This window comes from Urocitellus parryii, chromosome 4, assembly GCF_045843805.1.
Source record: "Urocitellus parryii isolate mUroPar1 chromosome 4, mUroPar1.hap1, whole genome shotgun sequence".
NCBI classification, from domain to species: Eukaryota; Metazoa; Chordata; class Mammalia; order Rodentia; family Sciuridae; genus Urocitellus; species Urocitellus parryii.
This window is the reverse complement of record NC_135534.1, coordinates 104012008-104082976: the sequence shown is the minus strand read 5'-3', so window position 1 is coordinate 104082976 and position 70969 is coordinate 104012008. Positions and strand designations below refer to the sequence as shown.

Sequence of the window (70969 nt, the reverse complement as noted above, 5' to 3'; positions counted from 1 at the left end):
CACACCCAAGTCAACGCCCAGACCCAGCAGCTGCGCCAGCAGCTGACTCCCTATGTGCAGCGCATGGAGACCGTGCTGCGCGAGAATGTGGGCAACCTGCAGGCTTCCCTGACGCCCTATGCCGATGAGCTGAAGACCAAGATCAACAGCAATGTGGAGGAGCTCAAGGGGCGCCTCACACCCTACGCGGATGAGCTCAAGGTCAAGATCGACCAGAATGTGGAGGAGCTGCGCCGCAGCCTGGCCCCCTATGCACAGGATGTCCAGGAGAAGCTCAACCACCAGCTAGAGGGCCTGGCCTTTCAGATGAAGAAGAATGCCGAGGAGCTCAAGGCCAAGATTGCTGCCAATGCTGAAGACCTGCGGCAGAAGTTGACGCCTGTGGCGGAGGACGTGCAAAGCAAGCTGAAGGGCAACACTGAGGGGCTGCAGAAGTCCCTGGCGGAGCTGAGCGGCAGCCTGGACCGACAGGTGGAGGAGTTCCGGCGCAGCATGGAACCCTACGGAGAGGACTTCAACCGAGCTTTGGTGCAGCAGATGGAGCAGCTCAGGCAGAAGCTGGGTCCCTATGCGGGGGACGTGGAAGGCCACTTGAGCTTCTTGGAGAAGGACTTGAGGGACAAGGTCAATTCCTTCTTCAGCACCTTCAAGAAGGAGAGCCAGGACAAGCCCCTGGCCCTCCCCCTCCCGGAGCAGGAGCCAGAGCAGGAGCAGAATCAGCCCACCCCGGTGGAGGGCTGAGCTGCCTCTGGTGCCCCCAACCCACCTCCACAGACACCTGCCCTGCCCTACAACCTGTCTGTCATTCTGTCCCTAAGCATTTCTTGTATGAGCTTGAGGACACATGTCCTGTGGAAAGTGATGCCCCCTCTCACTATTCAATAAAATTGCTGAGAAGTTAGCCCCCTTTGGTTGCCATGTGACTCCTTGTGGATGGCCTGAGGTGGGAGGGAGACCACTGCTTGACAGAGCTTATTAGTGGCCTGACAGGAAGCTCTGGGGGACACCAAGTGCTGGGATGGTGAGACTTCAGGAGGGATGGCTGCTGTGGTGGAGAGGGGCGTGTGAGGAGTGCTGTAAGGAGAGGTGGGAAAACATGTCATACACTCTCCGAAGACAAAAGAAAGTCCTAAAGCCAACAGTTACTGAACATCCTCAGTGTACCAGTCATTGCTGTGGACAATGAACAGCTTTTTCGGTGCTGTGTTCCCAGCACTGGCTTTCACACTGAGAGGGACGCCTGGTAGTGCTCGCTGGCTTTGGAGAGCTTACTCTACAGTCCTGCCTTTTATGTTCTTGCCTTTAACTTATTTAAATAAAGTTTAGTTTAGCCTAGCCCACCCCACCCCATTATAAATGTGATTCGTGCTTGCTTGAGAATCTGTCAACCTGTGGCTAAACCCATGGTCTCCAGAGTTGAGAAGAGGATGCAGGAGAGTCCAAGGAGCAGGGGTGGAGCCGCACTGAGCCTTCAGCGTCCTGGGACACTTTATGCAGCAGCCTCTGGCCAAGTGACCTGCCTGTCTGGAGAAGAAGTTGTGGCCACTGGGGTGAAGGACAGAGAGCTCAGGGGGCCTGAGTGGTATCAGCACAGTCAGCTCTGGACAACTGCAGCCCCTGGGATAGGCCCCATCCTCACCCCCAAAGGCTCATACTTCCTCAAGGAGAGAGACTTAGGGATGAGCCAGTGGAAACTTGGCCCCTGAGGACTTGGCATCTTGGTTATTACCTTTGACCTAGTCTCAGTCTCACTTTCCCTCTTCTCCCCAGAGTGGGGACAGGGCCTTCAGGGCTGTCCTGGAAGAAGCCCTGAGCATGCTGCGCGGGGTACTCCTGGGGGTGTTCTGGGGCCTCCTCTTTCCCTCCCGAGGGTGGTGGCTGCAGAGGTTCTGGTCCTCGTACCAAATCAAGTGTCTGCCTCTTGGTAGGTACATATGCTTGGCACCAGGGTGTGAATTCTGGCTTTTTGGCTGCCTGCTGGGTGAACTGGGGCAGATAACTGAACTTCTCTTGGAAGGTAGGAATGATGATTTTCAGCTTGGAGAGTTGTTCTGAGGTGCTGATGAAGCAAGATCTGTTAAGCACCTAGCCCAATATTTGGTGCAGAGTAAACAGGCAATCATTGGTATCTATCTTGCTGCTGGAGCACAATAGAGGCCAGATCTATGTGATCTCCCCTTCCTGTGTACCTCCTTACCCCAGCTACAGGCCATGCTCTCTAACATGAGGCCACCAGGGCTGGCCAAGAGCAGACCCCCTGATTCTCTCTGACCTCAGCTGTTCTCACTCCCATACTCCAAGCCAGTAAGGTGGTACAATGTCCACCTCCACCCCTGACCACTAGCAAGGCAGAAACCTACCAGCAAGCACATCTGGACAAGCCCACCAGCACCTGGAAGTTTCCTGGATGTTTTTAGAGAAGGCAACACAATATTAGGGCACTAAAAAGAAGTGGGACAGAGGCTAGTTGGGTTTTTTGATAGGTCTGGAAGCTTCAGAGGTGCTCCCAGACCTCCTGTGAGGGCTACCTAACTGAACGCTGTCTCCAGGATACCTGGGGCTCCAGTGTGTCCCTAGCTTGGTTCTTGGTGTTCCTGGGTGGTACTCCTTCCTGTATCTTCCCCACTGCCCCAAGGTCTGTCCTGCATGCCTCTAAGGGTCCTGCCACAGTTCTGATCCACCTGGGTGGAACATGCTTATTCTCTCTTGCACCTGGATTTCTCGCCTGAGTGTAAGTCTCCCTGGTCACTGGCTTGGCCGCTGTCTCCTTGTAACAATATTGCTTTTGTCTGTTGTAATGGACTGAAGGTTGATACCTGTCCCACAAACTCACAAGTTGAAATCTCAGCTGCCAACATGATAATAAGAGGAGGAGGAGATTTCAGGAAGTGATTAGGTCATGAGAGCAGAGTCCTTATGAATGGGATTAGTCCCTTAAAATAGAGACCCCAGAGAGATCCCTATCCCTTCCACATTGAGGACATAGCTAAATGGCACTAGTGATGAACACAGAGGATGCCCTCATCAGACACCAAATTTGCTGAGGTCTTTATCTTAGACTTTCTAGCTTCTAGGACTGTGAGAAGGAAATGCCTGCTATTTATGAGCCACCCAGTTTATGGCATTTTGTTATAGCAGCCCACATGGACTCAGGCCACCGCCCAGCCTCTGAAGCACTCTTGCTTTGCATGGGGAATTTCCTTCTGATGAGTTGGGGTGAGGGGTTATTTTTGTTTTTGGTACCAGGGATTGAGCCCAGGGGCACTTAAACAGCCATATCCTGAGGGTCTTGTTAAGTTGCTTAGGGCCTTGCTAAGTTGCTGAGGCTGGCTTTGAACTTATGATTCTCTTGCCTTAGCCTCCCTGGCCAGCTGCTGGAATTACAGGTGAGCACTACCACACAGGGCTCTCTGCCACACAGGGCTCTCTGATGAGTATTGAGGGGACTCAGAGGATGCCTCCCATTATAGGCTCTAAAAGTGCCACTCTCTTGCATTCCAGCCTCTAGTGCCTTGAGTCAGTGACCCAGGGCCTCTAATCAGCAAATCAGATCTGATTGCCCCAAGCTGGTGTGAAAGCAGAGGTAGTGGAGAGGCTTTTCTGTTTGCAATCAGTTTGCAAACTTTCTTTTTTAAAATATTTATTATTTAGTTGTATTTGAATACAATATCTCTATTTATTTATTTATGTGGTTCTGAGGATTGAACCCAGGGCCTCTCATGTGCAAGGCGAGCGCCCTACCACTGAGCCACAACCCCAGCCTCACCCGTTTGCAAACTTTTTGTTTGCAGTTTGCAGCCAGGCTAGAGCCTCAGTCCACGGTTTGGTTTTAGAAGTGGCCACCAGGCGAGCTGAGCTGTCCTGTCCCTGTTGTGCCTGCAGAGCTGTTCTCAGTGGTTTAATTCTGGGAAGTGACTGTGGCCATGTTCCTCCCTTAGTTTCCCTTATTGTCTATTTTCCAAAACAAATGCTCCAGCTTTCCTGGAATTTTCTTGAAATTCCTAAAAATAGCTTGATAAATTCTGCTTCTATTTATACCTTCCAGAACAGGTATCTGTGGCTAGCACTTAAGAACATTCATTGACAGACTCCTTAGTCTTCAGGGAGATTTCCCTTTTCTTGGCCCTTAAAACCCATACCCTCATCCCTGCCCTGCTCCAGGTACTCCTGCTGGCTTGTCTGAGGTGGAGATGGGTCTGTCTCTCAAGGAAGGCAGCCTTCCTCTTTTGTTTCAAGCCAGTGGGCAGCTTTAGTCCCCTGTGGCCCAGTCGACCCCAGCAGCTGAGATGATGGCACAACTGAGAAGATTAGGGCATGACCATCTGTTCTCAGCTTGGACAACCAGCCCCATCTGCCTTTTTCAAAGCCTCTCTGACATCTGCTCTCAGATCTCCTGTGAGTTCCACGGACTAGAACTTCTGAAATCACGAGTCACAATAAACCTTCCTCTTTTTAAGTTGATTTATCTTAGATATTTGTTACAGTATTGGACAGATGATGAACCCACCTTTAAGGAACACACATGCCTATCTGCATATGATCATAAAAGAAGATGAAAGACTCCAGGGACAGCTAGACCTGGGTCATCTCACTGGGAGAGAATGCTGCTTGACAGTGCATGCCAGCTGCCAACAGGAGTCCCCAAGAAACCAGAAGGAAGGAGACCATGAAACAGATAGATGGCTTCAACTGTTTCATGAGTTCTCTATGCAAGCATTTGAAGAATGCAAAAGGAAAGGGGGTTGAGAAAGGAAAATAGGGGATAAAAGAGAAGAATAATCCTCCCCACCATGATGACCAGTGAGAAATGTTCAGTGGCAAGGACTATAGAACTTTTTTATGGCAATAGAGCTGATGTCATTGCTCACTAGTATGAGGTAGTTTTTTAAAGCACACCATCTGAACCATCTTGACTTGTGCAACCTTCATGACAGACCGCGACATCAAAGGTGCAATAGGTGAGGTACAGGCAGTTCACAATGGTGAGGCATGTTACCTAGCAAGTGTAGAGATGGAATTTGACCCAGGACCATCCAGAAACATAACTTTTGTCTGCCAGCCTGTGATGCTAAGTATTCTCGTGGAGCAGAGGAGGCCCCTGCATGAAGGACAAGCTCGGGTTCTACCCCATCATATTGGAATCCCAGTGTCTGACTTCCATGATACAGAAATTTGGAAGCATTGGCAACCACAGGGCTCCTCTTGGGTTCCAGGGGTTTTACCTTCTACTTTGTATTGGTATTTCAGATAAACTCTAAGCATTACTTTTTTTTTTTTAAGAGAGAGAGAGAGAGAGAGAGAGAGAGAGAGAGAGAATTTTTTAATATTTATTTTTTAGTTTTCGGCAGACACAATATCTTTGTTTGTATGTGGTGCTGAGGATCGAATCTGGGTTGCACGCATGCCAGGCGAGTGCGCCACTGCTTGAGCCACATCCCCAGCCCCAGCATTACTTTTGAATTGTGATAAAGTATCTGTAACACAAAACTTACCATTTTAAACCATTTTAGGTGCACATTCGGTGGCATTAATTATATCCACAGTGTTGTGCTATCACCATCGCTCTGTTTCCTAAAATCTTTCATCACCCCAAACAAAAAACTCATCCACTAAGGTCTGGTGAATGATGCTGCTGTGAACGTGGGCATATGTATTATCTGCTCTAGTCCCTGCTTTCAGTCCTTTGGGGTGTATATCTAGAAGTGGGATTGCTGGGTCACGTGGTCATTCTGTTTAATTTGTTAAGGAATTGCAATAGTGTGTGTTTGTGTGTATACCTGGGGATTGAACTCCTGGCTGAGCTACCTCCCCAGCCCTTTTTTAGTTTTTATTTTGAGAAAGAGTCTTCCTAAGTTGCTGAGGCTGTCCTCTAACTTGTGATCCTCCTGCCTCAGCTTCCAGAGTCTCTGCGATTACAGGTGTGTGCCCCTGGGCCTGGCTGCCATAGTGTTTTCTATAGCAGTTATACCATTTTACATGTCATCAGCAATACACACGGGTTCCTATTTTTTTACATCTTCTCTAACCCTTCTTATTTTCTTTCTTTCTGCTTCTTCTTCTTTTCAATAATAGCCAATGTACCAAGAGTATTATTTTAAAGCTAGAACAAAGTAAGTAAATATTCACCAGAGCTTCTCCAGGATATAGTCTTGCCACCAGGCAAGGCTGAAGCCCCTGCTATGCATGGAAGAGGGAGCACAGGGAGCCCTGGGCACATGGTGCAGTGCCAGGCTGAGACGCTGGCCACTCCCCTATGCCCATCCCCCAAGGTCAGAGGTCAGCAGTCCTCTGAGAACAACAGAGGGGTCACTACCCTTGAGGTCTCTGGTGTCCTGAGTGGCCCTGATCAGGGCAAAGGGAGGGGTCTGAGGGCCTATTCTCCTGAGGGGCTACTCTCCTGTACCTACAGGACTTGCAGCTCTTGAGGGATTGTCCTGCCACAGGGACGGGGTGTCCTCCTGCTGTTATCACAGGACACCCTGTGCTCCCAGGAGGAGGGGCACAGCCCTTGCTGTGCTCTGCAGAGAGAAACAACAAATGGGTTATCTGGGGAGTGCACAGGGTGGGGCTATGGCTATCCTGCCATGTCGCCATGAGCAGCTGATAATGGAGGGGGAATTTGAGATCCAGAATTGCTAGGTCAGGGGAGCCAGGGCTTGAGCGGCTGGTTCTGAGCTGGTGGTTTAGTGATAATGGGGACTAAAGGCCTGGGACCCATCATGGGATATAGACTGGAGGGAACCGCCTCATCTATCCAACTCCTTTGACAATTACTTCTAACAGGTGAGCACAACTGTGACTGACAGCCTTTTGAGCTCACTCCCCACCCCATTTGTTCGTCATTGTATTTATAAAATGGCCTCCAACACAGCCCCAGTGATCCTCATCTCTAGTATTCACACCCTGTGTGGCCCCTCACATACTAAGGAGAGTGGATCTGTGTGATCAACAGGTATTGTGGAAGTCAGGCTATATGCTCCCAAGGCTACATCATAAAGGGTATTATGGCTGCTACATTGCTTTCCTCTCAGATCATTCATTTTCATTATTTTTTTCAGTATCTAAGTCTTTATTAATGTGAGTTTTTTAAAACAAATATCCGTACCAGTGTGAGAGGTGAGCATGGGACAAGAGGATAAGTCTGGGGGAAGGAATTCTGCTCTATTGGTAATAAAGCTCCAGGTTCATCCCATCATGGATTTCATAGTCCCCCAGAGACACGTGGTCCTTAAAAATCATGTACCGCTTCTTAAGAACAATCTTGTTCCAACCAGTGCCAGTTTGAGCCGCGATCAGTTTCTTAAGGTCCCCGATAGTGTCATCGGTGCACTTTACGCAGACTTTCTTCCCCAGACAACCTCAATCATCCTGACCGGAGCTCGAGTTGCCTCAAACCTGAAGACGCCACTATCTCTCCGCTCAAGCGCTGAAGCCCAGCTGAAGTCGACCCATTCTCATTATTTTTGAGACAGGATCTTGCTATGTGGCTGTCTCAAATATGTGGGCTCAAGCTATCCTTCCACCTTAGCCTCCAACAGCAACCATGTCTGGGGACACTCAAACAGCCCTGTGGAGAGATCCAAGGAAGGAGGAATTGAAGCTCAACTGTCGGGAGCCATGATGAAAATATACGCCCTTAAATCCTGAGCAAGAGATACTGAACAATTATTGCCCTCCCACCCCACCTCCCTCAATAAATTGGGCTTTACCTCCACTCAGAGGCGTGGCTCTGGGAATAGGCATCACCCAGAGGGGTTGACTTACACTCACCTGTTCCTTTGTAATCCTACTCCTTTGCTCTTTTTGGGGTAGAATGTTCCATGGAACTTCCCCTTGTGTGTCCCCTATATAAGACTAAAGAATTCCAGTCTCTCTCTCTCTCTCTCTCTCTCTCTCTCTCTCTCTCTCTTTCCACGGACCCCCAAGGTCAGAGAGCTGTCTGGGATTATTGAAAAGGTACTTCTGTGTGTTTGCATGCTTTCTTTACTGTTTTCTTAAGTTATTGGAATAGTCAGATTTTGTGAATCCAGTATTAGTTCGCCAGCTAGGATAAATGGTGATATCCAACAGCTAGAACCAACTTGCCCACCACGTTGTAAACTGGTGACAGTTTACAAATGTTTTATGTTGCCTTAATACACTAAGTTTTGAGGTGATTTGTTATGCAATAAGATTTAACTCATACATAGAGTCTACCACAGAGCAAGGCTCATGGTCACCATTCAATTGTTAACTAAATAAATCCTGCTTCATCTACAGATAGGCAATTTATCATCTCCCAAAACAATTCATTCTGTCTTTGACTTTGTTAAATAATATAAAATCAAACTGGCTGTTTCTCAGCTAGATGTAGTGGTGCACACCTGTAATCCCAGCAACTCGGAAGATTGAGGCAGGAGGATCACAAGTGACTTAACAAGACCTTGTCTTGCTAAATAAAGGGCTGGAGATGTAGCTCAGAGGTTAGAAGGCTTGCTTAGCATGTGCATGTTTAATCCCCAGTATTGCAAAAGAGTCTAACCAAACCAACTGAACAAACAAACAAACAAAATCCAAAAATTAAAACAAGGAAAACAATGAACTCTTTCCCAATATAGCTTGTATGTTTTAGTCTTATTTTGACTTTTCAGTTCAACCAGTATTAAAATTAAATTTAGTCTTTCTCAATGCATTTTCTCTACTTGAGTCTTATTTTTACTCTTTCAAACCACAGGATAATTAGTCCTTTACTGATTCATTCTGCATGCAGGAAATCTGCCCAAAGACTCTTCCATGAACCCCAAAGCTTACAGGGACAATTGAGCCAGAGATACACTGTACTTCACAGACGCTTGGAGACAAAGAATCTTGATTGGTTTCTGAGAGGGCAGAGGTCTTGTTTATCTTGTTTATTCTTATATAGTCAGTGCTTAGCACAATGTTTAGAACTTAGGTAGGTTCTCAGTAAATATTTGTTGAATTAAATGAATGGCTTTAAATCTTTTCTTGCTTAGATATATGGTTCATCTTTACCAGATAATGCTGAAATTGTTTTCCTGGGGAATTGGAGTGCTTTTTCTTTATCTCTTCCAACAATAGGACATTCCTGGACAGGCCTTTTAATGCTCTTATCTTTTCTCTGACATCTTCAATCTCCATAAGCTTTCTTTTCTGGGATATTTCTTCACCCTCTATTCAGTTTTTTATTTCTGCTGTCATTTAAAAAAATAAAAACACTTACAAGTGTTTTTATTAATATCAGTATTGATTTTCAAATGTTCTTTTATAGCATCCTGTTCTTTTTTCATCAATGTAATGTGTTCTTTTAATTCTCTGACAATATAATGCCCCTGAAAATGTTCTTTTTGCACAGGCTCCATTTTTTCCATGTTCCTTTTCCAGTGTTTCTTTGTCTGATTGGGGCTCTATCTATCATGTTAGGATCATTCCTGAAATAACTGGTAATCTTCGGTTGTTTGCTTACATTTAAGAGGGGGGGGGATTTTTTTTTTCTTTTTGAGATGGGTCCTGCTAGGTTGCCCAGGCTGGCCTTGATCTCATGGTCCTCCCTCTTCAACCTACAAGTAGCTGGGATTTCCAGGTGCAAGTCACTGTGCCTGGCAATGGTAGAGAATTTAAAGGTGATTGGAAGTTCCAAGTAGTAGCTTATTGACTATGAACTTCACTGTGGGGTGAGCCCCTGGAATGTTTAGCTGGAAGAATCCTCCCCCATGTAAAAACCTTTAGGTCTTTCTTCTGAGCTGGTCATTGCCCTAAGAAGTTCCTTCTATTCTACATAGAGGGTAAAGGCCTGGATACCAGTGTTCTTAGGGTCCAGTTGAAGCAGCGGGATGGGGACTCAACATATAGAGAACGTATATTTTGGTTTATCTTATTGTGATGATGATTATTATTATTTTGTGGGTGGTGCTGGGGATTGAATCCAGGGCTTTGTGCATGTGAGGCAAGCACTCTTACCAACTGAGCTATATCCCCAGACCTATTGTTATTATTTTTGAGACAGGATCTTGCTATGTGGCTCATGCTGTCTCAAATTTGTGGGCTCAAGCAATCCTCCCACCTTAGCCTCCCATTAGCTGGAACTACAAGCACGTGCCACCAGGCCTGGCTCCTGATTTAGTTCTTCTGTTTGTAGTACAGGACTCCTGGCCTCAATTCTGCCTGATTTCCTCTTTCCAAAGATCAGTCTTTTCCTTTTCAGAGAATAAACCTTTTCAATCTTCCACAGGGTGAAAGCTCAAGTTCTAAGCTCTTCTTAAATAGTTGCAGTCCATTTTTCATATTTTCATCTCCACTTTTATGGGCAACTGATACCTCCAGTTCAGGGCTGTGCACTGCCCAATTCTGAGGACATGTTTCTCATGTGGCACATATTATGTATTTGTAAATTTATTATAGCAAATTGCTGGCAGATGGCGGTAGAGTGTCTGGAGAAGGAGGCTGCTTCAAACACAGGGGCAGCACAAGCCAGTAGCAGTTCTGCTACAATCCCCAAGCCTTTTGAGAATCTAGTGTGGGTGCTCATCAGATGCCATCCCATTGTCACCCACTGCCAGTTTAAGACCAGCGTTCTCAGGCCAGCTAAATCTGTTGCAACTGGTCCATCTGCTTCCTGTGTTTCCAAAAATTTGCTGTGGTCTTTTTGTCTATTCTTCCTGTCCATTATGGGGCTTACATGTTCCCTAAAAAGCAAACAAATGAACAAAACACACAATAATAACAAAATCCATTCTCCATAGTAGTTTTAGGAGGGTTTCAGGGAAAAGTGAAATTAGATACATGCACTCAATCTGCCATGTTTTTCTGGAAATCCACAGATGACCAAAGGCTTTGTGATGCCTCATTCCTCTAAGTCTCACTGATTATGACCACTTGGGAGGTCTTCAACATTAGGGTAGAGGGGTTATGGACAGCAATGTGCTTGTCCAGAAAAACTTTCTTCCATTTAAACATTTATCATGGAATGCATGTATTTAGCTATAAGGATGATCATTGCAATGCTATGAAATAAAATATATTATAATTTAAAAACATAGAAACACTACAAAGTACAAGAGGAGATTATTAAATAAATGACTGTATGTCCATGCTATCATATATTTAAAGTCATCTTGTGAGTGAACATTTATTGATATGGTTGTATATGTGTATGATATATCCTTTAAATGATAAATTAGGTTTCTAAAACATTTTGATCCCAGAAAAATAAATTTGTAAAAAAAAAAAAAAACACAGGTAAGCCAGGTGCAGTGACACACATCTGTAATCTCAGTGACTTGGGAGTTCAGGCAGGAGGATCATAAGTTCAAAGACAGTCTTAGCAACTTAGGGAGACCCTGTCTCAAAAACAAAAAATAAATAAATAAAAAGCCTGGCATGTAGTTCAGTGGTAGATCAATCCCCAGTACTACAAAAAACAAAAACAAAAACAAAAAATCATATAAACATGTACCCATAAAAGTAATATGGAAGAACATACTAGTATTGGTGGTGGAATTATGTTTTTTTTTCTATTTTATTATCTGAGATTTATACCTTTTCTATATTTCATTTTTTTAATATGGACAAAATATAAAGTTACATATTAATTTTGGGTAATATTTTAATATCTCAATAATTTAGACCTCATACTCAAGAAGTTCATGCTTAATTCAAACCATGGATCATGTTGGGACACCTCAACAAGATCTTCTGCAAAATCACCCTTTCTCAGTGACTTTTGTGTGTTGGCACTGGAGATTGGACCCAGGGCTTTGCACATACTGAGAACATGTTTCACCACGGAGCTCTACCCCCAGCCAGTGACTTTTTAATATAACTCAAAGGACCTTTTATATAAAGTCCCTCAGAAAGTCAGGCTTATTGGCACATTCTTGCAGTTCCACCTACTCAGAATGCAGAGACCAGCCTGGGCAAGGTAGCAAGACCCCAGCTCTTAAAAATAAATTAAAAGATAAATAAAAAGTTCCACCGAGATACTTATTTGGCAAATCAATGTTTGGAGAAGCTTTCATTTCCCTGTGAATCTGGTGTGTCTCCTTCTTTCTGATTGTGACAATGATGTAACAGAAGTTCCCTCTTTCAAGTTTTCCAGGAAACTCAAAGCCAATGTGGAGGTCAACTCCTATACATTTGTCATCTCTTATTGCTTCTGTGATTGTATTCTGTATCGAATCATAAGTTTCTGCTACTATTTTTGTTTTCCCTGGTCTTAAGTTTCTTTTTATTTCCCCCATCCTCTTCTTGTCATCATTTTGATTTTCATTTCCAGGAGCCTCAAGTCTTTGGTGATAAAGATTGGTCTGTAGAAACAAAACCTGAACAAATAAATAATTAAAATTTTTATCTTTTTTTTTTTTTTTTTTTGGCATGCTACTCTGTTGACTCAGTGTGCTCAGGACATCTCGTGGTGGCACAGTCCACGTCACTGCTCCCACCCAGCATTGCGCCACCAGCGGGTGTCCTGACCCAAACTCTGAGCTGTGGGCCCCTCCCAGACACCATGGGTCATGGTCTGGGAGGACAAATAGGTTGCAGCAGCAAGCCTGAGGACCTGGCATCCTGGCTTTAGCTAGAGCTGGTTCTGCTTATTCAGGGGACAGGAGGGAGGGAAGGGGCACCAAGGAAGCATATTCAGGAGCAGATTGGGACAAAGTAGGAGAGATGACTTCCATCCCTGGTGGCTACTGAGCAGCCGCTCTTGGGCCGTCCCTTCCCTGGATGGCCCTGAGCTATATTTCGTTTGCCCATATCACCAACACATAGATCTGGCTTCCCTGAATTTCCATAGCCCTCTTCTCTCCCAAATCATAAATGCTTTGGGTGAGCGGATTGAGACCTAGCTTCCTCCTGAGCACAGAGGGTCCCTGACTTCTCCCAGTTGTGGTTTTTCTTATCTCTTGTTGTGGTTTTTCTTATCTCTTAGCTCTGGAACACGAGACAGTGCTTGCAGCATGGACTTTGGAGGCAGAAATACCTGGGATTGGCCCAGGGAAAGACTTTGGACAAAATACTGAACCTCTCTGATCCTTAGTTTCTCTGTAAATAAAAGGAGTCCAATGCCTACCTTGGACTGTTGACTTGAGCATTACCGATAATCAGGATAAATACCAGTGCATGGTAGGTGCTCTGTAGAAAAATTATTGTCACTCAGTCTTTTCAAACCTCCCTGGGTCAGATTCTGGAAGGCCAAGAGACTTGGGGAGTGCCTAGGTCCCTTCCCAGGCTGTGACCATGCCCTAGCCACATGGAGTCCGTGATCCTCTCCCCAGTGCTTCAAGTTAGGGTTTGCCTCTTATTTCTCTCCAGGTTGAGGGATGGATCTGGCACACAGCTTGTGGCTTCCCACCTCCAGGTCCCAACCATATGGGCCTCTGTGCCAGCAGCCACCTTTTTCAAGACTTTGGATATGTCTTATTCAAAAGGTAACCTCTCATCTAAGCCCACGGTGGCTCACATCTTGATCATCCTGGTGGCAGAACAGAAGGCTCCCTGGCAAAGCAGACTCCCTCCCTCTCCTTCCTGAATTGTTCTTTGCTTTTCCTCCCTGCCCTGTATCCCCAAGGTCTACTCCCCCAGTTTTCCCCCTGCTCTTTAGAACAAACTCCTTTACATCTTGGACCTTGCTTGGACCTCTCCCTCTACTTCCTGCCTTCAGTGGAGCCTGGTCTTCGGAGGATGAAAGACCTGGAATTGGCTCATGGAAAGACCTGCTCCCTGCTTGTCCCCACAGCACAACAGAGAAGTTTCCAAACCATGACGTCTTGGAGGCTGGTTCCCTCCAGCCACCCTCCCCTTCTCACCCTCATTGCTGACTTCCACATTCTCTGAAGACTCAGGCACCTGGCTCTTAGCTGACCATCTCTCTCTTCCCCCTAGGGCTTGTTGTCCTTGCAGTGAGCTCAAAATCTGTGGGGAAAATCTATCCAAACCTTCACTTCTCAACTCCTCAAAGTCAGTGGCCTTCTTCTCCGTCTCCCTTCTGCTGACCACACATGTGCGGGCTAGAGACCTGGACCAGTTCCACCTCTGACACCATCCTCTTCACCAAGCACAAGGCCTGTCCTCCCCATTACCCCATTTTTCCCTTACTCACCCCCACACTGGGCTTCATCCTTCCATCTTTCCCATCCCACGGTTACTCCAGGTGTCTTAAGTACCCTGGGCCCTTGTCCCTTCCCCTTCCTTTCCACTTGCCTGGCAGAACCTCATTCAGGATGAATCTAGGGGGTGATTTTTCAGTCTCACCCTCTGGAGCCCCATTGGAGAGAATTAGGCTCTGTGTACCAGGATGTCAAGGCCTCCAACCTCTAGTGGGCCAGGCTGCGGTGGGCCTTCCATGTGCTCCCAGGTAGCGGGAGCCAATGCTTCATCACCCCCTCTTGCCTTCATTCTGCCTCAGTCTTCTGCTCTCTGACCTCTACTCCCCACCCTCCACTGCATGTGCTTTCCCTGGTTCAATAGGAGCCTCTTTGGGCAAAAAATCCCTGCATGTTCCCCAGCCCCTTTCCCACTTGGTAAAGTGAGAGCCCCAGTGATTTGATATAATTCACCTTCCTTTTCAAATTTTTATAATGAGATATTTCAAGCGTATACCAAAGTACCTAATGGTATAACTGACATCTATGTATCCGTTACCAAAATTTAACAAATATTAGTGTTTTGACATTTGTGATTTTTTTTTTTTTTTTTTTTAGTTCTCGGCGGACACAACATCTTTGTTGGTATGTGGTGCTGAGGATCGAACCCGGGCCTCACGCATGCCAGGCGAGTGCGCTACCGCTTGAGCCACATCCCCAGCCCCTGGAATTGTTTTTTAAAGAAATAAAACACGACAGATGTAATTCAACTCCTGGTTGGTCTTTCCCCAATTCTGACTCCTTCCTTCTCTCCTCCTCTGCTCTCCTTTTCCCTGGGTCCAGCCTGAAGGTGCTGAGTCTCCTTTCCATTCTGGATTTTGTATGAATTTGCATATATTTATGTAGTCAAACTGATAGGTAGTACTGTTCTACATGTTATAAAAATGTATGTAAATAATATAATCTTGCTTGTGTCTTTCAGCAGTTTGGTTATTTTCCCTTTACACTATATTTTTGAGTCACATCCACATTGAAGCATGTATACTAGGCGTGTTCATTCTTGCTAGCTACGCACCATTTCATTTTGTGAAGTGATTTATCTGACCATCTATTGATGGATGGCGTTTAAAAAGGTGTTTTGTTTTGTCTTGTACTATTATAAAAGATGTTTCAATTTTACTTGAAGCCTAGTATGTGCTTAATTGAGGTAAATATTTTCTGTTTCCTGGGTTATAATAAGCTTATAAACTATTGTTCAAATTTCTTATTTTTTTCTTGCAATTCTAAATTTTGAGAAAATGATATGAAAATCTCCCACTAGTTTTGTCAAATTCTCTTTGGGATGCCACAGCTTTTTAAAATTTATGTTTTGAAGCTATTTCTTAGGTTCAGAATTGTATCTTCCTAGTGAACTTTTTTTTAAATAATTAAGCAATGATCTGATTTATCCTTTTTACTTCAGAATTTATTTGTTCTGATACTATATTATGTACCTGCTTCTTTTGATTAATATTTGCTTGTCTTTTTAAAGTCTCTTCATACGTCCTGTTTGCTAACCTTTTGCTGACATTATATTTTAGGTATGCTTCTTATAAATAGCAAATAACTGGAAGTTTTAGAAAATCAAATCTGAAAACAACAATAACAATAGTAAACCCTTATACAGCACTGGTTGCTGTTTTTAAAAGCTATATTAAGAGCCAGGCATGGTGGTGAATGCCTGTAATCCCAGCTACTCAGAAGTCTGAGGCAGAAAGATTAAAGTTCTAGGCCAGCCTGGGCAATTTAGCAAGACCCTGCCTCAGAATAAAACATAAAAAGGGCTGCACGTATAGCTCAGTGGTAATGTGCCTCTAAGTGTAATCCTTGGTACCAAAAATAAATAAATAGATAAAGCATTATTTTTCCTAGATTCTGAAGGTAGGTACTATCCTTATTCTCATTTTACAAATACGGAAACTGAGACACAGAGAAGTTAAGTAACCTATCAAGATCCTGGAACTAATAAGTGGCAAAATTTATGGAAGTCCTTGATCTATTTAATTTTACTGTTTTTACTTGAGTTACCTCAATCACATTATTTTTTATTTTCTATTTACCAGGATATTTCTTGGCTTCTTTTATCATCCCGCCATCCTTTTATGGGGTTTGTTTTCCTTTTTAGAAACAATTTTATATATTTTTTAAAATTTGCATTTTTTTAAAAAATCAAAATGCACATAGTTGAAAGAGTCTAACAGGTCTACAAGTCAGTGCAAATAAAAACCAGAGGATTTTGGACCTTGTAGGCTTCCTTCATTCAACTCCACCTTCATTCAACCCCACCTTTATTTCATTTTTTCACTCTGAAGGAAAAAAAAAAAACATAAACAAAAACAAACCAAAACTACAATAAAAAAAAAAAACCAAAAACAAGCTGGACGTGGTGGTGCACACCACTAATCCCAGTGGCTTGGGAGGCTGAGGCAGGAGGATTGTGAGTTCAAAGCCAGCCTAAGCAACTCAGTGAGATCCTGTCTCTAAATAAAAAACAGGAAAAAGGGCTGGGGATGTAGCTCAGTGTTTAAGTGCCCTTGAGTTCCATCCCCTGTACTAAAAAAAAAAAAAAAAAAAAAAAAAATCAATATAAAAATAAATATGTTTTACATGGCAAAAAAAACATATTAAGTAAAGTCAAAAGAGATGATAAACTAAAAGAAACTATTTGTAATTTGTATTATCAGTAAGGTATTAATCTTCCTTATATCAAAGCAACTCTTACAAGTGAAAAAAAAAAAAGACCAAATCCCAATAGAAAGTGAGCCCAATACACAGGCAAAACAGAAAAGGTCAAATAACTAGTAAAGATAAGAAAATATCCCAGATTTAGTTAAAATAGGAGAAATAAGTAAGATTACAATATGTATTTCATCATAGGAGAAACAATGAAGATACCTCTTCTTACATGTCAGATTATCATACATACTTTCAAAATTGTGTACACAGCCTTTGGAGAGGAAATGGGAGGAGAGAATTTTCACCTGTGGTTTACACATATACAAAACAGCACAATGCCATCAGTGAGGAGTCTGGCAAAAGCCAACAATAAATACATATTTATGCTTGATCCAATAATCCCACTTCTAGGCATCTTTCCAGAAAGTACATCTCCACAAATATGAATGAAACAATATACACATAAAATCATTTATTGTGGCATTATTTTTTATACTGCTATTGTTTGGATCTGAAACACCCCAAGCCCATGTGTTGAAGGCTGGGTCTCTGGCCCATGGGGCTACTGGGAGCTGGTGGAATCTTTAGGACGTGAGGCCTAGAGGAATGAAATTAGGTCATAAGGGGTGTGCCCTTGAAGGGATATTGGACCTGTGTTAGACAGGTTTTTTTTTTTTTTTTAATCACTGTGACCAAAAGACCTGACAAAAACAATATAGAGGAGGGAAAGTTTATTTGGGGCTCTTGGTTTCAGAAGTCTCAGTCCCTAGATGGCCACATCCCATTGCTCCGAGGCCAAGGTGAGGCAGAACATCCTGGAGGAATGGTGTGCAGGAAAAAAGCAGCTCAGAATGGCAACCAAGAAGCAGAGAGAATTCCACTTACCAGGGACAAAATATAAACCCCCAAGGAAAGACCCACCTCCTCCAGTTACCTTCCACCTACCTACGGTTACCACCCAATTAACCCATATTAGTGGATGGATGCACTGATTAAGTTAAAGCTCTCATAATCCAATCATTTTGCCTCCAAACTTTCTTTGATTGTCTTATACATAAGCTTTTGAAGGATGCCTCACATTTACACCATAACACAACCTTAGCCCATTCCTGGTTCACTTCCTGCACCATGAAGTGGACAGGCTTTCTCTACTGTGCATTTCCGCCATGATGTACTGTGCCACTATAGACCCAAAACAAAAGGGCCATGTGAGTGACAAGGAACTGAAACATCTAAACCATCAGCCAAATAAGCCTTTCCTTCTTTAAGTTGATTCTCTCAGTATTTTGTCACAGTGACAGAAAAATGACTAACTCATATATATTACAAATGATTGAAAACAACCCAATGTCCACCAATAAAAATATGACTGTGAGGCTCAAACAGATCAGAAACTAAGAGAAACTATCACTTGCATGTTGCAAGAGAAAACAGAGTGAGAGAAATAGGAATGGAAGTGAGGCTTCGGAGAGAATAATATTTCATATCTTGAATTCATCAGGTTGCCAAGTATGTTGGGATACTAAGGGACATAATTCCAGTAATTACTAAAGATAAAAGGAAATAACATCTTTTCAACCAAGAGATCTGATTAGTGACTGCCTTACCAACGGTGAAATCTAAGATTACCGATAGTGGGAAAGCAGACATTGTGTGCTTTCTGGTGTGATGTAATGTGAAGTTCCTACGTCAACTTTAAAATATTCTTGCCATAGCGAGGGTGGTGGCACATGCCTGTAATCCCAGAAGCTTGGAAGGCCAGTAGGAGGATCGAAAGTTCAAAGCCAGCCTCAGCAAAAGCGAGGCACTAAGCCATCAGTGAGACCCTGTCTCTAAATAAAATACAAAATAGGGCTGTGGATGTGGCTCAGTGGTTGAGTGCCCCTGAGTTCAATCCTTGGTACTCCCCCCAAAATAAAATAAAGTAAAATAAAATAAAATATTCTTGCCGTGGCACACACCTGTAATCTCCACAGTTCCTGGGCTGAGGCAGGAGGATCATAAGTTCAAAACCAGTTTCAGCAACTTAGGGAAGCTATATGCAACTTAGGGAAACCCTGTCTTAAAAGAAAAAATAAAAGTGTCTGGTAATGTGGCTCAGTGGTAAAGCACTCCTGGGTTCAGTCCCCAGTACCAAAAAAAAAAAAAAAATCTTGTCCAATGGGACTGAGATTGTAACTCAGTAGCAGAGCACTTGCCCAGCATGTGTGAGGCCCTGGGTTTGATTTCCGCAATGCTTCAAAAAAAATTCTTGTCCCCAGTACTTTAAACATTTGAGCATAGTGGATCCTTTAGACCTATATTCCAGTTTATGGACAACAGAAGATAGAGAAATGAGGCAAATGGTAATATAATGAAGAATCAGATGAATTAAGAATAGAGAAAATTCTACAAGATAACTGGTTTAGTCTTTTCCCCAAAATTAATGCCATTAAGAAACAAAGTAGGAATACTTTGTGGTGGTTTTTAACAACCAAATGCAGTACCCAAACTTTGATTAGATCTTGATTTAAAAAATAGAAATCTTTTTAAAAGAATGAATGGAGAAAGTTTAACTCAGGCTGCATGTTAGATGATATTATGGAATTGTTAGTTTTTTTAGACATGAGTTTGGGGAGTTTGTATGTTTTTTTTAAAAAAGAATGTCTCATTTTGGGGGATATGAGGATTGAAGTTATGCAGAGGAAACATGAATGCTATCTGTAACTTCCAAATGGTTCCAAATGGTTAAGCATACATATACAATACTTATATGGGGAAAGAAAACAAATACGTCAAGATATTAAGAATCACTAAATCCCGGCAATAAGTATAAGGGTGATTATTGCACTGTTTTTTTTTCTTCAATTTTTCTATGGTATAGAAGATTTTCTTAGAAAATTAGAAGAAAACAGACTCTTGAAGAGACTGCTTGGACCATAAGCAATCCTCAGGAGTTTATTATTTTTAAGATCTATTTTCTGAGGCTAGTCAAATTTCTCAGGGAGAAAGTTCTTCCCATCTCCTTCCTATAAGGTAAAATCAACCTGGCCAGCATATTGGATGAGGGGAATAAAATGTGTGGAGAGAGGAGTCTCAAAAATAATATGTATTTTTTTTTTTTTAGCACAAAAACCCTGGCCTCCAGCAATATCTAGTTTTCGATGGGCCAGAGACCCACTCTTAAACCCTTTCCCAAGAATAAACCTCTGGTTTCCTGCAGCTTTGGGGGAGGGACAATGACCTCGCTGAGAATTCAAAGAAGACAGCTGCTTCCCCATCAGACTGTTAAACATTTGCTACAGTTTTAGCCCCATTGTTACCCATGCTTCCAGAAGAATCTGCTGCTGCTATCTCTGAACTTTTGGGGAGCTTGGATGTGCAGATCAGAGGACTTCTTGGCTTTCTCCTTTGCTGCTTCAATAGTCATTGGTAATGATGCGCCTGGTTACTAGGGTGTGGCCATCTGGAAGCTTCCCAGCTTCCAAAATGCTGTTGCTTTTGTCTCCTTTTCTATTCTTCTTGTGAGTTTATGTATTTTTTTAAAGTGCACTTTAATGCCAATTTTATTGGGATTTCAGGAAAGAGCAGAGGCTAATGGATGTGATCAATTCGTCATTCTTTACTAGAAGTCAATCTGATGCTCTTTCATCTCTTCTCCCTATATACTTGTTTGAAAATTATCTATTCTTTCTATTCTTTTAATGGGTTGTCTTTAAAATTTTAGTATTCTTGCCTGACCCAAGAAGTTCAAAGATAATCAATATTTCTATCTTCTCCTGGATAATGCAAAGACTATAGAATGCTTTAACTTTGATGTCTCCCATTTTTCATGGTCTAATATTTTCATTCTTCATTGCTTTTAAAGTAGTTCATATATATATATATATATATATATATATATATATATAATTTATTTATTTATTTTTCCTTAACGATGTGTTGAGTACTGATCTAGGCACTGAGTGAATCAGATGGATTAAACTACATAAAGATATATTTTGTTAGGTAAAACTACATGAAATTGCCAGTTGGGCCACATTTTACTTATAAAACTCATCTCTAAGACACACACACACACACACATACACACACACATACCTCATAACACATACATAGCTCCAAGCAACCCAAACATGTTATGCACTAAAATTACACTTCAAATAAGAAAGCCTGAGTGTGTCTTACATTTATTCATTGCATTAACCAAGGTTCAATCAGAAAAAAACAGAAGCCACTCCATGTACTTCAAGTATGAAAAACTTTAATGCAGAAAATCAAAGTTTTATAAAACTATTGGAAGGGCTGGGGAAGTGACCACCTCAGCTTGCAGTACTGAAGAAGTGATTCCCAAAAGTTCACCTGTGAGTGGCTATAAATGGGAAGCTCCTCTAATTATCTCAGTCTTTAATAACAATCAGTATGATCCCTCTGGAGGTCATCTAGAAGATGTTTAAATGCCAAGTCTGTCCACACTTCTATCAGAAACTGCCGGTGAAAAATAATAGCCTCTCCTCTTTTTCATTTCACATGGGTTGACTCTAACGTGGGCCCATGGAGAGAAGGGGATTCATGGGAAATGTAGTTCCCAGAGCCTCTTCTGCATCATAGGAAAGAACTTAGAAGGAGTGGTGTTATGGTTTTGATATGAGGTGTGCCCCCAAAACTCATGTGTGAGACAATGCAAGAATTTTCAGAGGTGAAAAAATTAGATTGTGAGATATTTAACTTAATCCATGGATACAGAATAACCGGGTGGTAACTGTAGGCAGGTAGGTTATAGCTGGAGAAGGTGGGTCACTGGGGCATGCCTTTGGGATTTATATTTTGTCGGGGGCAAGCAAAGCTCTCTCTGCTTTCTGATTGTCATGTCCAGAGCTGCATTCCTCTGCCACACCCTTCTACCATGATGTTCTGCCTCATCTCAAGTCCTGAGCTATGGATTTGGCTAATAGTAGATTGAACCTCTGAAATCATGAGCCAAAATAAATTTTTCTTCCTCTACTTTTTCTTGTCATATCTTTCAGTCACAACCACACAAAGTTGACTAAAACAGGTAGTTATGATGCTGATTTGCAAACGGACAATCCAGGGTAGCTATATTTTAAAGCCTAATCCCCTAATGTTTGGGTTCTCATAAAAAAACATTATGGTACCACATATTTTTGGCATGATAAAATAAACATAACATAAAGATTACAATTTTAACCTTTAATTATTATTTTCCTTAAGAGACAGGGTCTTGTTATGTTGTCCAGGTTGACCTCAAACTTCTGGACTCAAGTGACCCTTCTGCCTCAGTCTCCTGAGTAGTTTCACTGCAGGGGTGCATCCCTGCACCTGAATCTAACCATATTTTTTATGTATAGTTTAGCAGAAGTCAGTATATTCACTTTGTTGTGCAACATCACTACTCTGTCCTTCTCTAGAAATTTTTCATCTTTCCAAAATGTGACTCTGTACCCCTTAAGTAGTAACACCCCTTTCCCTAGACCCTGGAAAAACACAATTATACTTTCTGCCTCTACAAATGTGACCAGTCTATGTACCTAACATAGGGAAGTCACAATATTTGTCTTTTTGTGACTGGCTTATTTCACTTACATAATGACTTCAAGGTTCATCCAAGTTGTAGCATGTGTTAGAATTTCCTCGATTTTTAAGGCTGAGCAATATTCCATTGTACGTATACACCACATTTTGTTCCAATTCTCCACTTCTTTGTTTCTGCATTCATTTGTTGAGGAAAACAACTTTAGGTTGTTTTCACCTTTTGTCTATTGTGAAAAATATTCCACTGATCATTAGCGTGCAAATCTTTTTTGTATACTAGAAGTGGAATTGCTGAATCTTAAGATAGTTCTATTTTTAGTTTTTTGAGGAAACATCATGCCAGGTACTACAGTGGCTGTACCATTTTACTTTTCCATCAACAATCAACAAGGGTTCCAATTCGCCACTTCTTTATCAACACTTTCTATTTTCTGTATTTTTTTTAGCTTTTAAAAATAATAGCCACCCTAATGAAATGTGTTTGTCAACTTTCTGTTGTTGTGACAAAATACTTGAAAGAATCAACTTAAAGGAAGGAAAATTTTATTTTATTTATTTTGGCACATGGTTTCAGAGGTCTGCTCTTTCTAAGGCCCATAGTGAGACAGAATATCATGGTAGGGAAAGTGTGGTGGAGCAAAACTGATCACTCTCACCCACAACTGGGTTTAAAAGAGCTGGCTGCAACATTAAGAAAGTGTCGAAAAATCACACAACACAGAGAGTGGTTTTTCAAATCATGGGCAGAGCTGTGGCTGTGGCTCAGTGGTAGAGCACTCACCTAGCATGCATGAGGCACTGGGTTTGATCCCCAGAACTACATAAAAATAAATAATCAAATCAAGGGCAGAATGGCTCTTTGACCTTAAGGGTCAGTTTCCACTCTGGAAAGAGAGAGCATGCACCTGGAATCCCTTTATTTATAAGGAAATTAACAAAGGACTTTTGATAGAATGTTCTTCACCAAATAAGGCAGGGGTGGGCTGACCTAGCCCCAATGAGTAACGCCCAGGTCCAGAGCTCTGAGAAAGCAGACTTCTTTTCCCAGTGAAGGTTGAGGCCTAGATAGCGTGCAACCCCAGACCAACACCCCCTTGGCTCAAGGCTGAGAGAGGCTCCCTAATACTGCTCATGGGTGGCCCCCCACAGATACTTTATGGAAGCCAGGAAATATATAGAGAGAGTCATAGGGGATAAGCCCAGGGACAAGATATTTTTCAAGGATATGAACTTACTGTCTCTGAGTCCCACCTCCTTTTTCAACTGCCCACCCCGTCAAAAATCCATTAAATTACAAACGCATATGATCGAATCATTTTCCCAAGGCCCCACCTCTGAATATTACTGCCTTGAGGACCCAGCTTTTTGTGAGATATTACAAATCTGAACTATGACAGATATGAAGTAACCAGGAATGCTTCTTATAAGTCTAGAGATAGAGAAGCTGGGTGTGGTGGCACATGCCTGTCACTGCAGCTTCTTGGGAGGTTGAGGTAGGTGTGTTGCAAGTTGGAGTCCGGGCTTGGCAACCAGAGAGACCAAGACTCAAAATACAATTAAAAGTAGGCTAGTGATATAGCTCAGTGGTGGAGCGCTTGTCTAGCACGGGCAGGGCCCTGGGTTCCATACCAGGACTGTAAAAAAATAAAGAGTAGAGACAGAAAAGATCTGAAAACATGACTTCAACACAGCTCCATCTACCATGGTGGGAGTCATTGATTCCTCGCTCTTGACACCTTTCTTTCCTGGTGTGGCTGAGGCTACACGTCAGAGATGCTTCCTTGTATCTCTATTCTCATCTTCTTTCTCAGTTATAGAGTCTCTAATTTTCAGAACATCTTTATTGAAATATAATTCTCATACCATAAAATTCATGATAATGCAATGGTATTTTCTTTTGCTTGTTCACAGATTTGTACAACTATCACTATGACCTAAGTTAAGAACATTTTTATCATCACAAAAAATCTTTTTACCATCACCACACTCCCATTCCCTACTAAACATCTGCTCTCAGCCCTAGGTAACCGTGAATATACTTTCTGTCTTTTCGGATTTGTCTTTTCTGGACACTTCATATAAATGGAATAACACAGCATGTGGTCCTTTGTAACTAACTGACTTCTTTTGCTGAGCATGATTTCAAGGTCCATTCATGCTGTAGCAGGTTTCAGTATTTCATTCCCTTTTATTGCCAAATAATATTCCAATATATGGATATACTGCATTTTGTTTCCATTTTTTGGACTATTATGAATCATGTTGCCATGAACATTCATGTGTGAGTTTTTGTAGATGTATGTTTTTGTTGCTCTTAGATTAGACCTAAAAGTGGACTTGCTGGGTGATAGGATAACTTCATGATTGACCATTAAAAAGTCACCAAACTATTTTCCCAGACAGCTGCAACTTTTATGGTCCCACGAGCAATGTATGAGGGCAGAATCCTTGAGTTTTAATTGGGCACTGGGCTCAGAGCCATTCACAGTAAAGATGATATTTCCCAGCATCCCTTACAGCTAGTGTGACTGCTTCTGACCAGTGGGATGGGAGAACTTAAAATTTTGCCCTTAAAAAAAAAGAAAAGTACAATCCCTGCCCCCTTCCTAGTGGCTACATATGGACACAGTGGTAAGTTGCCTTTGGTCATATGGATGAAGACAACACACAGGGATGGTAGAGCCTCGAGACAGAGGGCATTGAGAGTCCTTATAGCTTTGTAGAGCAATGCTGCACTGCCATACTGGCATGGATTTTTTTTAACAGAAAAAAAAATAAACTTCTGATTTCTAATCCACTGTTAATTTGGGTATTGCTCAGAGCTGAATTTATAATTAATGAATACCTTTGCTTATGTCTCTCTTATTTCTCTTTTATTATTATACTTCTACTTCTCTTATTGCTCTCTTTTAGGCTCTGTGTTAATGGGGATAAGTTAATCTATAAAATAATAGCAAATAAATCTCCACATCTCAGTGGCATAACAAAATAGAAGTTTATTTTTCATTCCGAAAAGTCTGACACAGGTTGGTGGGAAGTGTTCTTCCAAGCACTAGCTCAGAATCTAGACGCTCTCTCTTGCAATGGTGCCATCTCGTAGTTCTTTGCTTCCACTCTTTGGAAAGGAAAAAGTATAGGTGTTACAGGAGAAAACCTTAAGCACACCCTCCAGCTTCACTTGTCTTATCTGACTTAAAAAGCATAATTTGGAGTTCATACATTATTAGTCTCCCACAAGTTTTGCTATGTTATGATGATAATGGCTGTCTAGGTTACTCTCCAGGGACCTGAGGGCCACTTTTGCTGAAAACACTGACTCTTCACTTGGGCCTGCAATTGTCTGATGGGTGATTGGAAGGCTCATCTTCTCCTGTCCTATGCTGCCAAACACCAGGGTGCCAGTTCTGGTTGCACCTCTCTCCGTGTGATGATGGGAAAGTCCCTTAACCCACCCAAACTTCAGTTCCTTAATCAATAAGATGAACAACTTTCTATGTATTGGGCACTATGCCAAACAGAGTAGGGGATATAGAGATGAATTAGACAAATTCCCTGCCCTCAAAGAACTCTCAGTCATCTCAACAAATCATTGCACTACAAAATAATAAGTGCTGTAGCACAGGAATATGTAAAATGCGATTAGTATGGAATCAGTTGTCTCCAGAGCAGGGAAGGGTCAAGACAGAAGAGATATTGGAACTGTGCAGCAGGGACTCCTATTGCCCCCGTATCCATCCTTCTCTTCTTCCTGGATAATAAAACTTTCTTTCAGCTGAGAATAGAGTCACCCAGAGGATACATTTCTCAGTCTCCTTTTCAGCTAAGTGTAGCCATGTGACTAAGTTCCAACCAATGAGATGCCAGTAGAAGTGGTAAGAACAATATCTGAGATGTGACTTTAATGGGAAGGAGCACGTCCTTCTTCTTTTCTTATTTCCTGCTGACTGGGCGGTGGATTTTATGGCTGGAGCTGGAACTTGGACATGGAACCTCTTGTTGAGGATGACAGTGCAACAAAATGGAAGCAGTCCTTGGCTTAATTTACATTATGGAGAAATAAAATTCCATTTTTGTTTGAGCTATTCTGTTTTTCCTTTTATCCTTGTTGGTCATTTGCACCTGAGCCTAATCCTAAATACAAAGTCAATCTGAAGAAAGTGAATTATTCCCTGGGAGATAGGCTATTTCAAGCGGAGAGAACAGCAAGCACAGAGGCTCACCTCTTTTGGGAAAGAGGTGGTATACTCAGCAAAGGCCAAGACTCTGTGTGACAGGAGATCAGACTGGAGGTGGGTCAAAATGAGCACGGGAGAGGATGGATTGAATACACAGGACTGTTGCAGAAAGATCCACTGGGTGTTATGAATGAGACCAAGGTGAGAGACAACTGGGGCTATGACAATGGTGGGAATGGATAAGAGAGGATCAATTCAGGATACATTTACAGCTGGGTGTGGTGGTGGTGTGCCTACAGTATCAGCTACTTGGGAGGCTGAGTTGGGAGGATGATGAGTGTGAAGTCAGGCCAATTAGTGAGACCCTGTCTCAAAAAAAAAAAAAAAGGGACAAAAGAAGGAATTTAGGAATGGGTGTGTATAAATATATGGAGGGAGTTTGTCATAGAGAAAGATCTGGATTTCTGGGATTCCCCTCCTCAAAGGCCCAAGGATGGAGTTCAGTTCAGCCTTCCTCATGGGGAAAGTCCTTCTCTTGTTCTAATCCCTTAGGCCCGGAGTCCCTGGCCCAGATATCACTGACTGCTAGATTAAGGATTATTTCAAAAATTGAGAGATGGGAGGGTCTTTAATCCCATAAATGCTGGCTCTTTCTAGCTGCCTGAGTAGCCTGTTGGGGAGCTGTTGAGATGCTCAGGCTCTGCCAGCAGCTGGACCCTGTCCCTGGCTGGCTGGCTGGCTGGCTGGGGCACAGAGTCTCTGTGTAGTTGAGTAAGAGTAGGGCTCTTGGCAGACAAATAGCCAATCTGTTGGTGGGCCAGCCAGCGGGTCAGTGGGCGGCTGCAGGTCATAGGTTTTGGGGGAAACTGGGTGAGTTCAGCCCCACTCTTAGCATTCTAGGAAGCACCTCTACTGGGGCATCCCAATTCCAGGGAAACCATTAACTCTCTGGGTGCCAGGGAAAAGACCTGAGGTAAGCTGGGAGGTAGCTGAGGTCATCCTTCTTTGAACCTCCACGTGGTGTTTACTTAAAGCGATTGTTGCCACAGGTCCAGGCCCCTAGACTATAAAGCAGAATGTCGGCTCCCTGTGCCCAGAACTGAGCAGGTGAGCAGCTGGAGCAGAGGGATGAGGATCAGAGTCCTGAGGGAGGGGATAGCAGGAGGCCTCAGGAGAGAGTAGGAAGTAGGAACTAGGACATCTTCCTCAGCCCTTTGGCAGAGTGGCTTCTTCCCCCTTGGGTATGCCTCAGTCTTCCCAGCCATGAAGACAGGAAGTGAGGGAGACAGCGAGTGAGGGAGCTGGGAGCTGCTTCTGAGGCTGGGATCTGGGGATGATGGTGTGGGGGGGAACTGTGCAGGGGTGTTGAGCTCCATACTCCCTACTATGTGACTGAAGTGAGAAATGTCTGAGTTATACACCCTTTCCCCCCAGCCTCCCTGATCCATCTAGGTTGGTCCTTTCCAACCACAGCTCTGCTCCCCACAGCTCAGGGAAGAGTTAACAGGATTTGGCACAGGGAGCCCCTTAGAACAAGTCCTTTCCTTTTCTTCTTTACCCTGACCAGGCTTCCATTCACCTCCTTGTCAAGAGTCCATATCTCAGCATGGCTGCAGTCCTCACCTGGGCTCTGGTCCTCCTCTCAGGTGGGTCTCCAACCAGACTTCAAAGTAGGGGTGTGGGTAAAGGCTGGACTGAGGGACCTCCCCATGAGGGAGGAGAACCTGGCCCCTAATCATCTCATCCCTTTTTGCAGTGTTTTCAGCTACTCAGGCACGGAAAGGCATCTGGGACTACTTCAGCCAGAGAAGCAGGGACAAAGGCACGATGGAGCAGATCCAACAGCAGAAGCTGGCACGGGAGCCCACGTGAGTGACCAGGGAAAGGGGTATGGGCTATGGAATGATGCACTGCCCCTGATTCCAGGGCTTGCTTTGCCTGCAAATTCCAGTGGTCCTGGGTTCCAGCATCCTTGGACCCCAGCTCAAATCCTGGCCTTGCCATCAGTATAGCCAGGCTAACTGTGGGAGGCAAGGGACCTGAGATCAATGGAGAGGAACCTTTCAGCAGTCCCAGAACATCAGGAGGATATGAGAGTCTTGGCATTTGTAACACTTCCTTGCAAAGGAAGTACAACATGTTTGTGCTTTGTGTGTGAGGAGTTGCAGTGGTTTGGGGTTTAAGAGACTAGAACCCCTGGGCCACAGCCCTTCCTCCTTGGTTTCTGCAGAGCATCATCAGTATGCCATGTCTGGTGAAAAGGGGATGACTGGGGCTAGTAGACTGATGGCATGGATGTCTGTGTCCTTTCCCAGGAGCTTGAAAGACAGCCTTGAGCAAGACTTCAGCAATATGAACAAATTACTGGAAAAGCTGGCCCCGCTGAGTGGGCAGGGGAAAGAGCCTTCTCTGCTGACACAGGACCCAGCAGGCATGAGGCAGCAGCTACAGGAGGAGCTGAAGGAGGTTAGGGCGCGCCTGGAGCCCTACATGGCGGAGGTACATGAGCTTGTGGGCTGGAACTTGGAGGGGTTGAGGCAGCAGCTGAAGCCCTACACCATGGAGCTGATGAAGCAGGTGGCCTTGCACGCGCAGGAACTGCAGGAGAAGTTGCGCGTGGTGGGAGAAGACACCAAAGCCCAGCTGCTGGGGGGTGTCGACGAAGTGCTGAGCCGGCTGCAGGAGATGCAGAGTAGTGTGCTGCACCACACTGGCCGAGTCAAAGAGCTCTTCCACCCATACGCCGAGCGCCTGGTAACGGGCATTGGGCGCCATGTGCAGGAGCTGCACCGCAGTGTGGCTCCGCACACGGCCGTGGTCAGCCCTGCGCGTCTTAGCCGTTGTGTGCAGGTTCTCTCTCATAAACTCACGCTCAAGGCCAGGGCCCTGCACGCGCGCATCCAGCAGAACTTGGACCATCTGCGCGAAGAGCTCAGTGCATCTGTCCGCGCCAGCGCTGATGGAGCTGAGCAGGGGGCCAGCCCGGATCCCCAGATGCTCTCAGAAGAGGTACGCCAGAAACTCCAGGCTTTCCGCCAGGACACATTCCTACAGATCGCTGCATTCACCCAGGCCATCGACCAGGAGACAGAGGAAGTTCAGCAGCAGTTGGCGCCACCCCCACCAGGTCACAGCGCCTTCGCCCCTGAGTTCCCACAAGGTGACAGTGGCAAGACCCTGAGCAAGCTGCAGAACCGACTTGATGACCTGTGGGAAGACATCACTTACAGTCTTCATGACCAGGGCCATAGCCGTTTGGGAGAACCCTGAGGGTCTACTTGCCCAGGTTCACCAGCTCTTTGTCCAAGGAGACCTGGATCCCAGCCTCTAGCATGGCCTGTTGGGCAGAGGGCAGAGGGTCCTGCACAGGTGAGGCCATTGAAGAGAGTACTGTCCCTGGCATACAGCCTCAACTCCCCCATCTGGATACATTATACTCACCAGGCTTTGCAAACCCAGCTTTCCGTGCTCATTTGGGAATCATCATGAGTTGCAACACTTGGGTGAAGGGAGACGGGAGGGAGAGAGGCCCTGTGTGTGTGGGAGATTGTCTGCAAGCCTTATGAGATGGTGCCACTATATCCCAGAGTTTGGCTCCTGTCACTTCTGATTGCCTGATGGTCACAGTTACAGCTGGTCCAGAGAGAGGAGCGCTTGTCTTCTAGAGAGCAAGGAGGAAAATATGATGGGGGAGAGCATGTGGCGGTGTGTGTATATCCTTGCTGGCTGTGATGCTGGTTGGTATGAATGGTGGGGGACAGCGATGGGATGGGCAGAGCCCATATTTCCTTAGCTCTGAACCTAAATAAGGGGCTGAACCCTTCAAGCTGTGGGGTCTTCTTAAACCCTTTCCGGAGCGTATTATATGTCCTCCTCATCTCCAGCCCCTCTCCTAACTGCCAGGCCAAAATCTAGACTTCTGGCTCAAAAGAAATAGATGCTTACGATGAAAGTTGGCCTGGTGTGACTCTCTTTTGGACCATGTCTGAGAGCAGCGACCTCATCACTGTTCCCAAGTTCCCAAAGCACATACATCACCCACTCCAATCCCTTGCTGCTTTTTCTCATGGAATCCCTCCAAATCATGGTCTGTCAAAAAAGGCCTGGTTCTGGCTGGGTTCTGCCTCAGCTCTCTTGGCTAGACAACGGATGTGTGTCACATTGGGGTGAGGGCTGGGTTAAAGGCCCTTCCTCTGCACCTGTATTGTTCAACAGTCTGCTTACTACAGGGTGGTATGCATGGAATACAGGCTGTCACTGCAGAAGCTGTGGCCTGGTGGACCTGAGACTCTGGAGGTGGCCTGTCCCTTTTGTTCCTACTGCTCCAGAATCTGAAAGGTCTTTTTGGGATTGACCTTCTTGAGAGAGAGAGTTAGTTTTTTTTTTTCTTTTCTTTTTTTTTTTTTCAGTTTTCGGTGGACACAACATCTTTATTTTATTTTATGTGGTGCTGAGGATCGAACCCAGTGCCCCGGGCATGCTAGGCGAGCGCGTTACCCCTTGAGCCACCTCCTCAGCCCCACACTCACTCACTCAGAGGCATCCTATATCAACTGGGATTTATGAACTTGGGGGTGAGAGAAAAGGGTAAACACACTCTCTCTCTTTTGGACTGCTGTCCAACACACCTTTTTCTCATGGCTCAGCCTGGCCTATGCAGGGTTCTCAGCAGAATCTAAATGAATCTGGATTCTTCATGCCAGCAGACTAGTCATCCCTGACACCAGGATTTAGCCACTTTCAGCTACAGAACTAGGGTGTGGTCCCAGCATAGGGAGAAGGAGAAATGCTTGGGGGGGTGGGGGGGGGAAGGAAAAAAAAGTGTTTTTGTGGGAAACACATAGACGTGAGTTGAATGAGGTGGGGATGAGAGACGGGGAGTAAAAATAATGGTTATGATTTTGAGACTAGAATTTGCGGAGGTGCTAAAAAGGGCAGAAATTAGGGCTAGAGAAGAGCACAAACGGAACGAGGGATTGGGAGACTGAGACAAGGGAAGAAACTGAGCAATCCGAGAGCGGGACATAGAGCCTAACAGAGGTCCTGGAGTCCAAGCAGCGTCTGGTCCAACAATAGATAGACACAAGTCCAGTTATGACCGCACCTCCTCCAGGATTCCCAGGGACAGGCCTGTCCCCTTCCCAACATGGCTCTCCTAGTCAGACTTATGGACCACTAGTTGGGCTTCTTGTGCCATGAATGCATTGCGAAAAAACTGTCCTACATCTGAGAGCAACTCCTGAGGAAAGTGACGGCTGAAGTGTATCCTGCTCACTATAGAAGTTCAGGAAGTCCCAGTAATTCCGGAAACCGGAAAACCTTGTCAGACACTGCTACCCCAGGGTCCAGAGTCTGCCGCCCCTTTAAGAAAGGGCGCGTGGGGGTGGGATGGGGGGCGGGGACGGCAGCTAGCGGAAGTGAGGCATCTAAAGCAGCGGAAGAGGTGGGGCCTCGAGAGCAACAGAAGCCGGAAGCCGAGGCGTGAACTGCGCGTGAGGTGATGTCGGCCAGCGGGGCTATAGAGCCGGGGCCCCCGGGGGCTGCCGCCGCCCTCTCGCCCGCCCCGGCCCGGCCGCCCTCCGCGGGGCACTTGTTCCGGCCCATTAGTGCGGAGGACGAGGAGCAGCAGCCCACCGAGATCGAGTCGCTGTGCATGAACTGTTACCTCAACGTGAGGCTGGGGTCGTGGTTTCGGGAGGCGGGAGTGTCGGGCTTAGGAGATGCGGGGAAGGGGGTCGGCCACTAGCCTGGTGGGTCCAGTCCGGAACTCAGAGGCGCACCCTGGAGAAGTGCCGGGAACGCGAATTCATTCATATTTCCTTCCCTGCTTTTTTCTTCCCCAGGGCATGACGCGACTTTTGCTCACGAAGATCCCCTTCTTCAGAGAAATAATCGTGAGCTCCTTTTCCTGCGAACACTGTGGCTGGAGCAACACGGAGATACAGTCGGCGGGCAGGATCCAAGACCAAGGAGTGCGCTATGCTTTGAGTGTCAGGGGCCTGGAGGTGAGAGGAGCCTAAAGCAGGTCCTCACTATCCCAAACAGAGCATGGGGACTGGAGTCAGATCTCTGTCCCAGGTCATTGCACCCAGAATAAATCCCCAATAGCTAAGCCTTAGTTCCCTCCTTTGTAAAAAGGGGTGTTACTGTCATCTTACATGAGATAAGATTTGTTAAAGTGGGAGTTTGTCAGATTATGAAATGAGCAGGAGTTACTATGGGTAGTATTCTCACCATTTAGGCAGTCTGGCTCATACCATTGTATGTATACTGTTCTGAAGGAGTTGACTGGTCCCTCCCAGGTGGAGAGAGGGAGAAACAACTAGGTTGAGGTCTGATGGAGGGGGATAGTCTGGTTATTTCTTTAGGTGAAGCTGTCCTGATGACTTGTTTGGACCAAGTTTCTTTTATGCCCAGGACATGAACAGAGAAGTGGTGAAGACCGACTCTGCCACCACCAGGATACCTGAGCTGGATTTTGAAATTCCAGCTTTCAGCCAGAAGGGAGGTAAGTTTAAGATTAGGACTGTTAAAGATTTGGACATATATATTGGATATATTGGAATCACATATATTGGAATCCTACACATTTTCTTTCAGAACACCTGATATTAGGCCTAGTGGCTTGTGTATGAGTTTGACCATGAAATCATTGTGATTTTTCATTGGTTTAACATGAACAGAAGGCTTAGGTAAAACAGTTTAGGGTAGTAAAAGGTAATGGTAAGACCATATTGTTCTTATTTTAGAATTTTAGCATCACTGTTATCAGAAATGAATGGAACCTAGTAGCTGGCCTCCTTTTACAGATGTGGAAATCAAGGTCCCGAGAGTTCAGGTGAATTGCTTAGAGTCATATAGGCACTTGGTAACAGAGCTAAGTCTTGTCTTTTGTTGTTATTTATAAGCTCTGACTACCATTGAAGGATTGATCGACCGTGCTATCTCTGGCTTGGAGCAGGACCAACCCACAAGAAGGGTGAGCTGATTGTGGGGGAACTTTTTGGCCAAGCATACAGTTGGGGGTGTAACTGCCAGGATGTTGTATATATTGTACTTTTTGTGCTTTTCATGTTTGTCTCCTAGTGTATATTTAGGTCTCATCTCAGACAATGTAATGTTATCTCAGAAGTACCCTTTCTGATCCCCTTGAATTATCTATGCTTCTGGGCATTCTAATATATCTTATATTTATTATTACAGAAATAATGTAAAATACTAAGTCATCTGTCTCCCTGACTGGCTAGAGAGCTCTATCAGAGGACTGTGATTTAATTGTTGTTTTATCCCTAACCTGGTATGAGTACCTGCACTAAGTGGTGGAATGAGTGAGAAAATAAAACTCCTGGCAGCACCCATAAACTTCAGTCTTATGAAGTATACCACCAGGGCTGAGGCTGCTTTTACTTTATTCATAACAGGCAAAAGAAGAAGCCGTAGCTGAAAGAATTGATGAATTCATCATCAAACTGAAGGAGCTAAAGAAAGTGGCCTCCCCTTTCACTCTGGTAAGTATTGAGGGACTGTAGTTGCTTTTCATTTAAGGGAGGAGAGAAAATTAAAACTGGGATTTTTCCATTGTGATCTTATGGTAGGTGGAGGGTTGTATGATTTCATGTTGGAATTATTCTCTCTTCACTCATCTATTAGATCATTGATGATCCCTCAGGGAACAGCTTTGTAGAAAATCCACATGCTCCCCAGAAAGATGATGCCCTGGTGATCACACACTACAACCGGACCTTACAGCAGGATGAGATGCTGGGGCTCCAGGTAAGTGAACTGAAGAAGCCAGAAAAATGCTCTGGAATTATCTTGGTTCCAGGATTGCTTGGAGTCAGTGGAAACTTATTTTGTTGCTGTTACTGCCCTCTGTTAGCTTGCTTGTGCCTTTCATGTAGTTCATGTCAAGACTTAGGGTAAACTTCACAGAAAGGATACAAGCACCTGTGATCCTGTCTTGAGGCCTTTTCTTCCCTTGATTGAAGATTTACTTTCTGGCTTTTCTTTCTGATTCATGAGTAGGCATCTGATATAATTGAGTGAGGGCATTTTTCTCCTACTGAGGCAAGGTGCAGGGAAATATTCATTGGCTGAGAGGTCTACTTGTCAGCTTGTGATTTGCATCTCTGCTGTTTTAGGCAGAAGCACCAGAAGAGAAGCCAGAAGAGGAAGATCTCAGAAATGAAGTGAGTCATGTTGGTTCCTATGAGAAAGGAGCAGCATTGTGGGCTGAGACTGATGCTGTTAATTTTTTCTTTTCATTGCCATGAACATGGGTGACCACCAGCCTGCCAACTGAATGTCTGTAGACTGAGCATCCTGCCTGGGAGGCTCACTCTGAGTTGTTGAATTTTGTTTCAGGTGCTCCAGTTCAACACAAACTGCCCAGAATGCAATGCCCCTGCTCAGACCAACATGAAGCTAGTACGTATCTTTTGTCAAGCAAGTTGGGTTGTTCTTCATCTGACTAAGGCATGAAGGTTACATTCAGGCTGAGAACAGTCTTTCAAGAAAAGTCCATGCTTTATTCCAAGATATGAGGAGGATGTTGTCTTTGTTTAGGTTGTGTACCTTACCGTTGGGTTCAAAGAGAAAATTAGGCCATGGCCTTGAGGCTCCTTTATCTGGCCTGAGCCATGTCTTCAACCAGCCCTCTTCTGGAGACTATTAGAGTTATGTTGCCCCGTGTGAGAAGTTACAGTCCTATGTCCAATGTCTATGTGCAGTTTGGCGTTGTTTTTCCCCAGAGGGTGGTCTTGCTCTCTTGGAAGCAAATTTCCTTAACTCCATCTTCCAGAAATCCCCCACTTTAAGGAAGTTATCATCATGGCCACCAACTGTGAGAACTGTGGACATCGGACTAATGAGGTGAGTGGCCTCTATAGATTGGGAAGAAGACTGGCTTAAGGGTAACCCCTTTATAACTTTGATTCTTCCTAAATCTGCTTCAGGACTGGGGAGATGGAAGAAATGGGGGATGCTTAGTGAAGGGTAAGAAGCTCTTGAAGGAACTGAGAGTTAGCCTAGAGGAGAAAAATTAGAGATAACATAACTCATTTAAGACACGAAATGTTGATTATATGGAAGAGAGAAAGATTTTGATCTGTTTCTCAGAGGGGTGAAGGTTCAAGGAGTCAGGTTTTGATTCCATAATGAAGAATTGTCTGAATATTGGTTGGGCTGCCTTGGTGGGTTATAAATCCCCTTTCCCCAAGTATATTCAAGCATAAGCTGATTAAATTCTTAAACAGAACATTATAAAGGAGATCTACACATTGGATGCAGTGGGTGAAAGGACTAGAATTAATGCTTAAAAGTCCCTTTCAACTCCCAAGTGTCAGATTTCTTTAAAAAGTAAATTCAGAGCTTCTTGGCAATTTGGGCTAAGTTTTGGTATACTCCTGAGCCTGGGCACTCTGCTCCTGACACCTCTTGGTGTTTGTGATTTGGACAGCTGTTGCCCCTGTTGGTTTAGAAGGTTCTGTCATTGGTAGCCATTAGCCAGCCAGTTTGGAGGTCTGTATGTAAGTCTGAGGGAGACCTGGCACTGGATGAGGCTCTCTCTGCTCTTGCTCTTGATTAATGTCTTTATAGGTGAAATCTGGAGGAGCCGTAGAACCCTTGGGCACCAAAATCACACTCTGCATCACAGATCCCTCAGACATGACCAGAGACCTTCTCAAGGTAACAACCTGCTCAGGAAAATGTCTTTATGTAGGAGACATTATCTTTTAAAACCATGTTCGGGGACATTAGGGGTCCCCTTACTTCCCTGGGTTTGAGGATCCCTAAGCAGGGTAATCTCATGGTTGGAATTGCAGATTCATTAGGTGACTGTAGACAGGGTACCTGACAACATAGAGCTATGACTCAGCTTCTTTTTATTAAACTGATTTCATTTTGGTGGTTAAGATGATTTGGTGGTTAAACTCATTTCATTTTGGAGGTCAAGCTTTAGCTGAATCGGAGAAAACTGGGACAGCTGAAATTGCCCCCAAATTATCACTTGTGTTAATCTGGGAGGCCTCTGATTGGCTTTCTGTACTCCCAATTTAAAGTTTCTTTCTTTTTTTTTTTTTTTACCTTTTATGATGTTGGGGATTGAACCCAGGACCTTGCTAATGCTAGACAAGTGCTCTGCCATTGAGCTGTCTCCCTAACCCCTGATACAGATCTTCATTTGACCTCTTATTTTACAGTCTGAGACATGTAGTGTGGAAATCCCAGAGCTGGAATTTGAAATGGGAATGGGTGTCCTGGGGGGCAAGTTCACCACCCTTGAGGGGCTCCTGAAAGACATCCGGGAACTGGTGAGTACCCTGAGTATAGTACATAGCAGCAATGTGGATATGGGAAAAGGACCTGGAAGACCTCAAACATCTTAGTTTTTGGTTTAAGACTTGAAAACATGTCAGTTGGTGCTGACAACTGGGAATTTCTTTGCTTTAAAGCTGGTCTAAGATCTTAATTATTGTTTTGGATTTTAAAGAGAAGTTTTGGGGAAGTTTTCAAGGGAAATTCCCAGGCCTGACTCTGGGATGGTATATTTATTTTGAGGTCTTGGGTAAGTCATTTATTTCATTGTAAGATAGGGTATGAGGGTCCTTTCAGGACTATACATTTTATCTTTTTGATGGATCATTTTACTTAATTGATTCTGTTGTCAGGCATTTTGTCTTTGGAAATTATATTTTTTCTTTGCATTTCTTTTCCAAATTAGGATTAAATTTTGTAAGAGCAATTTTCTAGATTTCATTTCATGTGACCAGTTTTTGCCTTTTTGGCAGACTGATCCCATAAACTCCTAGAATGGCTGCATAGGTCAGCAAAGTGCTGTGGGATAAATGGAGACCACACTTTTTTTGACTGGGCACCAGCTACAACTCCCTGCTTGGGTTTATGGCAGGCCTACTAACCATTAAGCCAGGATTTTAACAGTTTGGATGTCATTTATTGCAGGTAATCAAGAACCCTTTCACATTCGGTGACAGTTCCAGTCGTGGCCAGTCGGAGAAACTGCAGGAGTTCAGCCAGAAGTTGGACCAGGTGAGTACCAACTGGCCAGTTGTTACTCAGGGTCCTGAGGTTCCTCTGAACAAGAGACCACATTTGTATCTCTTGCCACATTTAAACAATTATGTTGGGGATTCTTTTGGTTTCCTCTGGTTTTCTCCTTTATTTTGTTGGAGCATCTTCTTCAGTAGCTTCCTGAGAGAATGCATGGGAAATACAATTTATAGGACCTATCATGTCTGAAATTTTCTCTGTTCTACCTTCACACAGGATTGATTGATTGTTTGCTGGGAATACAATTCTAGGATAGTAATGATTTTTCATCAGAATTTTGAAGATACTGCACTACTGTCTTCCAGTTTCTGGTTTGGCTATTGAGAATTTCATATATGATCTATTCTTATAATCTTTTTGTCCTCTGTGATATGCGATATCAGGATGTGCCTTGTTTGAGATAAGTTTCAGCTACTGTGCTAATAAGCACTTGGTGGGGTTTTTCAAATTGGAAAACTCACGTAGTTCAGTTTTAGAAAACTTTCTTGAATTATTCTCTTGGAAGATAGCCTTCTATTTGTTCTTTTAGATGTTAGACCTACTTGTCTGATCTTGGATAATTTGCTTATTATATTTCTTTTTTCTGGTACTGAGGAATGAACCCAGGGGCATTCTACCACTAAGCTACATCCCCTGTCTCTTTATTTATTTATTTTTTATTTTGAGACAGAATCTTGCTAAGTTGCTCAGGCTGGCCTGGTATCTGAAATTGTCCTTCTTCAACCCCCTGAGTTGCTGGGATTACACGTATATGCCACTGTGCCCAGCTGTAATTTATTTATTTTACTCTGTTTTTGTTTTATTAGTATTTTGTTCTAGTCTAGAAGATTCCTTCAACTTTATTTTCCATCCCTTTGGGTTGAGTTAATGTCTTTACTTTTGAAGAGCTTTTTTTGGGGGGGTAGAGGGGGTGTCTGATTGTCCTACCCTTGCCTTTTTTTTTTTTTTTAAGTTGTAGTTAGACACAATACCTTTATTTTATTATTTTTTATGTGGTACTGAGGATTGAACCCAGTGCCTTGCACATGCTAGGCAAGTGCTCTACTGCTGAGCCATAACCCCAGCCCATTCCCTTGCCTTTTTAAAATAGCATTTTGTATTAAGGATGTAATTGTTTTTTTCTTGAGAACATTGATGTATTGGGGGTGGAGCGTATTTTTTTCTCCTCACATAGTTTGTTTCCTTTATTTGCTTATTTTCCTTCTCTTTTCCCCACTTAAGTTTCTGTCAGCCACTTTGCTCAGATGTCTGGTAAGCATTGACTGCTTACAAGTAGAGGACAGTGGGAGTGAGTGTTATTGGCATGAGGCTCATTGAAAGGGGCTTTAGCTTAGCCATTTTATCCAGGTAGCCCCAGTATAGTTAGGGCTTTCCTCTGACTGGGCCTAGTCAGAGACCCATCAGTGGCTGTTTTCCTTTCTGTCCGGAGCATGAAGTTGTGTCTGGCAGTGCTATGAGAGCTGAGTGTGGGAAGAGGCCTGGGATATGTGTATGCCTATTTCCAATAAGTGTATATTCACTTAACCTCCTTGTTCTTGATTCTTTTCTACTTAATTGGTTCAGTGTCTTCCAGTCCATACATTCCTATGGTAGTATCCCCAGAGAAACAAGAATAATTATTGGCTGTTGTGAGTAGGAGATGATATTGGGAGTATTGAATTGTTTCTTAAGTAGTTTTCAAGCAGTTCTTATTTTAATTCCTTTCTGCTCTACTTCCAGAGGTATCTAATTTCAAAACTTTGGGGATTCTGAAATGTAGATTGAGTTGGCCCTTGTCTGGCAGTTATAGCTCTTTCCTGTCAGGAGCTGTGTAAAGTTTACTTGCTGTATTTTCTTTTTCCTGTAGATCATTGAGGGTAACATGAAGGTCCACTTTATTATGAATGATCCAGCAGGAAACAGTTATTTGCAGGTACAGTAGACCTTCCTGGATTTTTTTTGGGGGGGAGTAGGGGTATTGGAGATTAACTCGGGGGCCCTCAACCACTGAGCCACATCCCCTGCTCTATTTTGTATTTTATTTAGAGACAGAGTCTAACTGAGTTGCTTAGTGCCTCGCTTTTCCTGAGGCTGGCTTTGAACTCGTGATCCTCCTGCCTCATCCTCCCAAGCCTCTGGGATTACAGGTGTGTGCCACCGTACCCGGTGGGGCACTTGGCCTTCCTGGATTTTTGCTGGAGATATATTTTCTGATCTTTGAATATTTATCATATCCCCAGAAACTAAAAAGACTGGAATCTAAATGGACTGATCTTCTTTAAGGAACTTATGCAGAAGACAGAAGATAAAGGAGAAAGGGGGGAAAGTGGGAAGAGCTTTAAATTTATGTGAAGAAAGGAAAACAGGTTCTCCTAGGCTCCTTTCATCCTTGGTTTTGCTGTTGTCTCCAACTCTGGAATTTTCATTCTGCAAGTCTGATTGTAGAGTGAGGAGAAATGTTGTCCTATCCAGAGACCAAAATGGGAAAACGGAGAGGTTTTAAGCCAGTTGGGGAATTAATCTGGTGATTGCTGGAGATTTTAACTTTGTGTGTGTGTGTGTTGTTGGGGATTGAACCCAGGGCCTCAACCCTACTTTAACATTTATTGAGCCCCTAACAGGCTCAGACAAAATTGTTACAAGTTCTTTCCATGATTAAGACCATTGCCACACTTTTCATAAGAAAGTACCGATGTAAAATGTTTTAGGTGGACTGTTCCCTGCTTCTGCGGAGGAAGGCTGTCCCACTCCTAACTCTTGTGAGCTCTGTTGCTGCCCCCTAGTAGAGCCTAGGCTTTAGGGATTGGAGGGCATTAAGTACTTAGGGAAGTGGGAGTTGGTAGCTCCCTGAGGGAGGAGGAATGGCGGGATTGCACAGGCACTGATTGTCTGTTCTTGGCCTTGCAGAATGTCTATGCACCTGAAGAAGATCCAGAGATGAAGGTGGAACGTTATAAGCGCACCTTTGACCAAAATGAGGAACTGGGGCTCAATGACATGAAGACGGAGGGCTATGAAGCATCCTGGCCCCACAGCGATAGTAGTGGGTGACTCACTAGCCAGCTCTATCTAGCACAGCTCATCCTGCAGCTTATTTATCACTGTTGGAAAAAATGCTGTGCAGTGCCCTTCCACAGGTGCAGAGGACACCTGCCACACGTCAGCTATCTAGGCACACTTTCTAAACAGCTGGTGATGCACCTGCAAGCTATTGTGTTACTTGACCTTATTTTGGAGGTTCTGAATTAGCCTGAGAAGAAACCCAGGAACTAAGCATGGGACATGCCATCATCACTTTTCCCCTATCAGTTCTTTACCCTCCCTCCACACAGTGCTCTACCCTCTGGAGTGTGAAAGCTGAAGTTGGTGAACTTAAAGACAGTTACAGCTGGATTTGGGAGTTGGTTTGGGGCATGTAAAGTACTGGCTTTCAACAGGAAAGAAGTCATCTTGGAGAGGGGGGTATAGTCAGCACAGGTGAAGAAGTTTTCATTAAAATGATGGCTTTCCAACAATACTGGCCTGTGCTTCCACTCTGTTCTAGTTGGTTATCATGCTATTAGAATTCAGCCTCCTAAAGAAAATCTTCTCCAGTGCAGCCACAGTATTTTGGGGGTTGGAACTGGCATTTCTTTCATCCCTTCAATGTTTGCCTGTTTTTTGCCAGGCACATCACAGAACAATGGACAAAGTAAATGTGCTTTTATTGGAGCTTACAAGTCTAGGGGGGAGAATTCATAATAAATGGATAAGCAGGATAGCATGTCAGATGGTTATTGGTGTTATGGAGGAGTGTGTAGCAGGGAAGGGGTGTGTAGTGCTAGAGAAGGTGGCACTGGTGTGTCAGATACAATGGTCAGGGAAGATTTCAGTAAATGACAATTTGACATTTAGGCAGAGCTTAGACAGGTAAGGGAAGCTCATGTAATACAGTAGGAGGGTGGATGGGATTTCCAGGCAGAGGGAATTGCAAATGCAAAAATTTCTGAAGCTATAGAATAGGGGGCTGCCTACAGTTGCTAGGAAATTGAAGACTTGATGCTTGGGACCCCAGCCAGCACTCTTTGTGCTGTAGTGTGCTGCCTCTCAGGAACAAAAGGTGCAGGGTGCAGAGTATTTGTTCAAACAAAGGCCAGTTAATTGAGATACTGTCACAAACCTTGCTTTGTGCTATGAACTTCACTGAAGACTCCTTGGTTGTAGATGACTTAGTAATCATAAGTCTACTCACATCTCTATTAAAAACTATTCCCAAAGGTCACACTTGATTTTCTACCTAGAAAATGTGCTTATTGTCTACTCTGCTATTTCCGTTGCTTTTCAGTGGATCAGCTCTTTACAACCCTTTTCTTGGCTCTTATGAGACACCCCTTGTTTTTCCTTTACTCTCGTCATTCTTCATTTGGAATTTCTGCCTCCTTCTCTACCATAAATGTATTAGTTTCCTAAACTTCTGCTTTCAGACATCTATTAATTCTTTGGCATGTTACTAATCACTTTGGTCCAACTCCAGAACATACATCTGATTTTTATAAGGAAAGGCATGAGTAAGGTGTTTTTTAAAAGCATTTGGAAACTAAGGTTAGCAAATGACTGACAAACTTTAAAGCTATAACACTCTGATTAGGCTTCCTATGACTCCAAGATACTTGTGTTTTCAACTGACTTTCTGCCAGAATAGACTTCCCCCTGGAGTAAGTGTGCTTTGTGCAGTTGAGCCCCATTATGAAGGAAAATAATGGCATTAAGATCTTGAGTTAATAACTCAATATTTTATAAGTTTGGTTGGGATGAAGCAATTTTCTGAATTTCATCCAGTCACTTCCCTGTTTATTCCAGTTACTGGGAAATGATAACCTGAGTTTCTGAAACTGCAGACAGGACCAGGGGCCAGACTATAGTGTTTCCTGATCTTGACAGGGCCAAGGTCTTAATACCATTCCCACCCAACTCCATTCTCATTTCATAAAGCCTGTTGGGATAGGAGCTTATATCTAGTTAACTGTCATGCTCCACAGTCTTTAGCATATGATTAATAAATCTGTTACAAAGTAATCCTCCATAGATTATGAATTGTACTGATGGCCCCTTCTTAGGGCACTGGAGGTAACATGTAGGTATTAAGGTAAGGGAAGGAGCCTGCTTTAAGACCAAAGGAGTCAAAATGCCTGCCTAAGAAAATTAGATTCAATTATAACTATTAGAATAAAATTTAAGCAGAAAGCTTTGTGATTATATTGAAAGAACAAACTGGTCCATTTGTGAGAATATGCTTCCTGCTTCATATTTCAAACTTTTTAAAGTACCCTAGAGTTGCGAATTACAGTAAATATTGAATGTACATCTGTGTTGGGATGATCCTGAGTGGTAGCAATGAGGTGAGTTTTGGGAGTAAGTATGAGGTGCAATTGACTTGCCTAACTGAAAGCTTCAGAGGTGGGAAGACTTCTATTATAACATTGTCAGTATACAACACTCTGTAGCCTGTCAGTTGCTTATTGCACATTGTAGGGAAGGTTGTCAGCTTAAATGTTAGGCCAGTGGTGTTTTAAAAATAATTTTAAAATTTAATTAAAATTCTTTTTGGTTATACATGATAGTAGAACGTATTTTGACATATTATTCATACATGGTGTATATTCCCATTCTTGTGGTTATATATGATGTGGAGTTAACACTGGGCATGTATTCCTATATGAACATAGGAAAGTTACGTTCAATTCATTCTACTGTCTCCTATTCCCATCCTCCCATCCCTTCCCTTCATCCCCCTTTGTCTACTCCAATGAATTTTTGTTCTCTTCCCCAACCCATTGTGTGTTAGCATACGCACATCAGAACATTCATAGGCAAGTAGTATTTAAGAGTACTTGACTTTATTCTTATTTTTAAAATGTTATATACTTCTCTTAACAGCAAAGTAGTTTACAACTGTGAAAAGAGCCCGTGCTTATTCTGTGTGTTGCAGTTGAGTTTGGTAACTTTGATGCTTCTGTTTACTGGTCTATTAAGTGGGGATACTAGTGATATCTGCTTCCTAGGGGTTTTATGAGGAGTAAGTGAGGTAATTGTGAAGTGCTTTATAAATATGTCCTCTCATAGAATTCTCACAAAAATTCTAAAGTCTACTTTAAGTTCTTTCTGGGAAAAAGTGGCTACAAGTAAACAAATTATGCCCATTTTATAGATAGGGAAACAACCTTAGCAAGGTTAGGTAATTTCCAGAAGGAAGTATAGCTTTTTGAGGCAGGCTTCAAACTCATGCCAGTCAGACTCAGAAACCTGCATTCTGAATATTTTTAGCACAAGTCTATAATTACTGTATTTATTATTATAACTGCAGGGAGACAGCAGAGCTCAGGCCATGCCACTGGGCACATACTAATCCGATCCTGCTTCACTGCCCTGTGTTGTAGGGTTGGGTAGTATCAGGCTAAGGCTGTCAGTGGGTGAAATGGTTGGAACTGAAGAAGACAGTAACAAGAAAGAGATGGACTGATGAGGCTATAGGGAGTATACTGCTGATTTTCATTGGAGCAGAAAAATGAGACATTTCAAATGCCTGCTGACATTTCAGTTCAGTTTAAGATAAACCAAATTGGACATGAAGTCAAGTCAGCTTTCTGGAGACCTTTGGGGCCCTCTAGCTAGGTGTCCAGTGTCTCTGTCTCTGTCCAGTGTCTCCTTCTCGCAAGCCCTCACTCTATCCTGCTTTCCTTTCTGGGCTATGTTAGCCACCCAGTATAGCCCAGTAGTTAAATGTTCCTGCTTTGGGCTGAGGGTGTGGCTCAGTGGTAGAGTGCTTTGCCAATTGCAGTGAGGTTCTGGGTTCAATTCTCAGCATCACAAACATCACCCCAAAGACATGCTTCAAGGCAGTGATCTCCAAGCCTGTTTGTATTAGATAAGTGAAGAATGTTTTTGAACATGAATCCCAAGAGGGGTGTCTTTATTTTTAAAGTATGATAATGGGACTGGGATTGTGGCTCAGCAGTAGAGTACTTGCCTAGCATGTGTGAGGCCCTGAGTTTGATCCTCAACATCACATAAAAACAAATAAATAAAATAAAGATATTGTGTCCAACTACAACTAAAAAGTAAATATTTAAAGAAAAATAAAGTATGACAGTGCCTACTTGACAATAGCCGAAAATAATGCAAAGTTTTAAACATGACACAAAAAAGAGCTTCAATATTTTACTTCAGAAAAAAAAGTGGATTACCTCTTGCACATTTGGCTATCCTCTGCTCCCAAGAATCATGTTTTAGCAAGTGTGAAGTTGAGCAATTTCCTGCACTTCTCCAAGCTTCAGTTTTGTCATCTGTAACAGGATAACAAAATTGCCTGAGGATTAATTGTGAGGGTTAAATGAGCTAATTAAGATAAAGCTCTTAACTCCTTACAGAAGAAAAGTTTGCCTTTCCACTAAAACTTGAATATTAGAATTCCGTTTCCAGCTTTATTTGCTATGCTGAAATAGTCCTGTGTCCACCCTGGGCATGCAAGGTAAGTACTCTACCAACTGAGCTATATCCCCAGCCCATGTCCATTAGAAAAAAAAATGTTTTTTCTTAGTTGTAGATGGACACAATACCTTTATTTTATTATTTTATTTATTTATGTGATGCTAAGGATCGAACCCAGTGCCCCACCCGTGCAAGGCAAGCAAGGTACCACTGAGCCACAACTCTGTTCCCTCCATGTCCATTTTATTGGCAACATTTTACATAGTTTCCTTCAAGAGGTAACTATAGCTACCAATAATATCAAACGTGGGGGAAGTTACACATGTTCTAGAAACCTACACGTTTTTATAGTCATTATATTGAATTCTGTGTTTCTGACTTTGTCTTTCAAATGGTACCTGGAAGCCTACTGGAGCAGATTCCAGTCCACCTAAAGATGTTTATAACTAGTAAAAATAGCTCATAGTGGAAGAGTAATATTATTTTAGTCCTCACAACCATTCTGAGTTCTCCCCATTTTGTTAAAAAACTTGCCCGAGGTCCAATTAGGAAGTTATGGGCTCGTATTCAAATCTGGATCTGCTGCAACTCCAGAACCTACATTCTTCACTGAAGCCTCTGGGGACAGGTCTTGTTTAGATCGATTTGTGGCCTCACGCTAGGACAGCGCTGTGCGTCGGATGGATGAACAGATGGAAGGGCAAAGAAGAAACAAGGTTGTGTCGTGGAGCGGATCCTGGAGGCGTGCACATTTCTCTTCATACTGAAGTACATCTCACTCGTCAGACTGGTAATTCCAAGCCTACTCCACCACTTCCGTTTCTGGCTCCACCTACTGGGCCACCGCCGTCGGTTTCGCGTTCCGGAGTTTTGTCCCCAGCGCCGAGCCGTATACCCACCCTTGCCGCTGCCATGGCGGCAGCTCCGCCGCTCTCCAAGGCTGAGTATCTGAAGCGTTACCTGTCTGGGGCAGATGCAGCCATCGACGGGGCTCCCGAGTCCGGTCGCAAGCGGCGTAAAAAGCGGCCAAAACCTGGCGGGGTTGGCGGCAAGGGGTGAGTTCCTGGCAGGGGCGGGGCCTGTGACAGCTCGCCGCCTCCTCACCTTTCCCAACTCCGCCCTCCGCCTCCCGGTTCCTCCATCCTGCCGGCGCGCCTGCCTCTTTGCGCTGCGACCCCTGCTTAACCTCGGGGTCCCACTTGGACTGCGTCAGCCTCTCCTGGCCTCTGCCTCCTCCGGGCTTACATCTAGCGCCTCTGAGCAGCTGCATGTGTTAAAGCCAGGCTGTAACTTTCCTTTTTTTCCCGCCTTTGTAGCCTTCCGTCCTCTAGAGATTAAACGTCGTGCCTCCGAAAATACTCTAGCTGGTTCAGAGCTTCTGTGCTTGGATATTTAGGGCCCTGCCTGTGGGGGTTCCTAAATCCTAGGGACTCTTATCCCGATTCGAAGACCCATCCATGATCGTGTCTTGTTACTATTAAATGTTATCATTAACGGAAACATTTACACACTTGTTATGCGCCAGGCACCTAAGAAATTTGAAATATATGAACTTAACTTACTATCAGAAGTAGATGATATTATTCTCATTTTCAAATGAGAAAATTTCGTGACTCAGCGTACTAGTTTAATAGTACCCCCTTCCCCAAATTCTCCTTAGTCCAGAACCTTAAAATGACATTATTTGGAACTAGGATCTTTGCAGATGTGATCAGTTAAGATGAAATTATACTTTATTAAGATGGGTACTAAATTCAGTATGACTAGTGTCCTTTTAAGAAGATGGAAGTTTTTCACATAAAGGGAAAATGGCCATGTGTACGTGGAAGCTGAAATTGGATTGTATTTAAACTGAGCCAATCCTAGCAAAGTCTGCCTGGACTACCTACCATAAACTGAATGAGTAAAGTTCATCCTCAGAAGGCTTCCTAGGGACCATGGCCTTTTATAGACACCCTGATTTTTAATTTGATTTTTGATTTCAGCTTCTAGCCTTCAGAACTGTGAGAAAACACATTTGTCTTTTTTTTTTTTTGGGGGGGGGATACTGAGGATTGAACTTATGGGCACTTCACCATTGAGCTACATCCCCAGCCATTTTTATTTTTCATTTTGAGACAGGGTCTCACTAAGTTGCTTAGGGCCTCCCTAAGTTGCTGAGGTTGGCCTGAATTTACAGTCCTCCTGCCCCGGCCTCCTGAGTTGCTGGGATTACAGGTGTGTACTGCTGCCCAGCCATTTTTGTCATTTTAAGCCATCCAGATTGTGGTACTTTATTATGGGCAGTCTTAGGAAACTAATACACCCAGTAAAGTCAAATAGTTCCACAACTAGTCTGTTTTCTCTACTGGTTTGGTTCTTGCTTTATTCTTGCTTTCTGTTTTCTTTCTCTTCTGATTTGTTGTGTATTCTTTGGGAGCAATGCCATGCTATGAAAATAGTTTGAGCTTTGGAATCAACACGTCCATATCAGAGCTTGAATCATATCTGTGCCACTTTATTAAGCTTTGTTGCTACTGGCAAAATATTTCATCTCTTTGAGTCTCAGTTTCCTAATCTTTAAAATGAGAGTTAAAATTGAACAGTACTACTTACGTTAAATAGTTGTGATTAGAGCTGTTTTCTCAAGTGTCCCTAAATTTTCAAATAATAACTCTTCCCATCATAGTTCGTTTGTCTAACAAATATTTAATAAATGTAGTCATTCCTCAGTATCTTTGGGAATTGTTTCCCCAAATCTATGAATATTCAGGTTTCTTGTATAAAATGACATATATTTATAAGTATCCTACACAAATCTTCCCATATATCAGAGCATCTTTAGATTATTAATAGTACCTAATACAATGTCAGTGCAATGTCAGTAGTTGTTCAGAATTATTTAGGAAATAGTGACAAAAAGTCTCTACCTACTCAATACAGATGAGGTTTTTTCCTGAGTGTTTTCAGTCTGTGGTTGGTTGAATGCAAATGCAGGACCATTGATATAGAGAACTTATTGCAGCTATTATGCCAGTTATTGAAGAGTTTTGAGGATATCTCTATGAATAAGAACACCTTGGTCCCAGTTTAATGAAGCTTAGAGAATACAGGCTTTATACAAGTAATTGATTTCATTATTTTGGAAAAATACAATGAAAGTGTCCTAAGGGTGTAATAGAGATTTTTAGTCTAAGAGTGGGAAGAGGGTAGGCAAGGAAGATATATGCAAGGAAATTATATTTATTCTTGGACCTGAAGAATGAGTAAGAGTGCCTGGTAAAGAATGAGAAGAGTAGGTCAGGTAGAGGGAAGGAACTGCATTTGTGAAAACTGACACAGTAAGGAATTTGGCTTATTTCAGGCATCAAAAGATGGCTAGTAGTGAATTGAGGGGGCAGTGGCAAGGGATGAAATCCATATAGACAAAGACTAGATTGTTCAGGATTTTGAAGTTTATCCTAAACCTAACAAATAAGCGTTCTTTAGGTTGGCATCCCAGAATGACTGTTTATTGTTCCCTTTTAGAATGCGGATTGTTGATGATGATGTGAGTTGGACAGCTATCACCAACACTAAACCAGAAAAGGAGGAGGAAGATGATGGAGATTTGCCTGTGGTATGTATTTCTTGGTTATACCTATTGTCAGCACTTTGAAATGATGTAAGCTTCTCATTTGCTTCCCATTGCAGGATAGATTTATAGAGAAGGAAGCTGAGCACAGAGAGAAAAGGTGACATTTTCCAAAGACCTTTTAAATGTAGTCTTTTTTCATGATGCTTATGCATATGGTTCCAACTTTTTAATTTATTTACTTTGCAGTGTTGTGAAAGTGATATACGTTAAGTAGAAACTGTATTTTGAATTTTGATTTTTTCCTGGCCTAGCACTATTCATGTATGACACTATCTCATGATGCTGGGTAATGGCAGAGAACCACAGTTTCCAGTCAGCCATGTGATCACAAGGAGAATTAAGCAATCCTCTACAGTATATTGTGTTGCTAAGCTCAAATGTTCAGTGGGTTAGGTGTATTAAATATTAAATATATTATTATTAAATATATTATTAAATATATTTTTGACTTGAGATAGTTTCAACCTATGATGGGTTTAAATGGATGTAACCACATTTTAAGTTGAGGAGCATCTATACACTGACTCCTCTATTTATGGGCAGCTCTATCAGCCTGCAGATGAGAAAAGAGAGAGGCGGAACTCCTCAACATGTTGACTGAGCCATAATTAGTATTATCCATGGTTCAGTTTGTTGGAATCTACCTTAAAACAATGTTTAGATTCTATTAGAGGAAAATTTTTATTTTCTCATTTTGTTCATTGATTTAACTAAGCTTTAAAATTGTGTACTCTTGCCTAAGTACTGGAGATTTGTAGATGAATAGAAAATACTCTTTGTACTTTAGAGGTTATACTCTAGAATGAGAGGCTGTATTTCATATAATTTCAAACATAAAATAAATTCCACATAGGCAGCAAACACCATTAGAGCAAAGGGGAAGTAGGGCACTTTATACTCCACTGGGAGTCATGAAAGAGTAAGGATCTGAATTGAGTTTTGAAGGATGAATAAGAGCCAGGTAGAGGAAAACAGGCCAGTAACCTCCCATTAGTATATTCATGGAACCAATGCTGATAATTTCTGAGAAACAGGTAAAAAAGAGAGCTGTTGATAGGCTATATTATATTAAAAGATGGTAAAGATGAATTCCAGGGCAGTATAAGTTCCCAGTGAAATTCTAAAATGGATTTTTAAAAGATGGCTTGTTAGTAATTATAAGTGAAATAGTGATCATAAGGAGCCAATTTAATTTTAGTCAGATCACTCAAATCTAATATTTACAGCATTTGTTTTATTAGAGCAATATACATTTATTATAAAATGTTTTGGGATATAAGAAAGTTTAAAGTATTAAAAAGAATGTAATAATCACTTGTACTGTGACCATTTGGAGACAACTGCTAACATTTGGATGTGTAGCTCTTCAGGTTTTTTTCTCCTTATAGATTATACATCCTTGCATTTTATTTATTTTTTCATATACAAATGGGATTATATTGTACAAATAGTTTTGGAGCCTACACTTTCACTTAATATTGAAAATATTTTAGTTAGACTTTAAAGTATTCTTTTTGATTTTTAATGGTTGCAAAGTAGTTCTATATGTTTTTATTTTAACCTGTCCTATTTACTGGACACATGGGTTTTTTTCCCCCAGCTTTAAAATATTATATTGGTTTGATAAATATCTTGTTTATAAAGCAGTTTAGGAATCCATTTTTTTTATTTCTATAAAATGAAATTAAGGGGTCAGAGGGAATGGCCCTTTAGAGCTGTATTCCCATATTGCTTTCCAATAGCTGTTACCAGTTTACTCTCCCACTAGGGGTATATGAAAATGCTGGGTTTCTCACTTCTTCAATAATTTCTGGTAAACAACGAAAGCAACAGCCTATCTACCAATATTGTAGGTGAACAATGGTATTTAGTTTCTTTCAATACTAGTAAAATAAGTAATTATTCATATATTTTTTTGGGCATTTGTGTTTTGTGAATTTCCTCTTTGTCTAATTTTTAGGAAATTGAAATTTTGATTCTTATATTGATTTATTTAGTATTTATGTAATAATATTGAGAGGATGTTTTATCATTGCCCTTTCATTTTTTTATAAAAAGTTTTATTTTTTCTGTAATCAAGCCTATTAATATTCTTTTCTAATATTGCCTTTTGCTTTTATGATGGCTCAAAACCCTAAAAAAGGAGGTCTTGAGCAGAGTACTCCCTGCACTGATTAAAACAAATCTTTATTATTGAATTCATTTTGTTTCTGTAAGATCACTACCACCATCACCAATAATGTTAAAAATAATTATGATGACTATGGTAGTACTGGCACATAAGAATAACTAGTAGTAGATATAATTTTTTGAGGACTTACCATGTATTGAGTTCTGCTAAGCTTTCATGAGTAATCTCATTCAGTCCTCATAGGATTCTTTTGAGTCCTGCTTTTACAAATGAGGAAACTGAGGCTTGGAATAATTTGCCAAAGGTTGCACAGATGTTAAGTGGCAGAGCTGGGGATTTTGATCTTAGTTCATCCTGAAAGCCTATGCTGTCCATGCCCAGAGAACGATCTCACAACAAGGTTATGTGAAGAATGATAGTAGGATTTTGGGAGAAGAGAAGTAGTAGAGGGGAATTATGACCTGGATGTACATTCTAGTTTTACAACTTGTTAGCTTGTGACATTGAGAAAGTTACTTAACTACTCTGAGTCACAGTTTGCTGGTCAATGTCCTAAAGTCTTTCTTTGCAGGATTATTGTGAGAAATGAGTGAGATAATATATAAGTACAAAACACAATGCCTAGGATGTAGTTGCTACTCTGTAACTAGAATTTATTAGAGAGCCATCTTTGAAACTCTTTCATGTGGAAAGGGGATCACTTGCATCAGAGGTCAGAATTAGGATTGAGGAAAAGAAGTTACAAGAGGGTGGATCAATAAAAATAATAAAACCAAGAATTTTCTAACACTGCAAAAATGCAAATGGACTTCCTTGTAAGATAATGAGCTCCTGGTCAGTGAGTTTCCTGTCAGGGAGGGATTGGGCAAGCGATCATTTATTAGAAATACTATGGAGAAGATTCTGATTTGTTTGGCAGTTTGGAGGATATCAAATATGGTTTTAATCCTGTAAAAATTATATAATTCTGTGTACTTATCAATTGTTCCCTTTGGTTGTATTCAAGAAGAACTAGTATCATGACAACCCATAACAAGGAAGGTCTCATAAGGGCCCAGAATTCTTAATTAGTGATAGACATGGCAGTGAGGCAGCCTGTTTTTTTTACTCTGAGTGTAAAAGTATAGAAGAAATTTAATTTTAGTGTACAAGTGGCAGTTGTGTATCTGGAGGGTTAATACAAAGAGGCTTGTAATGAAAGAAATTAACCTTTGAAGGGAAATTGACTAGTTGGGGAAAAACCTACAATTAAGCCAGTACAGTGACAATTGGATGTTTGTGGAGCAAACAATTGAGGACCACTGTATGCTTCTTTAAGATCACTTCTCATGGGTATATGTGCACTGTGTATATTGGGAATGGGAGTGGCTATAATTTCAGGTTCTGAAGATGGTGGAACTCTCTGGCTACAGATTGAATTTATTCAACATAGGTCCTTACTCCATAGGTGGCTGAGTTTGTGGATGAGCGGCCAGAAGAAGTAAAGCAGATGGAGGCCTTTCGTTCCAGTGCCAAATGGAAGCTTTTGGGAGGTGAGTTCCAACAAAACATGAATCTAAATTTCCTATTTATAAGATAGGTCTTTCTTTTCTGAACTTTTATTTTTAGAGGAATGCATAGTTTGTTTCAGTATGTCATTGATCCTAAAAAGTATCATGGGAAAAAGAAAACAGGACTTCTTCAGAGGTAATTAGACATGGGAAGTTGGAGACTGGGTATCCCTCTTGCTCTTATATTTTTGTATTAGGGCTGCTGAGGACAGAAGGTCCTCATTTGAAGATCTTTCAGCACCCTGAGGAACAGAGTTGGGAGAGTTCGAATGCTTCTTTCCTTTTCTAGAATGAAGCAACCCATGTATGGATCAAGTACCAATGTTTTTGTCCTTTTTATTTGTTTTAGTAAATTTCTCCATTCTTTCCTTAAATATTGGCATTTTATAGTGCATTATCCTCTTCTTGCTTACTCTAGACCCTCTCCCTAGGCTCATAATTTAACTTCCTATTTAAGAAGTTTTTTTTTTTTTTTCTTTACAGTTCTTAAGAATTGGTTCATATCTGTCTGGGCAGAGATAACTTCTTCTTTTTCCTCTTTTTTTTTAAGAGAAAAGGTTTAATTTGGCTCACAAAGGGCAAAGACCTCTTATTTGCCATGGTATTCTCTTTGCCTAGCATAACCCCGAGGTGCCCTTAATAAATATTTCTTCTCCATTTGTGCACAATATGTCAAAATGCATTCTACTTTCTCATATGTCTAATTAGAACAACAAAAAAATTCAAAAGATAGTTAACCAATTAAAAAAAATGACTAAGTAAATAAATATTTGTTGATAGACATATGATTCTTGCTTTTGTTAAGTTGCCCAGGCTGGCCTCAAATTTGTAATCTTTTGGCCTTAGCCTTCCTAGTCACTGGGATGTGCCTGACAGGATCTTGTTTCTGTATAATAGTTTAACTCTGCTGATGTTTGTTCCTTTTCACATGTAGTGGATATTCTGCCTTTTCTTATAGTTGTATTTCCATTTTTTCCATAATACTTTTTCCAGGAAGAATCTTCTGGTCTCTATATTTACAGGTCTTAGAAGTGAAACACAAATAGATGCCTGTGCACCCCACCCCACCTCGACACACACACATACACAGAGTCCTTTTTCTTCTGCCTCACCTGCAGTTGCAGTACTCCATCCCAATCTTATTATAGGAAATATCCTCACTGATCTCTGTCTGTACTCCCTTTTTATAATTATCCTGTCAGTTATCAAGTTCATGGATTCGGTTATTGTCAGTTTCTCCACTAGCATCAGTACTTTTCTCTTTAGAGTGAATTCTAATCAGATAGGCCTGTTCCCCAAAGTGAAGGAGCTGACTTGGTTTAATTCATTCATTTAGTAAGTATTCATTGGGTCCTACATACTTTTTATTTGTGTTTGGGCCATGGAACTCAATGATAAGAAATAGGGGGAATGGAGGAGCTGAAATTTAGAAATGTCCCAGTTGCTATAAACATTTCATTCTGTGAGACCTTTGAAAGTTGATGGTTTCAAACAACTTATTTTTTCAACTTTGTATTTTTAAAGATTTCGTATGAACTCTGGTGCCAAGTAGACTTGGATTTGAGTGTTTACTCCTTTACCACATGTTAGCAGTACGACTTTGGTAAATTATTTAGTCCTTCTGACTATCTGACTATCAACTTCCTCATCTATAAAATGGGAATAACAATATTTATCCCCTTGGCTTTTTGTGAGAATTGGATGAAGTAATGTAAAGCATTAGCACACAAATGATCAGTAAATACTTTTTTTTTTTTTCTGGTGGTTTCCCCCCCCTTAATAAGGAGCACAATGACTTGGGTTAAATATTTAATAGCATTTCATTTTGATGTGCACAGGTTTAGTCACTTGGCCTTTTGAATGAAGACTGAATACAAACTATAAATTAGACTAAATATATACTAGAAGCCACTGACTGGGAACTATGCACAAAAACAATTTGGGAAAGAAATTGGATTAGAAGACTGGGGTTCTAGTTTGTCTTTTCCTCTTGGTAGCTGTGACCTTAGGTACGAAATTATTTAGTTCCTAGCCAGATGTGGTGACACACAACTGTAATCCTAGCTATTGGAGAATCTAAGACAGGAAGATCGAAAGTTCAAGGCAAGCCTTGGCAATTTAGCGAAATCCTGTCTTTGAAATAAAAAACAGAAAGGACTGAGGATATAGCTCTGTTGGTAGGGCATCCTTGTGTTGAGACCCTAGTATCTCAGAACAAACAAATGAATAAACAAACCCTAAGAAATCACTTAGAGGCTTTTCTTTCTTTCTTTTTTTTTTTTTTTTGGTACTGAGATTAAACCTAGGGGTTCTTAACCATTGAGCCTCATCCCCAGGCATTTTTTATATTTTATTTAGAGACAGAGTCTTGCTGAGTTTTTAAGTGCCTGGCTAAGTTGCTGAGGCCGCTTTGAACACGTGATCTTCCTGTCTCATCCTCCGGAGTTGCTGGGATTACAGGTGTGCGCCACTGTGCCTGGCATGAGCCTTTTTTTTAAATGTCTGTAAAACAAAGATACCTGCCTTGCTTACCCTACAGGTTATAATATAAAAAGTATATTTAAAATGCTTTACAAATTGATGATGTGGTAGGCAAATAAGAGGAGTTATTCTCAAGATACCCATGAGTGCTGGTTTGCTATCACTAAGCAAGAGAGCTGTGCAGACCTTTTGAACATTCTGAGTAGTTTTGAGATGTGTACTGTTGGGGCATTTTTTGAAACTTTGGGTGTTAGGGGTGGACCGAGCATTTGTGAGAATCTGACTTTTTGCTATTTGTGTTTAGGTTACAGTGAAGACGTACCCTCACATAGACATTTCCATCATGACACTCTGGACCCATCTCCTAGGCGGATCCGTCATGACACCCCAGATCCATCTCCTTCTAGGAGGGCCCGTCATGACACCCCGGATTCATCTCCCTCTGGCAGGGTCCATCATGATACCCTGGATCCATCTCCTTCTAGGAGGGCTGGTCATGATACCCCCGATCCATCTCCTCCTAGAAGGTCCTATAATGACACCCCGGATCCATCTCCTCCTAGGAGGGTCCGTCACGATACCCCGGATTCTTCTCCTCCTAGGAGGGTCCGTCATGATACTCCAGATCTGTCTCCCCCAAGAAAGGCCTGTGATGACTCAGACATATCTCCTAAAAGGAGGGTCCGCCATGACTCCTCAGATGCTTCACCCCCCAGGAGGGCCTATCATGTTTCTCCAGATCCTTCTCCCTCCAGAAAGCCTCATCATAATTCTTCAGGTGTATCTCCTAAGAGAGTCCATCATGATTCCTCAGGTATCTCTTCCTCCAGAAGGGCCTGTAACAACTCCCCTGATACATCCCAAACTAGGAGAACTTTTGACTCCTCAGACACAAGGCATCCCAGGAGGGCCCATCACGAGTCCCCTGATTTGGCAACTAATGTTGCTCATTTACTGCCCAGAACTAAAAGTAATAAAGCTCCAGAAAGAACTTCCAGTAAGACTTCTCCACACCAGAAGGGGCCAGGACCCTCTCATCCATCACTCCCAAAGAACATCAAACATGAGAGTGACTCGGATCTCTCTCCTCCACGAAAAAAACAAACGAAAGCCCATTATGGAGATAAGAAGCCACTTGATTCTAAAGGTGAGCATCTGACTGCCCCTGAGAGGGGCTTAATTCTTTTGGTTCTTTCTTTTAGATCTTTACTTGCTTTATTGGAATTTGCTTTATGCAAATAGGTTTCTTTGGAAGAGTTTTAAAAAGTTGAAGGGCTGAGCTCAAGGGAATTGAAAAATTACAGTGATGGGAAGGGAAATTTTTATATGTCATGTTATTTACTTTCCCTACCCTATATAAGAGTACTACATATTTCTTGCAGAAACCTTAGAATATATAGAAATGTATAATGAAGCAGAAAAAATGTGATACAGAATCCTGTCACTCGGGCAGTCATGACTAGTGTTGTAGCCAGAGTCTTTGGGTTTTTTTTTTTTGGGGATGCATTTTTGATGTAGTTGACTCCTGCTGTGCAAAATATATCTCATATATAATATTGACTACTCTTTTTGTTTAATATAATCTTCAGGTCTAAAAATACCTCTGTGTTGTTGTAATTTTTAATGGTTTTATGTTGTATAAATTGACTTAACAATTTCCCTTACATTACATGTGCACAGGTTTAGTCACATGTAATGTAATATCAAAAAAGGGCTGGGGATGTGGCTCAGTGGTAGAGTACTTGCTTAGCATGTGCAAGACCTTGGTTTGATCCCCAACAATTCCAGAAGAAATAACAACAAAAAGACCCCCCAAAATCTGTTCCTAATAGTGCATATTCATGGTTATTTCTTAGTTTTAGCTTTTGTAATCCTTTAATGAACATCCTTATGTTTAAACTATTGTCCCTTTTTGGATATTTCCTTATCTGTGTCTGTATAGATTTCCTAGAAATCTAATTGCTTCTATATAGGTCTCTTAGAAAGCCAAGAAGTTGATTTACTAGGTCAGAAGGCCTGATTATTTTCAGACTGATGAGACATATTGCATTTTTTTTTTTGGAGGGGGTGGTGGTGGTGGTGGTGGTGGTGGTGGTGATTTGTGATGTTTTTATCTAGAACTTAAGCTTGTATGATGAAATTTTTACTTCATTTGTTCCTAAGTACAATTTTAAGTTTAAATTAAAATACTTCCATATCCTTTAGTGTGAGAATGTCAGAATATATTCTAGGTATTCCTGGCTTTTACCACACCAGAGAGAGATGACTCCAAGTTGTCTTACTTGTTTTCTTGGGTGGGATGGGGGTACCACAGATGAGTGCATTAAGATCTCATGAATTTAGCACAGTTGCTAGTTACTATTTACTTGGTAATAGAACCCCTCATTCTGCCTATTAGTTTTAAAAGTTGTCACTGACTTTGTTCTTCCCTGTCATCCATCCATATAGTTCCTCACAGGGGTACTTAATAAATATTGTACCTTAGGTTGGTAAGGGGATTATCTTTTTTTCTGTGTTTTGTTTGAGATCTAACCCAAGGCCTCGTGCATGCTAGGCAAGTGTTCTGTTATTGAGCGCTATGCCATAATTTATTCATTAATTTTTAAGCTCTTTTTCCAATCTAGGAAATTTCATACATGTCACCTAGGAGACATCAAAATCATGCACTGGATCTTCTTCCTATCCAGGTGACTACTGGAAAGCCTCTGATTCAGATCTTTCTCCTCCACGGCATAAACGAAGTTCAGGGCACCAGGATTCTGATTCAGATCTGTCACCTCCACGGAATAGACCAAGACACCGGAGTTCTGATTCTGACCTCTCTCCACCAAGAAGAAAACAGAGGACCAAATCTTCTGATTCTGATCTCTCTCCACCTCGAAGGAGTCAGCCTCCTGGAAAGAAGGTAGGGATTTCCAGATATCATACTCTTTTCTCAGAGAAACTCCTCTCATTTAACTTTATATCAGTCAAAGAGAATCAAGCCAGAGAAAAAGTGGGTAGGTCCTGGTGTAGTATAGAAAATCTTAGTTAAAGGGTCTCCTGAAGCTTTCTTTTTCTCTGAGGGCAGGACTGGCTATAACAGCCCAGACTTATAAACACAAAGCATGATGTTTTGAAAGTTTCAGATTTCAGAGCATTTTGGGTTTTAGGCTTTTGAATTAGAGATGCTCAGCACCAGATTCTCCAAGAGGCTTCAGCCTTTTTGGCTTTATAATTCCACAAATCTCATTTTAAAATTAGTTCCAGAAAAACTTGGACTGAACACTTTACCACTAAGTGACATCCCCAGCCCTATTTATTTATTTATTTTAAATTTTGAGACGGTCTTGCTAAGATGCTGAGAGTCTTGCTAAGTTGCTGGGGCTGGCCTGGAACTTGGAATCCTTCTGCCTCAGTCTCCCAAGTTGCTGGTATTATAGGCATGTGCCACTGCACCTGGCTTCCTGTTTTCTTAAGAACAAAATGAGGATGGTTGTTTGCAGAGTCGAATTAGGACAACAAACCTTGTCTCAGACTAATTGCACATTTGAATCCAGCTTCTAATTATCTCTGAAATTTGGGCAAGATGCTTGATAACTCTAAGCCTCAGCTTCTACATCCATAAAATGTTGGTAATGCTAGAATCTACTTTATAAAATTATTTGTAAGAATTAAATGAGTTGGTAGAAGTAAAACTTATAGCACTGTACAACAAAGTAAGCATTTGGTATTGATGATTTATCATTATAAATTTATTATAAAGTGAACTATAGGCCTTTGTATGTAGAGCTCTGAATCCAGGTCTCTATTCTGTCTTTATATAGAAGCACTTAAAATATGAAACTACTTTTATAAATTATATTGTCTGGAAGTCAATTTTGTTTTAAATCTTAATAAAGCTTGATAAATTAGAACAAGAAAACCCCACATGAACCCTGTGTAATTGTATTGTAAAGAACACTAGTAGTAGTAAAAGAATCGCACTTGTGAGTTGGTTAAAAAACAGAACGGGGGGCTGGAGTTGTAGCTCAGTGGTAGAGCACTTGCCTGGCATGTGTGAAGCCCTGGGTTCAATCCTCAGCACCACGTATAAATAAATAAATAAAATAAAAGATCTATTGGCAACTTAAAAAGAATAAAACAGAACAATAGAGCCTATGGTGTACATGTTTCTCTCATGGAAGACTTGCTCAGGTAAATTTCCTCTGATGAAGACTGAGAAATTGGTCTTGGCTGGTTAGACCAGCCTGTGCCTAACTTTCTTTAGAGGAACAAAGTAAGGTCTCTATTTCAGTTGAACCCTTTGATGTTTTATGTGTTATTTAGTACATACATAATCTGATATTAATCAAATGTAATTGCTTATGGATGTAATGATATAATACGTACTTCATTTGTACCTTGGAGTTTAGCTTGATGCAAAGTGAAAATTAGTAGAAAATTTTCATTTGGTCATATCTTCTATTATTGTCCTTGCTTGATGATCTTAGGTTTACTTGAATTTGTACTTTAAATGGAGTATTTTTTCAGTGCAGTGTCTTTTGGAGCAGAGGTTGATACAAGTTTCTGGTTAGGTGACCTGAAAGTGAATCTTCATGTGTGCAGTTTATATACTGAAAAGTTGGAAATACAAATGCTTAGCCCCTCCTTTAATATATTGTTGGTTTGTGTTTGTTTACTCTTAAACTTGATGGTACTATTAAATTTTCCTTGGAATTAGGTCTTATTTCTTCTTTTCTGTGTTGTGAATCCTATGATCAGTAATCAAACTGTGAAGCTGGCGTTTTTGGTTTGGTTATTGTTGATCATGGACAAAAATGCAACTAATTTTGTAGTTGGAGCCTACTGATACATTGTCTCATTGATATTGGATGCTCCCTTTTCCATTGCACAGGCTGCATACATGTATTCTGGGGCTAAAACTGGGTTGGTGTTAACTGACATACAACAAGAGCAGCAGGAGCTCAAGAAACAGGACCAGGAAACCAAGGCATTTGAAGGTAAAACTGTTGAAGTGTAGAGTCCAACTAGGTTCATGTAGCTTCTCTTCTTTTTAAATATGGCTTATTGATTCTGATAGTTTAAATTTAATTGCTATTAGATTTCAGTTCTGGTTATTATGCATATTTTAATCTATAGTAGGTCCAAGTGATACTTTTCTTCTTAGAAGTTGTCAGTTCTCAGGACCATCCTCAATATATACCTCAGTGTTGGTAGGAACTAGTGGGAGGGGGAAGACTGCAAAAGTTCTTAAACTGGATCACAAATCCAAGGCAATTGATTTCATCTGATAGAATGTTGTTCCTAAATATTAGCCTTTTGATACCTGGCATTTATCTTAAAAAGTATAATTTTCCTTTGTAGCTGAATTCCAATTTGCTGAAACTGTATTTCGTGACAAGTCTGGTCGGAAGAGGAATTTGAAACTGGAACGTCTAGAGCAAAGGAGAAAGGCAGAGAAGGACTCAGAGAGAGATGAGCTGTATGCCCAGTGGGGAAAAGGGTAAGGGTACCACTGAAAGGGAAAACAAAACAGCAGTGACTGAAACAAGTCATTTTCTGCTTTTTAAAGCTGTTGTCAGGAAGGGACATTCAATCTGCTGAATTTCCTTACCAAGAGGCTGATATATTCCATACTTCCAGTTGGATTATGGGAATTTTACCTTTTTTATTATTTGGCATAGGCTACTACAAAGCCGAGGTTCTCTAAATGTAGCATTGTGGTCTGTCTCAGTGTAAGAGTGGAATTGTCAAATAGGATGGTTCTTTTTTGCCCAGGCTTGCCCAGAGCCGGCAACAGCAACAAAATGTGGAGGATGCAATGAAGGAGATGCAGAAGCCTCTGGCCCGCTATATTGATGATGAAGACCTGGATCGGATGCTCAGAGAACAAGAAAGAGAGGGGGACCCCATGGCCAACTTCATCAAGAAGAATAAGGCCAAGGAAAACAAGAATAAGAAAGGTGAGACTAATGGGAATTATCAGAGCTGGATGGAAGTGTCTTACTTAAGATAGAGTCTATGTGCAAAGATGGTTTTTCAGTACAATTTAAACTTCTTCATATTTTTCTGGGAGTTTAGATTCAACACAGTAGGGTTTTCTATATAGAGTTTTTTTCCCTGTTTCTATTCATCTCTAAATATATAGGTAACTAACAACTTTTTTCTCATTGCTCTCTTTAGTGAGACCTCGCTATAGTGGCCCAGCACCTCCTCCCAACAGATTCAATATCTGGCCTGGATATCGCTGGGATGGAGTGGACAGGTAAGCCTATTTTCTACATTTTAATTTTTGTCTTCCACCTCACCCTAACTTTCCCTATTATTCTTTTAAACCACTCTTTATTCATCATCATTTTGTGTTGTAATCCTAAGGTGAATGATATGTACTTTGCCTGCTTCTATTTCTGAGGTCCGCAAATTCTATTTCTCATGCTTGTAACATTCCCTCTCCTCTTTCTTTTTCACAATACTTTTTAAGTTCTGGACAAACAACTGAAATGGTCAAGATGGGATACTCTGTGCTTTGGACGTCGATCCCTTTTTGTATTTTCTAACGTTTAGATGGGATGAGTGATGATTATTGTCCTGAGCCTTCTATATATTATATCTTTAAAACATAGTGCTTGGACCTTTTTTTTCCTTTAAAAAAATTATTTATTTATTTATTTTTAGTTGTAATTGGACACAATACCTTTATTTTATTTATTTATATGTGGTGCTGAGGATCAAACCCAGGGCCTCGCACATACTAGGCAAGCACTTTACTGTTTGAGCCACAACCCCAGCCCAGTGCTTGAACCTTAATTCTCTTAATTGTTTTAGGAGTAAGTACTGGTAATGTCTCAGAGATCCCTAGACTTCTCTATTCACCTACGCATATATTTTAATTTCCCATCTGTTATGATATATAAACTATAGACTTCTATCTAAAGTCACTTCTGTTTACATATTGGATCCCATCTCCTCTTGTCTACTAAAAGCATTCTAACATCTAAAATATGTGATTTTCACATATTTAAATCTTAGGATCTCTTGACATTCTTAAAAATTATTGAGGCCCAGCCAGGTATGGTACTGTATACTGGTAATCCCAGCTACTTGGAAAGCTGAGGCAGGAGGATCACAAGTTCAAGGTCAGCCTTGACAATTTATCCTGTCTCAAAATAAGAAATGGAAAGGGCTAGGGATGTAGCTCAGTGGTAGAACACTTGGCTAGCTTACACCAAGTCCCACCAAGCCCTAGAATAGCCAAAAACCAAAAAAAATTTTTATTGAACATCCCAGAAAGCTTCTGTTTGTGTACCATATGGAAATTAAAACTGAACTGTTTAAAAAGTACTTATTATGGGCTGGGGTTGTAGCTCAAGGATAGAGTGCTTGCCTTAACACGTGTGAGGACACATGAGGCCATGGGTTCAATTCTCAGCACCATATAAAAATGAATAAATAAATTAAAAAAGATATTTTTAAAAAAGTACTTATTAATTTACTCTATAAGATAGTAAAAGCCATTAAGTGTTAATATAATTACTATATTTTTTAAACAAAAATAGCTACATTATCCAAACTGAAAAACGGAAGGATGGCATTTATCTACATTTTTGCAAATTTCATTAATTAGTGGCTTAATAGTAGACAGCTGGATTCTGCATTTGTCTATTTTATGTAAGCTGAAGTATAGGAAGAAAATTCAGCCTCATACAGAAGTAATAGAAAAGGAAAGGTGTATTATATTTTTGATACTGCTCAAAAGTTCAATAAGTACTAGTTCTTTTCAGGTTAGTTATGTGGAATCTAAAACCCTTTCAAAGAACTTTTTATACTGTCTCATTAAAATCCATTTTGATTTTTTTTATACTTTGATTTTTTTACTCATGTATGATTTTATAATAATGTTCACTGGTCATTTGAAAAATATTGGTTTGTTGAGTTTTATAAACCTTCCAAATATTGATATGTATTCATTATACAATATTAAAATTTTTCCTGTTAATATCATCTCTGACTTTATCACAGAAGTCTTTAAATAATGGAAAGCTAAAGAGTTCTTGGTGATGGTTTATAGCTTTTTAAAATTCTAATCTACATTTGAAAGCTTGAATTTTATCCTTGGCAACAGATATTTTCAGTTGTTTTCCTTGAAGTAAAACTCACTTTGTACAGTATCTTTTTTGTAGATCCCATTAGATTTTATATCTAAAAGATCATGACATCTTCAAATACAGATAGTTTTACTTCTTTTGCATTTTGGATGTCTTCTGTTTCATTTTCTTGCTCTTTTGAATTTGTAAGCACTTCCAGTGAAGGTATTAACTAGAAGTAGTAAGAACAGGCATCTTTGCCTTATTCCTATTCTTAGGAAGAAAATATTCAGTCTTTTACTATTAAATATATTGTAGGCTATAGATGTTTTGTAGATATCCTTTATCGAATTGAGAAAGTTTCCTTCTATTCCTAGTTTGCGGAGTTTTTTTTTTTTCCCCTCAAAATTGTATGTTGGCTTTTATTCAAAATATTTTCTGATTCTCCTTTTGGTTTATTCTTTGCTCTATTAGTTATCTAGGAGTGCATTGTTTAATCCCAAATATTTCAACTTTTCTAGATATCTTATTGCTATTGATTTCTAATTTAATTCCATTTTGGTCAGAGGACAGACTCTAATTAATTTTGAGCTTTTGAAATTTATTAAGATGTGTTTTATGGCCTGGTATGTTGTCTACCTTGTGAATATTTCATTTGTACTTGAAGAGAATGTATATTCTGCAGTTATCATTATACTAATATCTATTAGGTTTCGGTGGTATTTAATGGTGTTTTTAATTTAATTAATGGTGTTCAGATCACTTGTATTCTGATTTTTTTTGTTTGTTATTTTTTTTAAAATTTTCTATCAGTCACTTTCTTGTTTTACCTGGTTTATTGTATTTTTCAACTGTAGAATTTCAGTTTGATAGCTTGTATTTCTTTGCTGTGATTTCCCATCTGTTCATTCATCATGGGACATTTTCTTCTATCTGGAGAATACTTAAAATTAGTGCTTTGAAGTTTTGTTTGCTATTCACAATATTTGATTTACCACAGGTTTGGTTTCTGTTAACTTTTTCTTGAATGTGTATCATATTTTTCTGTTTATTTACACTTTTGGAATTTTAAAATTGTTGCTGATATTATATGAATGGTAAATTGTAGAGACTTTGGTTTCTCTTATATTACTCTGAAGTGTGTTGAATTTTATTGTAGAAGACAGTTAACATGGACATATTTGAACTCTGGACTCTCTTTTGCAGTAGACAGTAGCCAAAATCTCTGCTTAGTTATTTCAGTTTCTAGTGGCTACTTTTTCATCAAGCTGATGATGAGACCTCTGTATGTGTGTAGTATAATGGTTAGCTAAGGATTTGGGTGGAGTTTGTGTATAGAGAAGTGGAGTTTATCCCTTTTGCATTTCCTACCCTTCTGGAATCCACCTCTCTCTAATTTTGTAGATGCTCTGCTTACTTTGCACTGACACCTCAAGCCAGTAAGCCTATAGCGTTTGGCCTCTGAACTGAGCAGCTGAGAGATTGCCCTCTGGCAAAAAGATTCCTAAATATCTTCTCATTTTTAGACTTCCATCTAGTTTGTCCACTTTTGGCCACTCTTTCATACCTTCAAATACTTTCCAATACTTGTTTACTTTATCCAGGTTTTATAATTGCTATTTGAGGGTAGGTTAGTCTGCTTAAATTATTCTGTAGTAACTGAAGTCCACCTTCTCACCCTCTGTGGGCCTTAGACATTGTCTTTTCTCCCTTAGGCTACCATTAAAACCCAAGGCTCCAGTTCTCTTATTGGCACATATCCTTAGAGTGGCTATGATTTCCTTCTAGCTGACTACTTTATTTTGCAGTTCACTGTATATAGGCTCTTTGTTTGGTAACTGGAAGATTTTTCAGAATACTAATTTTCTATATAGCTAGAGATAGATCTTCTTATAGCTATAACTCTATAGATATTGCCTAAAGATATGCTTTCTATACTGTTTATATGTTTGGATTTTTATTTTTCTTACTCAAAATATAGAACTCCTCCTTACCTAAGTTTTTTTTTTAATTGGCGTTTCATTCTCATCTTTCCCAGTTGCTTTTCTCTATTTCTCATGTTTTGTTTTCTCTGAGATTCCTCCTTTTATTCCTTTGACATTGCATTTTGATCATCTGTCCTCCTCCTCTTCCCATTCCTCTTCCTCTTCCTCTTCTTCTTCCTCTTCCTCCTCCTTCTTCAGTGCTGGGGATGGAACCCAGTATCTTGCACACACTAGGCAAGTGCTTTAGCAGTCATGATTGTTTATTGTTGCATTAACTTCTATAGTTTCATCTCTTTTTGGACCATACAAGAGAATATTTCTGCCACCGATTTATAGAATGTTGCTGTCAGAAAGATCCATAAAATCAATGAAGCTATCCTCTATTACTTACGGAGAAACTGAGGACCAGCTAGATAAGCAATTTATTTAGACTCTTGCAGCTCACCTCCTAAAGCTGAAATTAGAGCCCTAGACTCCTGATTCTTGAGTCCATAGCTCTTACCACTATGAGTTCTCTTTCAGTTTGTTTTCTGATTTTGCTTAGGATTTGATTTATTCATGTCTTTTACATAATCATATTATTTTTAATTATTTAAGTATTTATTTTTCAAGACAAAAATTAAAGCCAGGTATGGTGATTCATCCATGTAATTTCAGTGACTGGGGAGGCTGAGGCAGGAGGATCGCAAGTTCAAAGCCAGCCTCAGCAACTTAGTGAGGCCCTACATGACTCGTGAGCCCTCTCCTGATTGGTGGCAGTGTCATTCATCTGGCTTCTAAATAAAACGTAAAAAAGGATAAAGATGTGGCTCAGTTGTAGTGTACCTCTGTGTTCAATCCTGGTACCAAAAAGAAAAAAAAAAGACAAAAATTAGTGGTTTCCTAGTGCTGTAGAATACCATACATGTTTCTAAGATTGGAGATGGTGCCATTCATGATAAGCTTTCCTGATTCCTAAAGCTTTCCACTACTCACCCCACTTATCCCTTAGGATGCTTGTTATAACTTTTAACAGTTATGTACTAGGTGCCAGGGATTCCACTATTAGTGAGAGAAAGGTCCTGATCTGAGGAGCTCACCTTCTATCTGTGGAAGCAGACAGGTAATTTTAAATGCTTCTTGTTTAGTATTACTTTGGAGGATTTTCAAGGTGCTTTGGGAGCACAAAGGAAAAGTAAATTTAGCCTTGGGAGGATGTGGTCAGGGAATGTTTCCTAGAGGAGCTGTCTTACAGGATGTCAGTTATTAGCCAAGATAAAAAAGAAAGGAAGGATGTTTAAGGAAGAAGATCTCACAGTGCCAAGTCAGGAGGATGGGGAATACCATGGTTTATGGGGTGGGATCATGAACAGTTTACTGGTTATGTAGCATAAAGTGTGAAATGGAATTGTATGAGATATACTGGAGAGGTGGGCAGTGTCACACTTTGGAAGCCTTTCTGAGGAGCATGTTCTACACTCTAGAGGCAAGGGGAATCATTGGAGCATTAAAAGCAGCCCTGCATTTTAGATAGACAAATCAATATGGCAGCAATGTGAAGTATGTGGAAGAAACCAGTTTGGAAGTAGAACAAATATTAGATTGTTGGAGTAGCTCAGGCTACAGGTGATGAAGGCCTGACCTGTGACAGTGCTAGTAAGGAGTAAGTGGGAAAATGGTTAGGGGATAAGATGGTTGGACCTGGGGGACTGATATGCGAAAAAGGAAGGAGGAATTGTTTGGCAACAAGGGACTGTCATCGATATCCTGAAAGTGAGTGAAATAAAAGCCAGGTTCTAATATGTTAAGGAATGAATGAAAAGCAAGGAAATGGAGACAGTGAATGGAGACAGGCTCTTTCAAGAAGTTTAGATAAGCTGGGCAAGGTGGCACATGCCTGTAATCCCGGCTGCTCGGGAGGTTGAGGCAGAAGAATCACAAGTTCAAATCGAGCCTCAGCAAAAGCGAGATGCTAAGCAATTCAGTGAGTCCCTGCCTCTAAATAAAATACAAAATAGGGCTTGGATGTGGCTCAGTGGTCGAGTGACCCCCAGTTCAATCCCCCATGCCCCCCAAAGTAGTTTAGATAAGAAGGAATGGGGGTATAGCTTAGTGGTTGAGGGCTGCTTAACATGCACAGATCCTAGGTTCAGTCCCCAGCACATTTGCGTGCAAGTGCATGTGCACACAGAATGAATTTAGATAAGAAGACTGAGAGAATGCTTAATAATTAGAAGAGATTCGAAGCCTATTCACTGTCTTCTCAAAACTCACCCTTGTATTGGCTTCCATGACACCTACCCCTGATTCTTTTCACTTGTCATTTCTTTTTGGCTGCCATTGCAAGCTTCTGTTCTTTTGTGTACCCCTTAAATGTTTCTCAGAGCTGCTTCTACAATTCCATATGTTCTCTCTAAATGAATCTTGCCTAGTCAGACCTTCCAACTACCCACTATATGTACATGATTTCAAATCTGTATTTTTAGCTCAATCTTGGGTATCTAGTTTCATGATAGGTTCTTCTGTTGATATGCACTTGAGGCCCCTCAAATGCCACATCTTTAAAACTGCACTCATCGCAGCTTCTCCGACTCTGCCTGCTCTTGCTCTTGTGCTTTCTTTCCTGATTGGTGGCAGTGTCATTCATCTGGTCACTCAATAATTAACCAGTGAGGCAAATTTAGCTCCTGTTTCTTTATCCTTCTGTATCTAATGACTCAGTAAGTACTGATAATTTTGCCATCCATGTCCTCCTCCTTGTCATTGCTTTCATTGTTTGTTGCCTATGCCCTTCAGTGACCTTCTTGCCTCAGATCATCTTCAGAGTGATTTCGTTGAAATGTCATTTATGCTTCTGCTTTAAACCCATCCTTTCTGGATGGAACTTGTCTTTTTACCATGTTCTAAAGTTTGGTATGATTTGGCCTCTGCCTACCTCTCCAGCGTGGACTCAAGGATTCTCCCTTTGTCATACTTTAGGCTCCAACCATACCTGTTTGCTTTTGGTTTCCTGCAAGTATGAGAGTATTTATTGTTTTTGTATCTTTGCTCTTGTTTATACTTTACTCTGTCCTGAAATGACCTCCTGACTTTTCGGTCCCCTGCCTTCCATCTCCAGTCTTCTGGTTAAGTTGCTCTGTTTTTAGACTTAGCTTAGAGACCATTCCCACAAAGTTTCTCCTGACCATTCTTGTCCATCCCTCATGTCACTTTTACCATACCTCCCTCAAGCTGACTGAAGTTCCCATTTCTATTGCTGTGATAACCCCATGCATATTTCTATCACAGTTTATGCCTTTTATTTTGATTATTATTTAAATGTCTGTCTCATCCACTAGTCTGTGAGTTCAACAGGATAGGTGCTCTGTCATACCCATTTTCATATAGTGCCTACAGTGCCTAGTATCTGAGGATAATTCAATAAATAGTTAATGAATGGAAAAAAATATATGATGTGGACATCAGTGGAGAGTGAGTTGGGTCTTGAAATGCTGTAATAGCTGTCAAAGAGTAGAGAAGGATTTGAACAAGGACTAAGAAGAGAAGAAATTGTGTATTTTGTCTGTTTGATTCTTTTGCATATGCCTTAAATGTTTTCGCATAACTTCTTTACTTTCTTTCCTACTCATTATATTGTGAACTGTTCTTTTTCTTTTAAAATACATGTCCAGTTCAGTGTTCTGGGTGATGAGTATGTCTTTTTTGATTTCAGATCCAATGGTTTTGAACAGAAGCGCTTTGCCAGGCTTGCCAGCAAGAAAGCAGTGGAAGAACTTGCCTACAAATGGAGTGTTGAGGATATGTAACTTCTCTGAGGCACGATGGGGTGCTGTGGATTGTGGTAGTGGGCATAGGACAGCCAGAATCCAGCTGTAACATCTGTCTGTGCACACAGTCATGGCCCACACAGACCAGCAACTTGTCAAATGCCAGTTTTGACCACAGAAGAATATTCGAAACCTGATCTTTGGACTGAGGCACCTGGACTTCATAGGTGTGTCAACACACTCTGTGGCTAGCTTTCATGGAAGAAGTGATTTCTATATCCCAGAGTTTGTTCTTGGCTAGGATTTTTCTTATTTTAATAAACATACATTTATTTTTTTAAAATAATTTCCTACCTGGGTATTATGTTTGGGGAAGAATTCCAGCTAATATTGAATCCCTGGGAGTAATGAATGGTTGGATTTTTCATTAATTTGGAAAGCAATGTGAGTAACTTTATCAGTGACACATCTTTTTTTTGAGAAAACAGGAAATTAGTATATGAAATAGACCCAGAAATATTGGAAACATGGTGTGTGATAAAGGTAGTGTCACAAATTAGTGGGAAAGAGATGGATAACGGTGCTCAGAAAATTGGCTTGTTGTGTGCAAAAATAAAGTTGGATCCCTACCTCATACCATATAAAACAAAATAAATGCTGAAGCAATTAAAGACCTAATGAAGTGTAATTTAGTAAAGCTAGTAGAGGGTTTGCCTAGCATGTGTGAGACCCTGGGTTTGTTCCCCAGCAACAAAAATAAAATAAAGCTAGTAGGGTGTCTGTGTTACATTAGGGTGAAGACAGATTTCCTGAATAAGATCCCAAAGCATAATCCCTAAGATCTGATAGCTTTGATTATTTTATAATTAAAAGAGTTTCTATTTAGCAAAACAGCCACAATCAAAGCTAAATTTGGGAGTGATTAGGAGAAGCTATCTGCAATGCTAAAAGTGAGTAGGGATTGCATATAAAAGGAATTAAATATAGAAAGAACCTGTGTAAATCATGAAGAAAAAGATAATACAAAATAAAAATATGCAAAGAATATGGATAGGTAAAACCAAGAGAGATATCCAGAATGGTTAATAAGTATATTACCTCACTAGTAATTAACTAATGCAAATTAAACATAATTTTGTTAAAAGTTTCTACTTTATAGCTATTAGTTTGGCAAAAATAGACGACTCTCATAAAGAATAAAAACTCACAGGGAATCTAACTTGTGTATCCATTTTGGAGTTCAAATGGCAACATTTACTAAAATTAAATAATATTGGGAAGCAATGTTGCACAGTTCTTAAGAGAGGGCCCTGGAGCTATATTGCCTGAAACTGAATCTCAGATATGTCATTTGTTAGCTGGTGACCTTTGGTGAGCCACATAACTTCTCTGTGCTTTACTATCTTCATTTGTGAAGTAGAGATAATAGTACCTACTTTATAGGTGTAATGTAAGCATAGAACACTGCCCGGCACACAGTAAATGTCATAAAATTCTAAGCTATTTCTGTCATTATCACCATCAAATAGCTAGCCAGCTTCCCAGATGGCCTCCCATGATCATTGCCTGGTTTTTGAGCTCTGCATAGTCCCCTCCCACAATGAATAGGGCTGACTTGTACAATCCATAGGATGTACTGGAAATGTGTGACTTTTGAAGCTAGGTCATGGAAGACATTGAAGCATCTACCTTGTATTCTCTTGGATCACTTGGTCTAGAGGAAGCCAAGTCAGCTCCATGTCAAGACATTCAGACAACCCTCTGGAAAGGCCCATGTAGAGAGGCACTGAAGTCCTTCAGCTGTAGTCAGCTCCAAGTAGCCATCCATTCAAGTGAGCCCCCTTGGAAGTGGATCCTCCAGCTCTGCTCATTCCTTCAGTTCTTTTCAGCCCTGATTGACAACTTGACCACAACCTGCTGAGGAATCCTGAGCCAGAACCATTTAGGTCCATCTTCTTAACTCAAAGAAACAGTATTTTTTTTTTTCCAAAAAACAGCATTACTGAGATTTAACTTATCCACTATGCAATTCATCCCTTTTAAGTATGATTCAGTGGTTTAGTGTATCTCAGAATTGTGCAGCCATCACAATTAATTTTAAAATATTTTCATCACCTGGTAGATATAGGAAACACAATACCTATTAGCATTTAATTCCTACTTTTCCCCCAACTCCCCCAACCATGGACAATCACTACTCTACTTTCTATCTCTATAGATTCGTTTATTCTGGACTTTCATATAATATGTGAATGGAATTATCATATAATATATGGCCTCTTGTGTCTGGCTTCTTTCCCTTAGCATACTGTTTTCAAGGTTCATCCATGTTATCACGTCTGTCTGCTTCCTTTCTATTTATGACTGAATGATGTTCT

General features: G+C 41.3%; 4 protein-coding genes and 1 long non-coding RNA gene across 5 annotated transcripts in view; 4 read left to right on the top strand and 1 right to left on the bottom strand.

Moving 5' to 3' along the window:
- The window catches only part of Apoa4 (apolipoprotein A4), a 2447-nt gene extending 1706 nt beyond the window's left edge, over positions 1-741 (top strand). The window contains exon 3 of the mRNA XM_026396337.2: positions 1-741. This exon is cut by the window's left edge and continues 250 nt beyond it. Coding sequence (XP_026252122.2) covers positions 1-741 — 741 coding nt within the window.
- A 27329-nt stretch (positions 742-28070) lies between these two features.
- On the top strand, positions 28071-29954 carry Apoa5 (apolipoprotein A5). Its single transcript, XM_026396359.2, has 3 exons — positions 28071-28146; positions 28257-28368; positions 28816-29954. Exons 1-3 carry the CDS (start codon positions 28107-28109, stop codon positions 29768-29770), a joined length of 1107 nt encoding a protein of 368 aa, XP_026252144.2. The 5' UTR covers positions 28071-28106; the 3' UTR covers positions 29771-29954.
- Positions 29955-31956: 2002 nt separating this feature from the next.
- On the top strand, positions 31957-41066 carry Zpr1 (ZPR1 zinc finger). Its single transcript, XM_026396367.2, is given in 15 exon segments — positions 31957-32171; positions 32344-32505; positions 32918-33008; positions 33409-33479; positions 33922-34008; positions 34151-34273; positions 34642-34689; positions 34865-34931; positions 35301-35371; positions 36098-36187; positions 36703-36813; positions 37463-37549; positions 39417-39482; positions 40457-40568; positions 40571-41066. Coding segments are annotated over 15 exon segments (1377 nt in total). The 5' UTR covers positions 31957-32000; the 3' UTR covers positions 40591-41066.
- On the bottom strand, positions 37561-45811 carry LOC113188177 (uncharacterized). The gene is made up of 3 exons (XR_003301509.1): positions 45618-45811; positions 44773-44871; positions 37561-37711 (listed from the first exon to the last, which is right to left on the bottom strand). It is a non-coding gene; the product is annotated as an uncharacterized LOC113188177 (long non-coding RNA).
- A 110-nt stretch (positions 45812-45921) lies between these two features.
- Positions 45922-69253, top strand: Bud13 (BUD13 spliceosome associated protein). The gene is made up of 10 exons (XM_026396352.2): positions 45922-46071; positions 48524-48614; positions 52211-52295; positions 55099-55941; positions 57482-57699; positions 59671-59776; positions 60141-60279; positions 60555-60739; positions 60960-61041; positions 68537-69253. Exons 1-10 carry the CDS (start codon positions 45929-45931, stop codon positions 68628-68630), a joined length of 1986 nt encoding a protein of 661 aa, XP_026252137.2. The 5' UTR covers positions 45922-45928; the 3' UTR covers positions 68631-69253.
- The last annotated feature ends 1716 nt before the right edge of the window (positions 69254-70969 follow it).

Excerpts from the sequence above, each read along its gene's own strand:
- Apoa5 (XM_026396359.2), top strand. The coding sequence starts at position 28,107 with ATGGCTGCAGTCCTCACCTGGGCTCTGGTCCTCCTCTCAG. Across the intron at positions 28,147-28,256 it reads GGCTCTGGTCCTCCTCTCAG|TGTTTTCAGCTACTCAGGCA; the intron begins GTGGGTCTCCAA and ends CCCTTTTTGCAG. Across the intron at positions 28,369-28,815 it reads AAGCTGGCACGGGAGCCCAC|GAGCTTGAAAGACAGCCTTG; the intron begins GTGAGTGACCAG and ends GTCCTTTCCCAG.
- Bud13 (XM_026396352.2), top strand. The coding sequence starts at position 45,929 with ATGGCGGCAGCTCCGCCGCTCTCCAAGGCTGAGTATCTGAAGCGTTAC. Across the intron at positions 46,072-48,523 it reads GGCGGGGTTGGCGGCAAGGG|AATGCGGATTGTTGATGATG; the intron begins GTGAGTTCCTGG and ends GTTCCCTTTTAG. Across the intron at positions 52,296-55,098 it reads CAAATGGAAGCTTTTGGGAG|GTTACAGTGAAGACGTACCC; the intron begins GTGAGTTCCAAC and ends ATTTGTGTTTAG.